Source organism: Struthio camelus, chromosome 1, assembly GCF_040807025.1.
Source record: "Struthio camelus isolate bStrCam1 chromosome 1, bStrCam1.hap1, whole genome shotgun sequence".
Lineage (NCBI taxonomy): Eukaryota > Metazoa > Chordata > Aves > Struthioniformes > Struthionidae > Struthio > Struthio camelus.
The window spans coordinates 147,262,923-147,334,836 of NC_090942.1; the positions used below are offsets into that span (position 1 = coordinate 147,262,923).

A 71,914-nucleotide genomic window follows, 5' to 3' on the forward strand; every position below is an offset into this window, starting at 1 on the left:
AGTTTGCTTCTGGGGTAACTGTTGAGTCTCTTCGGCACTACCTTTCCCTTTTCTTACACTGACTTTGCATACCATCTCTACATACCAGTTCAGTTCTCCAGGCTCTATGCAATGTCTTTACTAAGGAAAGATTGAGTTTGGGGATTTTTTTCCCAGTTACTTTTTCTGCTTGCTAAATTGTAGCTACTCCTCTTCCAGCAGATGGATATAGCTGTGCCTTCTCCTAGTTTCATGCTTTGCACACTTATATCCAGCTCCTATTTTCTGTCCCACTATTTTCCTCGAGGCATTGATATGAAACCTACTGGTGTGGCTGGACTGGTTCTGGCTTCTTAAGGAAAAAATGGGTTTGTAAAGCAAAACAGGATTTCTTGGGAAAAAAAAGAATAGACAAGACAGTGACAGCTGTCTAGGAGAGAATATGCAAAGAGGTATGATGGAATTACATGAGAGAGTAAACACTGTGTAAGTAGCTACTTTTCTCCCTAGCAGACTGCACATTTTCCATACGACTAGAGTGTTTTGTGCCACCTCCCACCAGCATGGCAGAAGATAGCGTATAAGTCTAGGAAATGAAATTATATAAAATCCCTGAATCTGAAAGTTCAGTCCCCTTTGTCTGTTTTGAAAAACGTATTTTTCAGGAAATATACAGAATGCTCCATTCTTATTATAAGGGTAGAACTCAGAGGACTCAAGAGGAATGTTGCCATCCTGTTGCCATCCTCTGAGCTTTCCTTGTTTGATGAAGACATATGTGCCATGGAGTGTATGAACAAATTCAGAAAGATAAAACACTCTTCACTCTTTTATAATAGACTATCCTCTGGCTTTAGCATATGGCCAGGATATCACACAGAACAACAGTTTCTTATTATAGATTAGGAACAGCACTGAGCCAACTGCATTTTCAAATCCATCTGCCCATACAAAAATAGTTTCTTATTGGGATCTTCCTTCTAATGTTGAATTATTTCTGCCCACAAGCTGCTTCTTCACAAATGACTTAGAAAACAATGGGCTTTTTTTCTTCAAACTTGATTAAAAGGGACAGACCGCTCCCCCTATCCAGCGTCCCTAAACATGGCCTGGCATTAAGTGGGAGGCTTGCAGTCCTCTCAGATCCTATTAGGAAAACTTTAAAATCACAGAATCACAGAATGGCTGAGGTTGGAAAGGACCTCTGGAGATCACCTAGTCCAACCTCCTGCTCAAGCAGGGTCCTCTAGAGCATATTGCCCAGGATCCATCCAGGTGGGTTTTAAATATCTCCAGCGAAGGAGACTCCACGACCTCTCTGGGCAACCTGTGCCACTGCTCTGTCACCCTCACAGGAAGCAAGTTTCTCCTCATGTTCAGGTGGAACTGCCTGTGGTTCAGCTTGTGCCCACTGCCTCTTGGCCTGTCGCTGGGCGCCACGGAGAAGAGACTGGCCTCGTCCTCTTGACACCCTCCCTTCACATACTTGTACACATTGATCAGATCCCCTCTCAGTATTCTCTCCAGGCTGAACAGGCCCAGCTCCCGCAGCCTTTCTTCAGAAGGGAGATGCTCCAGTCCCCTCACCATCTTCATAGCCCTCCGCTGGACTCTCTCCACCAGTGCCATGTCTCTCTTGTACTGGGGAGCCCAGCACTGGACACAGGACTCCAGGGGAGGCCTCCCCAGGGCTGAGGAGAGGGGCAGGATCACCTCCCTCCACCTGCTGGCAACACCCTGCCTCATGCAAGCCAGGATGCCCTTGGCCTTCTTGGCCACAAGGGCACCTTGCTGGCTCATGGTCAACTGGTTGTCCACCAGCACTCCCACGTCCTTCTCTGCACAGCTGCTTTCCAGTAGGTCAGTCCCCAGCCTGTCCTGCTCCAGGGGGTTATTCCTCCCCACGTGCAGCACCCTGCACTGGCCTTTGTGGAACCTCCGGAGGTTCCTCTCCGCCCAACTCTCCAGCCTCTCCAGGGCCCTCTGAAGGGCAGCACAGCCTTCTGCTGTGTCAGCCACGTCCCCCACTTTAGTAGCATCAGCACACTTGCTGGAGAGTACACTCTGTGCCTTCCTCCAGGTCGTCAATCAATACGTTGAACAAGGCTGGACCCAGGACTGACCCCTGATGGACACTGCTAGCTACAGGCCTCCAATTAGACTGGAGAGCTAATTGGAGGTGATCAGCGGTGATCTGATCAACATGTGTAAGTATCTGAAGGGGGGGTGTCAAGAGGATGAGGCCAACCTCTTCTCCGTGGTGCCCAGCAACAGGACAAGAGGCAACGGGCAGAAACTGAACCAGAGGAGGTTCCATCTAAACCTGAGAAAAAAACTTCTTTACTGTGAGGGTGACTGAGCACTGGCACAGGTTGCCCAGAGAGTCTCCTTCGCTGGAGATATTCAAAACCCGTCTGGATGTGATCCTGGGCAATATGCTCTAAAGGACCCTGCTTGAGCAGGGGGGTTGGACTAGGTAAACTCCAGAGGTCCTTTCCAACCTCAGCCATTCTGTGATTCTGTGATTACTTACTGAGAAGACTTATATAAGAGTTTGCCACCTTCAAACTTCAACAGTAAGACAAGCTGCAAATGTGCTTGTTAAATACCAGACTTAATGCATGTGCTAAGGTGGCTTCTGAGCTTGAGGGATGCAGCAAGGAAGAGATCTGGAGCTCCAGGGTGCTGCTGGTTTGCAATATTGCCACTGAAATCAGCTAGGAGCAGCAGCAGACGCGCATGATTAGGCCTTGTAATTTTGGGTGCACTGTAGTCTCCTGAGGTGCACCTAGTGAGTTTACTTTTAGAAAAGGGGTGGGGTGAGGGGAGCGATAGACATAGAAAAAATATAGTAAAATAAAGAAAGAAAAGGCAAATCTCACATGAAAGCTTGTAGACAAAGACCCTCTTATATTTGGGAACTAGAGGAGTTACTTCTTAGGTTAGATATACAGATATTGAAAAGCATATCCAGGTTTTCTTCATAAAGTTGAAATTAAGAGTTTCATGCCTTGTTTATTTATAATTCAGGATACACAGAACTGCACTCTGCAAACCCAGTTTACCATAATTGGCAATATTGCAACTATTTTGACAAGATAAAAACAAATTCTGAAGCTTTTTCAGTGATATCAGTCAAATTCATTCAATTATACACCTTTTGCCATATATCTGGTAAGCCAACCGGTTATTCTTTAAACACTCATTTTCTCCTTTGTGATTAATTCAAGCTGCTAATGAAAGATTTGCCAGAATAAGTGGACAATTGCTGATCTGGACAAAGGCTAAGAAGAACATTTCTTAAACAGGTAGAATATAGTACTAGGGAATTGTAAATGTCAGTCTTTCACAAAATAAAGATAATGAAGTCTACCAGGATACATATTCCTGCCCATTTATTTTAATGTGATGTCTGAAAGTATGATACAAAGCATATGTTTTTCACTTAGATTTTTATATTCGTTGTATGTTTTCTTTCCTTCATTTTCTTTTAAATTGCTGGCTGTCATTTGGTGCAACTTCTCACATAGGTCAGCTCACCCTGTGCCCCTCCAGCTGCAGGGTTGGGGGCTGTTGCAGGGAGCCCTCCACTCCAGCATCTTCCCACCCTGGCTCCAGCCCAGTTTCATCTTTTTGTTCCTCTTTGTGTCTCCAGCCATTCATAATACCTCTTACTCCTGGGGCTATCTTCATGTTCTGGTTGCTTGGAAACCACATTTGAATGGCTACACAGGATTTAGGAAAATTTATCTCGATAACTCTCCCACCTCCTTTCTTATAGGTGAATACTGTTTTAAGTATTATAAGTACTTCTAACTTTCATTCTAGCTATCTTTAAAGCGGCACTTAGGTTGTTCTCTGTTCTTACAAACATCACACTTACTTACTTTTTTGCTTTTCTTTTCTTTCCTCTTTAGCCTTCAACTTTTGCTGTCACACTTCTGAAATGTCCTTCTAATGAACTGCAACCAAAAAAGTCATCACAGCCAGAGCCCTGCAAGCAGGCTTTGTCTGGAGGTACAATGTACAAAGATTCTGCGCTCCTGAAAATGTCATAGGAGCATAAACAATATCTGCTCCCTTCATCTCTGCTAACCCAATGTTGTTGCTGAATACGGAGGAACTGTAGAACCCTCCCTGGCTCTTCTGCTGCCAACAGAGCAAGAAGCGCCATGGGGCCTTACCTGACTAACACCTGGCTGTAGAAAGATCAGACTAAGGTAGGTAGCAGACCCATTGCAAGACTTAAAAGGAGGGCAGAAAAAAAACTCTTTATGTCCCCTCAATAACTGACTGGCCATAGCATAATTAACTGATAATATCCTAACTATATTTTGCCTTTTATGAATACCAGATGTTTTCTCTATATCGATTATCAGTTCTCTGATCTGGAACAACCATATGTCCTATAATATCTTGTAATATACCTAATTAAATTCATAGATAAAGTTGACATTTTCAGAAGGCCAGTGTGCTTATTTCACTCTCTGGGGCTCTTGAAACCTGTGCCCACATTTCCTAGAATTCCTCTCTGTAAAAAATAAAATTCTTAATATTCTTTTACTCTGCTAGTAGTTCTCTGAATCTTAGAGATATTTTATTTAATTTTATTTAAAAAAATCTGAAAAAAATCCAGTCATTCACTGCACATGACTGGCCATTTTCATTGAGCTAACGGATGTCTCAGGTAACCTGAATCCCAGAGAAACTGATCTGGCAAACAAGACGATAACTGTGCGAGTTTAAAACGTCCTTTTAAATGTTCTGACTGAGACCAAGACTAGTGGCTGCCACTGACCCTGGCTGAAGGAGTCCCAGACTCATTTTTCATCCATGCTCCTTCCTTATCTTCCTAGGCTGGTACCTGGCCTTTCCCCGGGTCCTGGCAAGTCTTTGAGTGTTCCTGACACTCAGTAATTACAAGTGCTGAATGGTCTGTTGACAGACAGACCTATGTGAAGGTACCTGAAAACATCTGGTCATACTATGTCTTAGCACGAATCAGGGTTAGAACGCCCTTTCTTTAATGAATATCAGATTTAAGAAAAAGAGTTAATCATTATTCCTACAGATATTTTACATTACTCCCAAAACAAGCTCCTTATGTCAGCTGAAGCTTCAAGATGCTCAGAAGTCAGCTTTAGGTCTCTTTAAAATTTTAGTTTGAAGAATTAAGCTGCTAGTGCTAAAATCAGAAGTGTGTCAGAAGCCACTCAATTCAACAAAGGAGACAATATTCCTTCCTGAAGGAAGCTGCGACATCAAGGGAAGGCAAACCACAATGGACAGCCACACATGGGCTGCCAGCTATCAGTTAGGCCACCAGATTTCCCATACTGCAAACTCTGCTTGTGTAATCTACAAGAAAAGCAGAGAAGATGAGACTCCTCTGTCTTCTCCCTGGAAAGTCATATATCCCTTTCACTGCAGTGGAAGAACACGGACCAGACTTTCCTGTGATGCAGGAGGAATGCCCTTCTCCCTGCCCTCTGAAATTTTAAATCAGAGCAGCTTTCAGAGTGGCAGAAATAAGACATGCAGTACTAAGCAATTTTATTGCTGCGTTATGCCCCTGTTGTGAATGTGACGGCTTTAACTATTGTTATATATAACAGAGCCAAAGTTTGCTAAGTAGCATAAATTCAGCCTTTTAAATTTGCAATAGACACCATTCTAGAAGCAGCCTGCTTCTCAACCGATTTGAGAAGATTCGGTATCTATTGCGTTATTTTGACCTAGTCCTCTTACTTCTCTTACTTTGCCTGCTAAAATTTTAAAAAGCAGTCAATTGCCTACATTTCTGCATCCCATATGCTGGGCAAGGAGGGAGAGATAGGGAGAACCGTTTATTTAGTTCCCTTTATTCCCATGAGAACGACTAATCACGTGGGAGGAGAACAACAAGTTCTGCTAGGCACACAGAATCTGCTTATGAAACATCTCTGCATACTCTCGAGGTTTCATTAGATTTAAGTGGGTTTTTCTCCACTCCCCCAGATCATTGTTATTTCAAAACCAAATTTATGCAAAGTAGGGAAAGCTGCATCTCCTCAAGTATGCCAACCTCAAGCTAAAACACAAAATGTACAATCTGTATTTTTTTAAATAGTTTAATGATTAAAATATGCTAGAACCATAGATATACGGTAAACTCTTTCCACCTTGTAGGGAATGCTAATAATTAATATGATTTCTGTCATCCTTTAGAAAATACTGCCAAATCTGAAATTTTTATGGAAAAGTATTTTTCTATATTGTCTGTATAGCAAAAATAACCAGTTCTGCATTTGTTATGTGATCACCTAGGGAGAGAGTAACACAAGAGCTACACCCAGTGGCAACTTGATTAACTGTTATTTTGCTAAAGAAAACTGCTAATTGTTTCTTACCAGAGGCTGAACAATCAAGGTCAAACATAAATAGTTATGCCAGTTTAACAGCTGCTTTTTCATGAAAATAGATTCATTTTTAAACGGTTCCAAAGTCAGTAATCTTTCATAAATCAGATTTTCCTCGCAATTTGTCTTTTAAAGCACAGCAAAATTATTTTTCTGGCTGATTTATTCTTTTTCTCCCAGTAGTGGAGTAGGACTAGTAAAAAGAGCGTTGGCAAGCCAGATATTTTCCTCACCAACTTCTTCTGCTTGGTATTTCCTCTTCGCTGTGGTCACAAAAGTGGCTTTCAGATTATGAATCAAGTGAGATGTTGCAGTGTTATATTCTGAATTTGCAAAGAAAACTCAAGAGTAAAGTTCTAATATGGATGTGAGCTGCCTTCAGTTCCATAGAATGTAACGTTAGCCTCTAAGGCTATATACAAATAAATAAACAAAAAGTGGGGAAAAAATATTTTTATTTTTTGTAGTTTTTTTACTTTAAGTAGGATAGTAATTTTTTTCATTGAGAAGTTACAAAATTTAAATGGAAGCTCAACATTTCCATTTTGCTTTAAGGAGGATAAGATACCTTCATACATGATTTCCCAATAGATACAGGATTATAACTTAAATGGAAGCATTTCTGGGAGATTTGCTACTCATCAAACCAGGTTAAGAAAGAGAAAAAAAAATAACGGGAAGAAAAATAATCATATTCTGAAGTTGTAGTCTACAGTGCATAGGAAATCACCATAAATCAAACCGCAGAGCAAGAACCGAGAAACTGGAAGAAATAAAGCAATGGGCCAGCCACCAATACATCTGGTAGAAAATGAAGGCTGACATTCTTTTGATTTTTTGTCTGTTTTATATTTGTGCCATGGCTGATGTAGATTTACCACATTAACTTCTCACTTCAGAAAGAGTAACAAAACTTCAGCTTTCATTTAAGTTTAGCTATTGGGCATTTAGGAGAAATTTCTACAAAAATTAATAAATGAAGGGGAGGATTTCTCTTTCTGGTACCCGAACTTGGATTATTACAATAATCCATTCATTTTCCAGTAACGTTCCCCATTGGTATAATGGAAAAGCAATTCATGGGTTGCAGCATGCTTTCAAACTTACAAAGTAGGTGTAACAATATACCATGAATCTCAGTGGGTCACTGCACCTGGTCCCCTGCTGCCTTGAGCAATTCTGTTGCATGACACATTGCTCATATGTTCACAAAAACGACTCTGATGCTCCTTCCAGACACAAAGGAGGATGTGACCCTTCTGTAGAGGAGTAAAGACTCCAAGGATTTAAAAAATATAAAGTCAGAGAAGGTGCAAGGGGGAGCTTTGCTCTGGGGAGAGAGGAAGGGAAGGACTCTGTCCGCAAGAGCCATCTGCATCTGTCGGAACAACTTCCTGCCTCAATATTGTGACGGGGTCCTAATCTGAGCAGTCCCTTCATTAAGTAGCCATCATCCAAAACTCATAAACCTCTGTCCCATCACTTTTCAGCATTAGCCAAGGGGTAAAAACCTACAAAAGCCACCATTTGCTTCTCCCATTCCACCACTCTGGAAAGAGCTCATTTGGTTCAGATAGACCACCAAGAAAACCAAAACAACACAGAATGAATAGGCACTAGTTGTCCTTCAGATACACCAACATGTTTCACTTGGCTCACCTGGACAGGCTTAGGGGATCAGTAAAGCACCTGCTAAAAATCATGTATTTTCTTTTCCTCCATCCTTCATCAGTGCCTATGGAAGTGGGGACACTCTCACTCGCAAGGCATTCTCTCAAGTCTGTCTTTCTCTCTTGAAGAGGACCTTTGCACACCTGATCTACCATTTATTTGCAAAGGCTGTCACAGCTCTTCAGTCTCACAGCCTGAAGAGCAACATAGCCAAAAATTCACCAGGTGGAAAAACAAAGTCCAGAGCTAATTGCCCAATAGCAAAAATGCTTTTTGTGAGAACTCTGAATATTGTATTATCCAACCATGTATAAGGGCCTCACAAAACACGTTGCTCAAAGTTCTGCTGAAACAATGCTAAACAATATTGGTGGCAAATTACTTACAGAAGGGTTAAAGGATGCTGGGAGGGGGCCACCATATCTAGTGCCAGAATACATTTGTTAAAACAACACAGCTGAAAGACCCCCAAGTACAACAAGGTGTCACCAGAGGTCCCTGTGGGAGCATGGAAACCGTAGAGCAACCTGGATTTGAATCGACCTGCACTCACCAAAGCACTTGCTACAAAGAAAGATGCCTGCAAAGGCAGGTTTGCGCTGAAATTTGTCACTGCGGTCAGCAGCAGCCTTGCCGACAGTGGCTGTTCCTCACAAAGCAATGGCCCCGCGAGCAAAAGGACTAAGATCAGAAGCGGTGAGGACAGTTCTGGTGAGGACACCTGTGCTCCTCACGCGGGGAGGAGGTCTTCTTCACGGTGCTTGTCATTCAGTCGGAACAACGGGAGAAGATTCTGACGACACCAACTACGCCTCTGCTTTGCCAGAGCAGCTCTTAAGTTCAGAGCGGTCAGGGTGTACTCTGGCACTGACCTGGCAAGCAGAGCTGGGCTTCAGGCTCTTTCAGATCCTCCAACCTGGACTTCCTTGGGGAAAAAAATAAAAAAGCCTCTTTTTGAGTGGGAGAGTGGCAGAGTGTTCATTTTAATTGGTTTGCATCTGGGCTGACAACTTATAATATTTATCCCAATAAAGGTGCTGATTCTTAAAAAGCAGAATGACTTCAACTTCCAAAGCAACAGAGGGACTCTGAGATCACTCCTTTAAAGGTTTTCCAGCAAAAATCTGCATCTGTCCCTACCCACGCTGGCTAATCACATCCTTTGGCTGTGACCAAGTGCTTTCTCTTGAGTCATAGCACTCCATGGGCATGCAGGGTGCTTTACAAGAATATGAAATGACAGCTGTGTGCCCTGAAGATCTAACAATTACAATGGGCTTTACTCAGCAAGGATGACAACAGCCAGTGCTGAAAGGGGTATAAGAGGACAGAAGACACAAGTTTGGAAGATAATGACACAAGTTTGGCTTGGTCTTACCAGTCCACCATTTGCTGGAAGAAAGCATTTAGGAGAGGTTACAGGCACACATGTATAAGAGATTTTTTTTCCAACATATAACATGGGCCACTTTTGCTGTGCTCCTCATTCAAGGGTAAATTAACATTTCCTTGGTGAAAAATGCACAGGGTTCATGTTTAGCCACTTAATTTATTCACTTTAAAGGGTAATTAATTCACAGATACCACCACTTCCTTCAGGCTACTCTTTAGCATGAAACTAATATTACTGGTGCAGCTGAATAAGCAAAATCATTTCTCCGAGCAGGGCAGGAGGGTGGGGAATCAGTAAAGCCCCACACATCCCTGCTAGCTGTTGGGTCAGCCTCCTTTCTTTCTTTTGTGCCTCTGCCTGGCTGCTGCAGGATGCAACACCTTGCTTTGTCTAGGGAGCAAGCGAGCGTTCAGAACAAATTACTCACAGGCTGCAGCTCCTGGCAAAGTCACCTTCATGCCGCATAACCCGCAGGTAGGCAGCGCTGCCCAGGGACTGCAGTTTACGAGGCAACTAGCTGAAACCCACTGCCCCAACTACTGCAATACTGCGGAGATATCTATACCCCGAGATCCCAGTTGGCCATAAAGGAGCTACCGGCGCAGCGGCTCATGTGCCCTATTGCTTTGAAGGATGAGAGCACCGTTGAGGCCTTGCAGTTTGATTTTGTACCTATGACAGACTGTGACAAAAGGCCAGCTTTTCTCTGCCGAGGGATTCTGATCTCTCTGTGTTCCTTCTACAGTCAAGGGAGAGAGAGGCTCCTTTAGAGGGCTGCTGAGTGCAGAATCCTTCGGTACCTGATTGAGCGTGGGTGTCTGTCCCCTCTGATTATCATGACAGTCCAATGAGATTAGCCCCGCTCACCTAACGCCCTTTGCAAATTCTTCTCAGACATTCTTTGATGCCTATTGCTGAGCCTAACAACTCCCTGAACTTTGTGCTATGACTTTCATTTTAGAAAGGCATCTGCTCATGAATTAGAGGCATTACAGACAGGATCATCTGATGTCTGTGTCTCAGCGGTCACTCTCACTTCCCTTTCTAGTCCCTGGGAAAATAGGATAAGCAAAATATTTTGGATGAATGGTATCCTAACGTGCCTATTTCTCTGCCCTGTCAACCAAAAGAACCTAGGGGACCACATTCAGATAAGGTTCCTATGAGATGAATCCCACCTCTGATGATCCTGAGTATACTACTGCTTCTCTCTTCTCTGTATCCGTTAGAGTTTGTTTTTTTCCAGTAGGATTTTTTTTCCTGATAGCCAGAGAATCACAAGCAAGCAAAATCTCATCTTTCATTAAGAGAGAAAGATAGAGATGCTTCATAAACATGAACGGGTTGTCCAGAGACTCATAAATGGGAAAATAAGTTTAAAATGCCCAAAATACTTCTAAAATAAATCTCATGATTTGCAAGCCTTCCTAATCTTTGAGGACTCAAGGTTGACAACACTATAAATAACAGTTTCTAGCTCAAAATGGACAGCATTTTTTTATCATTTTACTCCAGAATGATACAGGATATAATAAAGATGATTTGAAACCTGTGTTAAAAAGTTGGTAAACAATATAAGCCATTCAAGAGAAAGCTGTCACATTTGAAATGTCTGTTTACCCTGTAAAGAATCTTTCAGCTCGAGAGAGAAGTCTGCAAGGCAGCTTAGGTAAGAGTAGGGAAGACCACCCACCATCTCCCCTTGTGGAGGAAAATGAGAAATATAAGACTTAGTCCACATATCTAGAAATGAATTAAAGCTTGCAGTCTGCGTATCAGCTAGAAGAGAAGAATTTAAGTTTTGATTGAGCCTTAGACAAGGACATCAAGCCATTTCCCAGACCAAAAAACGTTCACAGGCAGGCTCTCTTTGCAGCCTTCCCTTTGCTTTGGCTTCCTCTTTCCACTGCCACTCCACCTGGACCCCTACCTTTTCTCCTCCTCTTTACCTGAACACTAACCCTAACCCAACCCCTAAAACAGCCCTGTAGAACAGCTACTTTTGAATCCACTCTTCCACTCCCAGACTCCCTATCTCATTTTCACTGTGCCATCTCTGTGCAGACCAGATGTATTACTTCCATGAAGGAAAAGAAGAAGCAAACTGCACCACACCCAGGCCCAGCTCCATATTTCAGCTGACCCATGACAGTCACTTGTCTTTCATCTGAAACTGGTCTCCTTCCTCTAAATTATACCATGTTGGAAATGCCTGCTTCCTGGCCCCCAGTTTCAGAAGATCTCCCTGCCTTCTTTCATGAACTCATCCTCTAAGGTTCAAGCTCCGGGTCTATAGGACCAGGATCCCATCTACAGTTTCAGATAGCCCCTGCTATGCGTCCAGGTGCTCAGAGAATTAGAATGCCTTAGCCCAGCCTTTAAGACAATGGGACTACCTTAAAAGTGTATTTACATAAATATGAATAGCTCCTCCTGGGAAGGTAGGCACAGAGGAAGCATCTCCAAACCCACGCCTTGAAAGTCAGGAATCAGATTCACCAAAACTCTGGCTTTAGAAGAAAAAAAGATTTTTCTATCTCTTATTTAGCATTGATTTGTTATCTGTTAGCATACACTCAAACTGTGTTTTCAGGATTTTTTCTGGAAAAAATATGGGGATTGAAATGAATTTTGAAATGAAGAAAGGGATTAGCAGACACTCACATCACTCTAGGAGCCTAGGCTTGAACATGGCCATCATATACTCAGAATAAAGCCATGACTCTGCAGAACTGCATTCACCTCTCCCGGGCCAGTGGAGCAGCAATGCAAGAGAGTAGAGAGGGCATTTTCATCATTTCTTCTCACAAATAATGCATTAGTGTCTCAAAAGTTTCTTTTATTTGTCAATATCACATCATGACCTGAACTCCAGTAGGAATTTTCTGTTAAATTAGGTGCCTCTTTGAATCAGGACTTTGGGAAATGCACAATTCCTGCTTAGTCCCCACCTCCAATGACTTTCTTCCCTTCAAAAGCCTTTTAGAAATTGCTCAGAAGCCAAAAGGCTCTGGTTTGTATCTATTTACGTTGCAGCTGTCGACTGCAGGTACATGAATTCAGCTACCGGAGGAAACGAAGTCGAAAACAAAACGTGGCCTTGCGCAGAGCATCAATGCAAAGGCATGAGCAAATATTGCGCGCTGTTTGCCGTTCCCAGGCAAATATGGATACAGAAAGTTGAAGAAAAACTTATTAAAAAAAAAAAAAACTAGTTATTTTATAAGGGCCAGGTGAGGCCGCCCTGCGGGGGCTGGAGGGGCGCTCCGCAGGGGCAGAGCCTGTCGGGCCGGCGGAGCCGCCCGGGTCTCGCTGTCGCCACCTCTCTCTGCTCCCTCGTCTTCCCCCCTTCAGCTTGCGACTGTAGCTGCCCTGCGGGTGTTTTGCCGTTTTCGGCTTTAATGGGGAAATAAATAAGAGCTCGGTGTTGTCCGCCACCAGGGGAGTCGCATCCACGGGCGAACGCAAGCGGGAGCAATACTAACAGCACAACAGGCTGCTGTTCACAGACAAGAAACTGTTGATCCTTGCTGTAAGCTGCCTCCCTCTTCCCAAAGACCCTTACGCTCCTTCAGTAACAAAAACAAATGAAGTATAAGGCCAACGTACTGGCATGTCAGTTTGCTTATTATACAGCAAAAGGATTTTTATAGCTAAGCTCTCCTGGACTAGCAAAATCTTTTGTGAAGTATGGCCCTGTTTTCTGCTTCGTATTAATGGTAAATAGTGGGACATTCGAGTCATCAAATTCATCAACCGTTAAAGTAAAGGGCTTTTTCCTTCCATGCGTGCTTCCAGACTGAAAGCCGTATGATAAAAACAGGTTTGTATTTATTGAACACCGAAAATATTGAACAATTTTATCTTAACCTTCAATGTCTAAATTGTATAAATTACACTGTGACCGCAAATGACTGTATAGAGTTTCCTAAGGGTTTTTTTTTTTTTCATAGTAAGAAAGGCTGACGCTTTCTTAAGCGCACAACCGCAGCAACATCTAGTGGCAAGCGAGATAGCAGCATCTATACCAGATCAGAATCCAGCTCTGTTTACCAGACAGACACAAATATCTAACAATATAAAGTAGCAACAGAAGATTAAGGCTTTTTGTAAGAAATTGTGTTTAAAAGTTTTCCAGGGTTATTTAAAAGTTATCTAATGTTTTATATATGTGTATATATGTGTGTGTGTGTGTGTGTATAAATAAAAGTTTATATATATAAATATACATAAAATATAAACTACTCTTGTCTTTCCCTTTGCTTCACATAACTAGCATTGCTGCTACTCAACACACCAACTGATTTGATGGTAATATGTTTGTATCCTACTTAACATTCTTAAATATACAGAAACATAATAGCAGAATTTCAAGGGAAATTATATATGTAGTTATTATTTTATTGGGTATTCAGGAGGTGAACAGCATGATGCTTTAAACACGAGAGGAACATTAGATATGTAATAAGATATTCAACATTCCTGGAAGGACAGGAGCGTGTCTTGGCTTCTCTGTGCAAGGTTCAAAACAAATTAATACTCTCCTATTTTTTTCCTTCTGGCACCAGTCGTATATCTAGAATGTCAAACATTCATTATTCATTATTTACCTATTTGAAGTAAAAAATGCATATAACTTTCAAGTTTTTACTATCTTATCTTTACAATATGTTCCTTACTTCATGCTCTCTTTTAAATACATGCATTACATTATGCCCAGAACTGCTAAGTGGGATATTTCTCAGCTAGGCCCTGGAAAAAAAAAAAAAGACTAAGGACTCTCCTTAACAAATAGGAAAATTTATCAGTTTAAAACTCATGATGCAATATCTATTATTAATAAATATATCTGAGCATATGCAGTTAGACATAGACATCCATTCTAATATCTGTTTCTTTACAGTCACAGAAAATAAACAGACTGCTCTTATTATACTGTCTTCCTAAGGACTCTGATCTGTCTAACTCACCCAAAACATGCACTGCAGAAATGCTGCAGGACCCAATTCCTGCTATCTTATACTAGACGTAAAGAAAATTTTGAATACAGTATAAGATAATGCCTTATTCAACCAGAGGGAAGTGATGGCTGAAAGAATAAGAACGTCCCTGGGGCCATGTTGACACATTCTATCCCATTCAAAGTCCCTGAGCTGAAAGGTCACCAACACTTTGGATAAATGGTTTGGGGAAGCCGTAGCTTATATCTGGACAGTGCCTTTCAACTGTGATGTCTTTGCACTTGGCAGCAGTGCAATAGAGACTGGGTCTATTTGTCTCCTGGAGCCTTAATCTTTCCAGCACTCCCCGTGCAGTCACAGAGATCCACAGCCATAATAAAGAATTAGAGCTGGGTGCTAACAGAGAACAACCTCCTTCAAACGAAGCTCAAGGTTGAACTGAGGTACGTTCCAAAAATAACTAACAAACTAAAAGAAACCCTGCAATAAATGAGTATTAACTTTACAGTATCAAGCACTCTGAGTGTAGAGTGTCTAAATTAAGACTGTTTGAGCTTCAGGGATGGGAAGATCAAACCTTAACGTGGAAGTAGACCCCTACTTCTTATACTAGCTGTAGACTTCTTATGCTTTGCTAAGAAACTACAAAAGTTGCTGCAGCTACAACTAGTGTTCAAGCCACATGTGCAGAGCCTCACTTCCTACTCCCTTCTCCAAACAGTTCCTCTCCGGTCTTATGAGTACACCTGCAACAGCAAGTTGTACTTCACCAACTGATTTAAAGAATTAGCAGGAGGAAGGTAGCAAGGAGATACCTGTTGCATAATTGGATCCTCCGCTACCTTACTCTGCCTCTCAGCTGCCCCTCCCTGGGCTCTCGAGAGTGTCATTAATGCAGAAGCATTGTTGTGCTCCCAACAGTCATCAGGCTAGGCTATGAAGTTCTCTTTTCACAAGTAAATCTGAAATCTAAAGGAGATATAACACCAGTTTTCATACCAGGTTCCTCTGGGCCTTTTTAGTGATTCAGCTTCTCCATGGATCTGCCCCTGGACATCCCCTCGACTGTGAATTGATCGCTTACCACCACAGCTGCCATACCCCGCATCTGACAAAACAAAAGCCAGGCTGATCTCGTGTGCCCTGACAAGTCCATTTCATCACACAAGGGACTCTTTCCTTTTACAAAAGGCACATTTGCCAGGGACAAAATGACCCACAACTTAAAGGCCACGTTGCCTCGCCATGCAATTTTTGGTTAGAGAGAAACTATCTTCAGGAACAAGTTTCCCTGTAAAATCTTTTACTTATAGTCTGCTCAAATCCAGAAATTCAGGCCTTAAATCTCAAGAAAGAATTGGAAGAAGTGTATTTATTCCTCCAATAACAAATCATATTGCTGCCCTGTAAGTGTCCAATCCTTTTGTGAATCCTGCAGTATACCCTGCGCAAATGTGTGTCACAGACTGTAGCACAGGAAGGGGAAATGTTTTGTTTGCTCAGCTTTTTCTTTCCTACTTCAACTAACATTGACTGCCCTCCTCATTACTACCCTTTGAGACAGCAGTACAAGTTCAAAAGTGACAAACCACAATGGGTTAGAACTTACTCTATTTATGCTACGTTAGTCCCTAAGGAATACGAATGTATGCATCAGAGCTCAGTACAGCGATCATTTCTATTTTGCAGGAAGCCAATAGAGTATGAATTAGAGTTTTCATTTGTCAGATACCATGCTAAACTCAGAAAGAGTTAAAAAAAAAAAGGAAGTGGAAAAAATGCACAAAGCAGTCAGTATAAGCTTTCCTTAATGCATTTCTTTCATGGGTTATTTCTTGTGGAATGAGTGTTGATTTCTTTTTCCCGTACTCTGAATCACAGTCAAAACACACTCAATCTCTACCATTAGAGATTCTCATAACAGTGTGTCAGCTTATAAAGGTGTTCAATGCCTTAGCTAGAGCTAAGTTGATGACTGCTGCCTAAGAAAAGTTTATCCCATTTCCCCACTTAGGCACCAAACAAGACAAAAGAAAACAGAATATACTTTCTTCCTAAAATAGCATCGTAGAAGTTTCCAGTTCTCTTGACCTGTGAAGCCAGCTGCCCACAGGAGATTGCTGTACTCTGCTGCTGTTCGCTCTTTTCCTTCAGTGTGCACAAGCATATGCATAGAATATAGATGGTTAAATAGAGGTCCACTTTTATCTTCCTTCAGAAGTGATTCAACCAGCAGCACTCCACCACCTGGTTCCATAAGGAGATATAACACAGGTAGAGTTGTGAGAAGATAAGGTATTTTCAGCTGAGTTATTAGGCAGGATCCTAGCCGTTAGTTTCAGTAAGAAGCAGCCTTTAGGTTAATATTTCAATAGCTATTTCAACATCATAGAAGACAATAAAAAACAAGTCCAAAGGTTCATTGTGATGCTTAATGGGATTTCTACTATGACCTATACACCTGTGCACCTAAACACTGCCCCAGATCTCCAATCCTTACACCTAAATAGCTTGAAAGAGGAGACATGTGCATTCATAAAGCAGACTAAAATTGGAAGCCAGGTATGAGAAGTAGGATTGGGCCCTGTCTAACTCAACTGCACAGTGCTGAATTAGGAAGGTGAAAGGCTAAACCAAAAAATATCTACACTGAAATTCCACTGGCCAAATGGTCCACCAAGACTATCTATTTCACGTAACTGACAGATGAGAGTCTCCCAGCTCCTCCAGAGCTCACGCCTACTAGTTTTGCAAACCTTGTGGACTTTTGCCAGCAGCTGCCTGCATTTGTCATCATTCCAGTCATGCGGTATCTCTGTGAGTATATAGAGATCAGCTTCTGGAATTGAATCTTCAAAAAAATCTCCTGTAAAGCAAGAATACATATATGATACAAAATCTTAAAATACAGAAGGCTGAATAGTTTCATTTTAGTGTCACAAGTTCTAAAAGTTAACTGAAATATTTTAGCTTCTGGATCGTGTGCCCAAGGCCTCCGACCTTATCACTGTGCAAGAAAAAGGACCCGCATAACTATTATGGAGTGAGCAAGAGGTGGATTCCGTGGTGGAATGCATCTAAGAGCAGAGTCCACACAAAGGGCTGAAGGAGGAGAAAATATCCCACCACAGTCAGGCCCATCAAGTTACAGGTATAGTCAAGGCACTGAAGGATTTCCGCTCGCATACCAGTTTCTTTCTACAAGCACAAACAGCACATGTAGCAGTGTCCTACCTACCTCCAGACTTTGTGGAACCTGAGCGTGCTTCCTATGTCAGCTTGCAAGCTCTACCTACAGAAAGGGAAAAGGAAATTCTGCGGTGTAGCCAGCGGGAAGCTGAAACTTGCTATGACATGCATGGGTCTAGGTAATCCTGGGGCTGGTTACAGTATATGCCCATCTGTAAGTCCAAGGCAGCCATTCCTAGGAGAAGGTAAGAGAGTCTGTTCACTGTGCTGCTTTGTTGCAGTGACTAATTTGCTCTGACAACACTCACTGAGGTAAAGTCTACAAGGAATTAAATCTACTCTTTTTTCTTTCTGCATATTTTCCAGGTTCCTTTCCATATATCACGGAGTCCATACCTGACTGGCATTTCATCAGAAACTTAAAACCCTGTATTCCTTTCCTTAGACCGCTCTGCCATACTGTTTGTTACTCAAGTTTGTAAATGTCTATCATCTTCCCATCAGCATCTATGTGCAGGCATATGCACACACCGGTGAGAACAGATCCTTTCCATCAAGAAAATATGCTTTCATGGCATTTACGTTGTTTAGTGACCCTTCAGATAACAACTTTAAATCAGACCATGACTCAGAGGATATAATGTTCGATTTGTAATGACAAAACAGCATTTTTTCAGCGGTGACTTTTCTCCATGCTTCAGTGATAAAGTAACTGGAGAGGCAAAACTAGAGCAATATAGCAGTGATTAACACACGGTTCAAAACAGCTACTGTGATTTCACATCTTATGTAATTTAGTTTGGTGTATATTTAAAGACTTGTACCTCACATTGTTGTCTCAGCACAATATTTCTATTAAGTCTTCATTTCCTAGGTATTGCTGAGTTTTATGTAAATGATGTTAAAGTAAGTCTAATTCAGTAGACTTTAAAATCCAGGAGAGTTTTCTACACTAGTTTGTTCATTACTTTTCCCATTCCCATTTTTATGTACGCACATAAACACATGTACCACACATGCCCGGCCATGCAGCTCAACATGGAGAGCAGTGTCCTTACCGGCACCCACATGAACAGCGACAGCGCTCACTCAGACATGAATAATATGGATAGTGTAGTCCTGTTCCACCTCCCTATCTGATTAGGATTGAAGTTCACTAGTGGATATAACACACACCTTTACTCTCTTGAGTTGCGCTCACTCTCATATCTATGGTCCTTCAAATGCTGGATCACATAGTAAGTCTATTCAGAATCCACACCTGGACCTTGGGCCCCGTTTATCCAGCCTCCAGCTCTGGCCTTGGGTCTTTCCATATGTGAGTTTCCATCTTATTGGCTAGTCCAGATTGAAGTTTTCTACCAAATCACATCTGTACACATATGCACACACATACACACACCAAGGTAACAGAAAACTGCAAGCGATAGAGTTTAGTAAGAAGACAGGATAAGCTGCAGAGATCAGACACAGAGCTTGGCCAGACAAGCACTATAACAAGCAGCTTGCTTACATGCAACCAATCTCATTTATTTCCCCTCCCTTCCATTTTCCCAAGCTTATTCCTCCCCATTCCCTCTTGATTCCTCCTTTTCCCTGCCTTTGGCCTTTCCCCTAAACATAAGAAGTTTAAAATTTCCCACTGGCCCCCTTAAATATTCTATATCAGTTTCCAGTGAGACTCATGATAATGTCACCCCCCCCATTTCTTATCAGTCATGAAGACCTGGTTGAACATCTTCAAGGCTTTGAATGGTTCTTTGACCCTTCAGTCAGTGACCTGGGAGTTCTGGTCTTTGGCACTGCTTTACTCAAATCCTGCTTGCTAGGGTTTATGTATCTAGCCATGGTTTATTACTCTTCCTGTCTCTTGTCTTTGTCTTTTATGCTGAATAGTCTTTAATCAGATATCTCATAAACCAAATGACCTTATATTTCAGGTATCTGCATATCCTTTACATCCCAAATACGTTCATTTGAACTATTGCTAAAATTTACCTGTATGCCTCTCTTTTGATTCTTCAGCTAGAACAGACAATCTAGTACAAAGTTTCCCAGATATTCTTTATGACCAAATTGAGAACACAACGAAACTTTCAAATGAAAGAGTCCACTATATAGCGCTATTAAGAATCTTAGTTTTCTACACTGGTACTTAAATTTCAGCCAACAGTTTTTTTATTCATTTTAGCCAGTAATGAAATAGCAGCATACTTCACAGCTAAGCAAGGGTTTGTTGTTCAGGTTAGGTAATCAGATGCCTCAGTTAGTTATTCAACCCTTTTCACCTTCTATGCAACTCGGAAGCCACATGTTTCCTGCATTCTAAAACTGCAGGGTCTCCTGCGTTGCCAGAATATTTCAGTCCTTCAGATCCATTCCAAAGGCAGTTCTATGGGGAAAGAAAGGTTTACAATTTCTCACAAGGTCTCTGTCTTTTTCCAGTTAAAGTAGATTGACATCACTAGCATTTCCATTAACATCATATGAATAGGCTCATACGCAGAATTGCAGGGAAGGCCAGGTCCAAGTGTAATCAAATGCATTTTCTGTACTATGATTTAAAAACGGATGGTGCAAACAATTTCAAACAAGCCTCAAGAGCGCAGTGCCAGACCAAGTGCCAAAAACAGAGATACACTTGCCTTTAAAAACAATACAATAATACTTAAAGATGTAGGAATACAAGATACCAGAGGGATCATTTCTGCATACCCAATTCTGAAGTTAGGATCAAGCGCATTTAGTTGATTTCATTGCTGCTTTATATGCACTCTACAGACATCTCTGTAATGTAATCAGTCATTGACAGCTGCAAGTCTTTTACACAAGTCTACACATGTTCAAATTCTGCTCTAAAATAGGTTCTACTCACCTGTTGAGGTTGCATTTATCAGTAATTGATTATCTGTGTTTTGATTTTATACCCTTGGGGCCTCTGGTATCATCCCGTGCTTGTACTTCAGGGGCCTTTGATAAAATTGTTTAGGGGGAGCAGCACTCAGGTTGTGACATCCTGATAACTAATGTTTCATTAGCAAAACCTAGTAATGCATTCAGCTCTGTTCCAAAGGTGCAGAACAGCTCACACTACAGAAATAAAAATCCATTGAAAGCAGAGAATGGATAGATGCAGAGTTAAAGGTTTTACCAATATTGATTCATTGTTGCATTATGACCTACACATTATCAAAATTGCTTTACTACAACAGTAGGCACATGGAAAATGTCCACAAAACTGATATTTGAGGGCCTAGCATTGCCATCCCAGGAGAAGCCCTAGTTCCTATTGAAAATCTGCTTTCTGAGTTGCCTAGTGGGCAACTAGAGGCAAGGAACTCTAAATGAGGTTGCTGGCTGAAAAGTCTACAAGTGAAGAGCCACGGAGAGGCAGCAGCATGCACTAGGATGGCGTGCACCAGCTCCTGAAGGAAACTCAGGAACTTTGGCCCACAACCTTCTCATTCCCTTCAGCTCAGACCCTGTTACAAGAGGTCTCTGTTGACTGGGGTCATCATCCTCAAATAGGGAGAGGTCACACACAGCCTTGTATCACTGCATGGTTTATACTGTTCTGGACCTTACACATCCTCAAGGACTAGGTGGGTTCCCCGCATCTTCAGGAAGTTTCTTCCCCCTCTCTACCTTATGCCCCTGATACTGTGCATTCAGAAGACGAAAGCTGACATACAAGTTCCAACTTTTTAAATGCTAGACTAGCTAAGGGAGGAGGGAATAAAAAAGATTGACAAGTTGTTCATCCAGTAATCCACCACCAGTGGAGAATAAATACATATGTTCTTAGCTACTCCTGATTGAAAGAGACCTGGAAACCAACTGGTAAGTAGAATAAGATAACTAACTTTGATACAGTAGGGCAAGAATTAAATATAACCTAAGAACAAATGAAAGCAGAGATAAACAGTGAGTCAGGTTAATATTGCAACTAGTCACTGAGAATCCTATAACAGAGATGAAATAGGTAGATGGCTACGTAAAAATTCTAATATTTGTATTTCTGGCAGATAAGGGCCTGAAAGAAGTTTGCATAATAGTATTAGATTATCTAGTCTCCAGCTAAAAACTCAGTCCTGCCAGCATTTCAGCATTTCAAAATTCAATGTTTTAAAATTCATTTGGATTTTTGTGGATACTTTTTCAATAAGCTTTAAGAGCTAGACTCTGAGCTCACACTAACAGTTGTCTAAGAGGTGTCACACTTTGGCATCTTTGACATTCATGTTATAATCTTAGATGCAATCTTCCTTTTGCACTGTAAATATTGAAAGAAGAAACCAGCAATGTGGCCTACTGGCATTGTTTCATTTATCAGACCAAAGGTTTGCTGATCAGAGATTGAATTCCATTTCAAAAAGCAGTGCCTGTTTTCAAGCTACAAGCGATGGCAAAGGATAAATGCTAAATATATATCTTTCTAACTCTATGAACCTTAAGTCACTCCAAACCCATTCTAAGTTGTTGGAGAAAAATATCAAGTTTTATCTGCTTTTAGTCAGCTCCTGAGCTCTAATTGCTTTGTAACATAGACAAATAGTCCTTATTTTAAGAAATGTAACATAGACAAATAGTCCTTATTTTAAGAAATGTTTCATCCTGTTCAAATCACTTTCAGCAAGTCTGAACATAGATGCAGTTTTTTTTTAGAGGATATAAAGTATTAGCACATTCAGTTCTTCAGATATACACTGACTTTCTGAAAGCCGTTATAAACCCTGTTAGTGGTTTCATTAAAATGTTTCTCTTGCTCAAAACTGAGTTGATATCCAGCAAGGCTTTACTGAGGGGCTAGAACCCTAGAGAGGAGAAATGTGCAGAATTTGTGAGGAAAAATACATGCGTGCACACTCATATAACGATGCACAGCTCAAGACAAGTGGCTGGCCAGTCCTAAATCCCTTGGGCAGCTGGACAGGGAGCGGGCGAGGGCAGGCTGGGAGAGCTGGGCACCGGGCGCTGGAAGGGGGCCCTGGGGGCACACTCCCAGCGCCGACCGTCCTCTGGTGGGTCTGCAGTCACAGTGCCCGTGATGACAATTTCTCGCCCCTCTCCCCTCAATTTATCTTTTTGCTAGATGTTTCTAGACAGTTCGTAGCCTTTGGCCTCTGCCAGCTGGATTACATATAGCTCAGTGTTGGGAGTGTTACTTTTCCAGGCAGAGGTCCCTTACTCTGCCAAGGTTGTACTTCTTCAGCAACCAGTGACTATCAGCAAGTTTTTTATAATCCTGGGACGTCTGTTTTCAACCTGTGCCTGTATTTTCAAGGCTGTTGTTATGATAGGATATTTAAGCGTGGGATGATAGATAGCAATAGACGTCTGGTATCAAGGTCTGGTTCAAACTACAATTTCTCAAAACATACTGATAACAAGCTTGATAGCCTAGAACTGGGGCCGTGCAAAATTAACACAAGGTAAATTTAGTATCAAGCCTGTAGCTCCTTACTAGCAAAGACAATACTATTTTTACTGAGCCACCAGGAATCACAGTTATGGGCAAACGTAGAACAGCTATGCAGAGCCAAGAATCTGCCGTTAGTCTAATAAAATTTTAAAGAGCTGAATCAAAGAGTTATTATTAGTCCAGACCTAATTATCACAGCAAAAGAGAGACTACTTAAATGAAAAAAATAATAATAATGGACTTTATATTGTTAGACACATGTTCACAAAAATTGACCTGTTTTTATGCTCCTTCTTTTACTGCCACTCTAGGTGCAAATGCAAGGTAGACCAGGTTGCAGGGGTCCAGGCCCAGGACATGAGGGAGGCCAAACCTCTATAGGCACTGGAGGGGTCATGGGCCACGAAAGGCCCAGGGTGCCCAGGGAGTAGTGTTGGATGTGCCACAGCACACTTGTCAAACTCAGCCCTGCACCTGATCACTGCAAGTCTAGCCTATTTTCTTATTAAATCCTGCTCTTGACTATTCTTTCCTGTGTAATCTCACTCTCCTATCCGGTGTGCAAGTGTTGCAAGGTCTATGTGCCAACAACTGGAGAAGGGGCTACAGGTCACAGGGGTCATGGGTCTGGAGGGACCTTGGTGTGCTTAATATATTCCCAATGAGTTTTAATCTTCTGTGTGTGCGTGTGTGTACGCATCTCTGCGATACAGGCCAAGCCTCACTACTGGCTGAACCTGTAAACAGGAACAGCAGCAGCCGCATCCATTGGGCTGGGACAGAGAGACATCCTGGGTCTGAAAATGCACCCAGGTGAGTTTCAGCAAACTTCAGTGTTGGGTTACATTCTAGGTCACTAAGTGCTGTCTCCTGCTGTCCCGAGCAGTTATATTGTATGACCTATCACTTATGCATTCAAAATAACAGCTATGGTGTTCCCTCCAGGCACATGAAAAGAAGTTATCCATCTCTGGAGGAGGGAACAGTATAAAGCCTTAAGAAATGTGAAGGCAGCAGTCAAGCAGAGGTAAAAGCAAAAGCTTTTAGCATGGGTTTGTTTGGATTTAGGCTGAGAAAATTTCAAATCATGTCTGGGAATCGTTGTTGGACAGAAAATGGAGCTCAAGCAGAGAGGTCACATCATTACATATATGTAGATTTAAAGCAATCACTGTTTTTGTGGTTCCTGACAACTGGGATGAAAATTGAAGACTTCAAAGAAGATGAAAACTAGAGGAATTTCTCTTACACTAGTTAGGGAAACATTTTCTGAGCACCTCCCCAGGGCAAATAAGAAGCCTCTGAGCACATTGGCCAATCTTGGCCAGAACAGCAAGGGAGAATCTGTGTTGGATCGCCTAGGTGAACTGACAGGGGAAAGGGGGCATCCAGCTTGTGAAACAAATGGCACAGGTAGCCCAATAAAAAAATGTGAAAGACTGAGCCCACAAAACAGATGGGGACACCAGCAAGGACGCAACAAACTAGCTTTAAGCAAACACTAGTACAACAGCAAGGAACACAAGGAGCAGGCATGAGTGAGCATCCTGTCCTTGGCTCCTTTGCAGCAGATGTGTGGGCTGAAACTTTCCACAGAGGCCTGGAGGGTTTTGAAAGCCTTATTTTGAAAGATCCCAGCTGCGAAATTTTCTGCAGTACTGCATGCAACTGCAGTCATGGAACAACCTGTTACCCAAAGAAGTAAGTAGTCAGATGCAAGCTTAAAATTTTATTCTTATTGGGAACAGCTGGTCAAAGTACAGGGGAGAAATGTGCAGAATACAGGAGGAAAACATGCTTATACACACATACGTATAAAATCAGACTTCTGCTGTTGCTGGGTGCTTAGCTGCCTAGGCCAAAGGCAGGGTCAACACGAGTCAGGGTTCCCAAAAGAGATGGTAGCCTTCAGCAGGAACCAGACCCCTTTCACAGGCGGAAACTCAGCGTGTCAACAAGACAAATTCCCCTGGCTGCTCCTGGCCTCTGCCTTTTTATATATCTTCCAGGTCAAGCCTTGTTAAAGGCTTCTGGCCTACAAAATTGAGTTTCCTCGCGGGCAGCTGCTCTCACACAGCCTAGCTGGGCAACCCTATCTCAGTCTGGGGATTGTCGCCTGCATGGTGCATTCAGCCTCTCTTCTTTTGCTTTTTGCCCATTGACCCCAACTTTGGCCAGTTTTTACTCATTACTCCTAAGTCATAGTGGGAGCCAGAAAACTCATCGCAGCCTATATGGCAAGAAACCCTGTGGCAGGGGGACGTCTGTCCACAAGAGCCATCTGCAGCCACTGGAGGAAACTTCCTGCCCCAGGACTGCGAAAAGACCTGAATTTGGGAACCACCTGCACTACATAGCCATCACCCAAAACATAAAAGGTAGTATCTTGTAAACCTCCACCCTGTTGCTTGTTGAGAATCTCTCTCAACATCAAAAAAACCCAACAAAACCCAGCTTACTTCTCCTGTTCTGCTGCTCTAAAGAGCTCAGTCAGTTCAGACCACCAAGAAAAACAAAATGATGCAGAATAAATGGGCATAAGTCATCACTCACATAGGCCCAGAGAGAAAGTAATTGCCCAATAGCAAAAATGCTTTTTGTGAGAACTCTGAATATTGTATTATCCAACCATGTATAAGGGCCTCACAAAACACGTTGCTCAAAGTTCTGCTGAAACAATGCTAAACAATATTGGTGGCAAATTACTTACAGAAGGGTTAAAGGATGCTGGGAGGGGGCCACCATATCTAGTGCCAGAATACATTTGTTAAAACAACACAGCTGAAAGACCCCCAAGTACAACAAGGTGTCACCAGAGGTCCCTGTGGGAGCATGGAAACCGTAGAGCAACCTGGATTTGAATCGACCTGCACTCACCAAAGCACTTGCTACAAAGAAAGATGCCTGCAAAGGCAGGTTTGCGCTGAAATTTGTCACTGGGGTCAGCAGCAGCCTTGCCAACAGTGGCTGTTCCTCACAAAGCAATGGCCCCGCGAGCAAAAGGACTAAGATCAGAAGCGGTGAGGACAGTTCTGGTGAGGACACCTGTGCTCCTCACGCGGGGAGGAGGTCTTCTTCACGGTGCTTGTCATTCAGTCGGAACAACGGGAGAAGATTCTGACGACACCAACTACGCCTCTGCTTTGCCAGAGCAGCTCTTAAGTTCAGAGCGGTCAGGGTGTACTCTGGCACTGACCTGGCAAGCAGAGCTGGGCTTCAGGCTCTTTCAGATCCTCCAACCTGGACTTCCTTGGGGAAAAAAATAAAAAAGCCTCTTTTTGAGTGGGAGAGTGGCAGAGTGTTCATTTTAACTGGTTTGCATCTGGGCTGCTAACTACCTAATACAGGAACTGGGGCTTAATAGCAAGGAGAGTTTGTCATCCAACACAACAGAACGGCTCTAAGAATATCTCTTTAAAGATTTTCTAGGAAAGACATAGAACCTTCTATAGTTACAGAGCAACCACCTCCATCTTTGGGTCAAGGAGAAGGAACTAGAGGGAGGATAGAAAGGCGAAAGGCACACTAGAAAGGAAAGAGACACAGAAAGAAAAGTAGGGTAAATAAATTGTGGAGGAAAACAAGTGGGGGAAAAAATAGGAGAAACAGAACTGAGGACACGAATAAACATAACACAGATGAAATAGCACATGAGTGCTGTCATAATATTATTCTATGGTTCTGAAGCTCTGGGTCTCTGAAGGTGAATACAGAGAAATGTTTACTTTTGCTAAACTAATGTTTTTCCTAATCCCTACTGCACCATTTCCTTAGTCATCTAGCCAGAGAGGGTGGCTTTGCCATCCCAGGAACTGAACGTCCAGCTGCAAACAGGCAGATAAGGAATGAGCAGTCCAAGTTATAGATGGCTGGAGGGTCTTTTTCACACGAGCAGTGACAGCATGCTGGGACCATGTGTGGGTGTTTAGCTGCTCTGATGCTGCTGCATCTGATCCTTAACAGTTATCTAAATACTGACCACCCCCAAACTCTGCAATCACTCTTCTGCACTTGATTCATTTCCTTCTATATTCCGGGTAATGATGGGTCATGATGGGTGTTCTTTAAACGTCCAGTGTCTTTGAACCTTGTTACAGCTAAAAGGTAGGTCAGTCAGGTGTGCATCTTGCCTATTCAAGTGTTTCCTGAGCCATTAAGTAGTAAGTCCAGGACATGCAGATCAGGGCCCTTTCTCAGTATTGAGAATTAACTCACAGGAAGCACTGCATTTAAGGAATTAGTTTTGACAAACCAAAATGGCCTGCTGTTGCTCTTTTTCAAGTCAAGGGCAGAATTACCACTGACAGCAGCTGAGACGGGAATTCTCTGACTCAAGGTTATGCAGCTGCACACACAACCTGACACATCACAGCATACCGACCAGGACTGACCAGTTTGCTGGCTCAGGGAGCAATGCAGCCACATGAGCAAATGGTAGTCCATGGGCATGCAATTTTTTTTTTGGGGGGGGGAGGGGGGGGGAAGGGGGGAAAGGTGTTTGGGAGAAAGTCCAGGTAGGATTTTTCTTTTTCCAGCATACAGCACGGGCCACTTTTGCTGTGCTCCTCATTCAAGGGTAAATTAACATTTCTTTGGTGAAAAATGCACAGGGTTCATGTTTAGCCAGTTTAAAGAGTGAGTCTTCACTTTAAAGGGTAATTAATTCACAGATACCACCACTTCCTTCAGGCTACTCTTTAGCATGAAACTAATATTACTGGTGCAGTTGAATAAGCAAAATCATTTCTCCGAGCAGGGCAGGAGGGTGGGGAATCAGTAAAGCCCCACACATCCCTGCTAGCTGTTGGGTCAGCCTCCTTTCTTTCTTTTGTGCCTCTGCCTGGCTGCTGCAGGATGCAACACCTTGCTTTGTCTAGGGAGCAAGCGAGCGTTCAGAACAAATTACTCACAGGCTGCAGCTCCTGGCAAAGTCACCTTCATGCCGCATAACCCGCAGGTAGGCAGCGCTGCCCAGGGACTGCAGTTTACGAGGCAACTAGCTGAAACCCACTGCCCCAACTACTGCAATACTGCGGAGATATCTATACCCCGAGATCCCAGTTGGCCATAAAGGAGCTACCGGCGCAGCGGCTCATGTGCCCTATTGCTTTGAAGGATGAGAGCACCGTTGAGGCCTTGCAGTTTGATTTTGTACCTATGACAGACTGTGACAAAAGGCCAGCTTTTCTCTGCCGAGGGATTCTGATCTCTCTGTGTTCCTTCTACAGTCAAGGGAGAGAGAGGCTCCTTTAGAGGGCTGCTGAGAAGACTGTCTCAGCTTCCTTTAGTACCCTAGTCAACGTGCAAAGGCAACTAGCTTTCAAGTCACATCTCTAGAGTGTGACTTTTTGGTGCCTCCTCCAAATGTTTCTCACTCCAGTAATCTTCTTTTCTACTTCCAGAAACTGGGCAGGTTATTGCAGATTGCACTTCATCAAGTGATTTAAAGAGACCAGAGGCAAGCAGCAAGGTAGCAAGTATGTAATACTGAATTCCTTGGCTGCATCGTTCTCCCTGTCAGTTGCTATCTCAAGGCCTGCAAAGAACATCACTGTGCTCTAATCATTCATCAAGCTAGGCTACAAAGTTCTCCTTTTCAAAACTTAAATCAAAGCCTAGAAGAAAAAAAAAGATATTCATGCCAAACTTATCTGGACTCAGACAGGATTTCTTCTGAAACTCAAAACTGACAAACTACAGGGAGTTAAAACTTATTCTAGTCACACTACATCAGTCCCCAGGGAACACAAATGCATGCAGCATTCATGCTACAGTACAGAGCTCAGTACAGAGATCAGCTTTATTTTGCAGGAAGCAGAGTACAAATTATACTTTGCATTTGTCAGGTATAACGTTAAAATTGGAAAGAATGAAAAAAAAACGAAGCACAAAAACTGCATGGAGCAGTAAACATAAACTTTCCTTGGTAAATTTCTTTCATGGGTTATTCCCTGTGGAACTGGTGTTGAATTCTCCCTCCCCTGCTCAGGGCCAAAGGCAAGCCATCATCAAGCTGCCAGACTCACAGCCTGTACGCACTCAACCTGTACCATTACAGAGTCTCACAACAGTGTATCAGCTTACAAAGGAGTTCAATGCCTTAGCTAGAGCTAAGTTGATGACTGCTGCCTAAGAAAAGCATATCACATTTCCCCACTGATGTACCTAACAAGACAGAAGAAAGAAGATACAATTATTTCCTTCCTAAAATAGCATCATAGAGCTTTCCAGTTCTCTTGACTTGAATCTCTGTGAAGCCAGCTGCCTGCAGGAGATTGCTGTACTCTGCTGGTGTTCTTTCTTTTCCTTCAGTCTGTACCAACATATTCATTGAATATAGTTGGGTTTCTAAAGGTCCACTTTTATCTTCCTTCAGAAGTGATTCAACCAGCAGCACTCCACCACCTGGTTGAATAAAGACATATAAAACACATGCTGAGCTGTGAGACGATGAGGTAATTTTCAGCTGAGTTATTTTACAGGATCCTCACCTTTAGTTTCAGTTAGAAGCAGCCTTTAGGTTAAGTCATATTTCCACATCATAGAAGACAATAAAGACAATCAGATCATGCCTCTGCTTGACTACTTCAGCTACTTCAGTATGGAGGCTGAAGAGTGTGCTAAGGCTGGGATTAAAATTCTAGTTTCCCTCAGCTGAAATCCAAGGAGCTGGGTTTACTGATTTCACTGAAAACCAGTTTCTATTGGCTATACTTTCAAAGCTCTAAAGGTTCAATGACATGTTCAATGGGATTTCTCCTATGACCTGTGTATCTCAACACTGCCCCAAATCCCATTCATGTCGATCCTTATGCACCTGAACGTCAGGAAAGGGTTACAGATTCCTTGTGCGTTCAGAGAGAAGGTGACTAAAACTAGAAGCCAGATATGAGCATCTGCAATTGGATCTGGCCCTCTCTGGCTCAGCTGCACACCAATGAAGTGAAGGGCTAAACCAAAACACATCTGCACTGAAATCCTACCAGCCAAATTGCCCATTAAGACTAATCTGTTTTGTGTAACTGATAGATGAGAATCTCCGTTTTTCAAGAGCTCACACTTACCAGGTTTGCAAGCCTTGTGGACTTTTGCCAGCAGGTGCTTGCATTTGTCATCATCCCAGTCATGCAGTATCTTGGATAAAATATAGAGATCAGCTTCTGGAATTGAATCTTTAAAAAAATCTCCTGTAAAGTAAGAGTACGTGCATTATAGAAAATCCCAGAACACAGAGGGCTCAGTTAAGCAAGTATTTCCAGTTCTGTTTAGTCCTAAAGATTCTAACTTGCCATGTCGATGACCTAAGTTAGACAGTTAACAAAGTTACTGGGTAAAAGTCCTCGCATGGCACTGCATAGGGCTTTTTTGTTTTGTTCCTTGTCAGCCGGTAGGACAATTGAAGTGTTTAAATAGTAGATCATTTGAAATAATCATTGATGCACAGGGAAGCATCCCTTTGATGTTTTCTCTGAAGACATAGGTCTTCAGTTTCATAAAGCAGTAAAAAGAAGAGAAATTCTCACAATTTCTGTGAGGAACTCACAGAAAAAGACAGAATTTTCTTTTAGCTATACATGGTTTCAGTTTTTAGAAACGACCAGAAGATGTGGAACCTGCATAAATCCATAAGGAAAAATACACATCTCACACTTCTAGTACTGGCTACATGGTGACACCTTGTATTCAGCACCTGGTGTACTGTCTTCATCTTGCTTTGTCTTACCCAGTCGCATTTCCTCCTATCACTGGCACATGTAGCATTTCCCGTATATCTCCCTCACCCTTTTATACACTCCTTTCCCTCCTCAAAGCCCTCTTTCACTGTCAGAATTTGAAGCATTATTAAGTCATTCCAACATTTTGGAGACCTTTGAAATAATTAAAATCTAGATTTTCCTACATTCAGTTTCAGAGATGGTATAAAGACCAAGCAAGATCTGAAGACTGAGCAAAAGGCATTAGACTAGCTCACCTATGTTGAAAGCTTCAAGCGTTTGAGGACTTGGAAAGATAATAATCTGACCAGAGAAGCAAAAAGCCCTTGCTCAGAGCAGCCTGGTGTTCCATATAGCTGCCTGGAGGTTTACACAAGAGAAAAGGAGTAACATAGCACAACAGCTGTCCACAGTTGCAGGGGTTATTTTGCAGTGCTCTTGTTCTGAAGAAACAGAGTAATCTGCAGGAGTAAAGAGTTTCTGTGTCGCTTCATAATCATGTTCTCTCTCTTGAGGGAAGGTAGCTGGAGATGCACAACCAGGACAGCTGTGCTGTGGCAATAAATTGCAGATGTGAGCTATGAAGGATGCTGTTTGGGGAGAAAGAACTCGGAGACCCTGCCCAAGCAAGGAGGCCTGAACCTCAAATGAGGGACCTCCAAGAAGACACAAGGGGCTCACGAGCAGCTGCTGTGACAAAAAACTCCAGTAGAATTGCTTTTGGGAGTGTCTAAACACATTAAGAGCTCCTCTGCACACCTACCTTGGTGGTCAGTGCTCCTCCATTCTCTGAACACGCGAAAAACTCTTGAGGAAAAGGCTGGGAAAGCTGCTGCCCTTCTTCACTGTTGCCTTTCCAGGCAGATATTTCACAAGGCAAGGCGGTACAAGTGCACTGACAGTCACTAAACTCCCAGCCTCAACCAGCTGAGTGACCTGGCTTATGTGGCCTCTGTCACCCAGCGTACTCGCTTGTATCTGTGACCCCGCAGCCACATGCTCCTCCACCACACACCAGCACCCTTCCTTGCAGCGGCCGGCACTTACCTTCGTGGAAAGCGATCCGACGCTCCTCAGAAGGAACAAACCGCTCTTTGGCCGCTTGCACGACTTTCGGCAGGTCATAAATGGTGACCGTGGAGCTTGGGTACACAGAAACACACTCCTGGGCCAAAGCTCCTCCACCTCCTTTGAGGAGAGCAAAGGTGGTCAGTGCTGACACAAAACTGCCCTGTTCAGCAACGTGCCCGTGAAGTGACGCAGGCGGTGCTGCACTCAGCTTCATGGCACCTCGCAAGGTACATTTGTCCCCCGCCTGCCACCAAAAGGGAGGAAGAGGGACAAGCGTGTCCATGGCCTCTGTCTGCTCTGCAGGAAGCCCCTGGGCTCCTGGCAGCCAGGCCTGTGGGCTGAGTCCCCGTCCTGTACAGCTCTTACACAAGGACTGGATGGAGCCCGTGACGGCGCTTGTCGGGTCCCGTGAGTGCTGGCAACGATCGGTAGCGCTGGAGCAACGAGGTCCTTTGGGGTAAGAGGCTACAGACAGTCTCTCAGCCTAACGTCACTGAAGTGGAACAAGGAGCGAGGCTGGCAGCGTAAGGATGTGCCAAGCAAAGAAGGAAACAAATACCAAAAGCGGCCAAATAAACAGCCAACGAGCCACTCCTCAGACATATGAGATGCTGTAAAGAAAAACATGCAGCTTTCTAATGCTCTCCCTGCTCTCATATCTTCCTTTCCAACCTAGAGCCAAAAAGCAAAAGTCTCCCTTTGTTGCTGACAAGACTCTCAGATATGGCCTGCTTTCCACTGCTATTTCTTTTCAGCGCTCGTAAAAGGCAACAGTTCAGAGGCTTGTAAAAGAAGATCTACTGACACTCACCTCCCAGGTCATAAATCTGCCTGAAAGGGGAAAGGTCAAATGCAGCAAGAACATCTCTACCGCATATACGCCATATTGAGTTCTGGCCGGCCATGAACCTCAGCATTTCTTCTTCTGATCTGGTAATGCAGAGACAGCATGTGGAAAAGATGACTCACAATATCCTTGGTGATTCTTATCGTCCAACTCTTTATCAAGAGTTTTAGCTCAAACACTAATCTCCGATTCTGTCGACGCACAATAAATTCACTTTGCATACAAACCTACCTTAAGACTTAACTGTACCAGACAGGTAGTGCAATGCGTTCCTGCATCTGAATAGGGGATTAAGACTAGAGAGGAGCAACAGTGTACCACACTACTAATTTGTACGCTTCCAGGGGATTTTTCCTGCAACAACATTGCAACTGTGCCAAAGACATCCTGTGATGTTTTTCAGAACAGTAATTTTTGTATTTCTAATCAAAATATCAGAGAATACCTCAAAAACAGATATTCCTAAAAGGAAATGCTGCAAGTTACTTCAGATGAGTGGACTCTCACATGACCATGTTTAATTGTCCTGAATTGTGTTGCAAACTAGATACTTTTTCTATTTTAAGAAGAATAAAATTCCCATTTATATACTAATGATTACCTGTACATTGCTCCGAAAGGGTCTTTAGATGAAATGCCAAAAGCTCTTTCATATTGGTTTCTTCCTTCTCTAAAAGAGAAAAAACAACAAAAAAACACATTAATGTGGATTTCTTTATCCTTCCCCCCAGAAAAAAATTTGCAAAGTTAGTTCATTACTGGGCAAAGGAACTACCTTGGGCAAAAAATATGTCAGTGCGTTTGTAATGGCTGAGACCATTCTAACACCCTCATCTGCCACCCAAAAAGATGATAAAGCAAGGTATTTTTCAATTTTCAACAAGAATGTCTGGTTCTTCATAGGACTACATCTGTAGTAAAAGGGTGAGACTGGTACCCCCATGCGTCATGATCATCAGCTGCACAGACTGAAACAAGTGAGACTCCAGCCCAATCTACTCTTGCTCCTACCTCCTTCCACTTTTGCAATAGAAGTATGGTTACCTATAAGTCCTCATCATTTAAATTGCAGATGGCATCCTTCAACAAAAGCCAATGTAATGATCAAGCTCTTTCCTGAGAGCTACTAAAGATACAGATATCTGATTCCCAAATCTGCCCTACCAACAGCAATACCCCTGCCCCTAAGAACGCACATGTGCAGAAATGACAACAGCTAGTTCTTGCCAAGAACCAGCCAATGTCTTCCTTGCGCCTTTCCCCAACACACCGCTCACAGCAGCCTCACTCATGCGACAAAGCAGTCTGCCATAAGCAGTGCATAATGCTCATACTCTCCTCCTTACCTCACAGCATCCGTCAGGTAGTGCCAGCACAAATAGACTGTATTGGAGTAATACATCATAATATGACACTGAGACTTGAGACTTGATTTTGTAAGGTAGAGGTTGGAAATTTCTGTGTTTCTGTAGTAAGCTAAAAAAGATTAAATAAATATATTTGCTAATATGTATGCTATCACCTTGCCCAGCATGTTGCACAGCATGATATTTATCACCAAAAGAGGTCTACTTGTGGATCAAAATACCAAAAAAACAAAAGAGGCATACAGCAGAGTATACAGGAGTAGTATACGGACAGAGATAGAAACACGCTGCATTTACAATCAACCCTTTCAAGGGCTATATTCCAGGATAGATGGTAGCGGTGAAATCTGTGTTGCCCCATTCACTGTGGGGCCACAGTCTACCTACACTTACGCCAGCATCAAACATTTTTTCAGGGAAGAGAAAGAGGAAAGTCTTATGATTAGTGTCATCGTTTACCTATAAATTTTGCTTTCAGAAAAAGGTCTATGCTCTATTTAACTGAGAGGCCTTTGCAGACAAGTCTTTTTCTCAATGGTAAGGTAAGTAACCGGGACATTCAGGTCTCCGAAGTATAGTACCCTCCCCCTCAACACATACCTAACCCCTCTCAATGCTCTCGGGCAGGCCCTTCTGGAGGAGACCAACCCCCAGAGCACCCCGTGGAAATCATTCCCGCTTCCTCCAGCGCAACCCCAGTGGCATCACCCGCTCTGGTAATGTAAAGGACCCTGAGGCCTCAGCTTGCTCTGGGAAAGCAGCCTGAGGAGGAGAGCGCAGCCAGATGCTCCTGGGCTACCCATGCCTTGGGACATGTGCAGGGAAGACATATACAGAGAGAGGCGCGAAGGCCCGTGCTGCTCTCCTTGACACTGATGGACAGCTGCTGTAAGCCCTGAAACAGGGCGAGAGGACACAAGCCAGAGCAGGACACAAACCTGTAGGGCTTTCTTTACATCTTTAGTCAGGCTGACATTTGCTGCTGCTCTCTCAGCCAGAGAAGGGCTGCTGTTCCCAAGTGACAGTCTCTTTCTTCGAGCTGCAGTCATTGGCCTAATACTAGATATTCTCTCTCCCCACACACCTCGCTTTGCTTTTGAAACCATCAGAGCTTTCAGTCTTTTGGCTTCTTCCCCTTCTTCTGCCATTATTACCTCCTTCTCTCGTCACCTCTACCGCCAATAGCTTCAATCCCACGCAGGCATCCAGAAGTCTTTCCATCCCGGTGGGGCTGGTACCCAAGCGTGCAGCGATGGCATCTGAAGACAGGGGCTCTCCTGACTCCAGCAGTAGATCAAACACTCCTAACTCGCAGGCAGTAAACACAACCTGGAGGTAAAGAAAGGCACCGGGAGGGGAAGCGAGTCATGAGGAAGTGCCAAGGCCTATTGTATTTCTAAACATGCTGTACTGGAGAAAAATAAAAATCTATACATTTCATACATATCATGATTTTGATGAAAAAACCTTATTTCCAAGTCCAGTGATTAACCTGAAGTTGATCTGAGCACTGAAAATACCATGCACTGCTTGTAGTGCACTCTTTTCATTTCTCTTCCTTTGGCAGCTGAGGTTTTAACACTTGCAAAGGACCACGTTTTCAGACTAGATTTTATATGTAAATTCTCCCACCTGTACCTTAGCTTCAGTGTGCATCCTGACAACTATCTCTCTTGCTCTTTGCTTGGAGAGCACAAGCACAGCGCAGTGCGCTCTTCTAGCTAAAGATCTAACATGCACTACACTGAATCCTGGGGATTCTGAGGTGGCTTGCCGTGGGAAGCGTGTCAATCGTCCTGGGATAAACTCCCTGTGTACCAACTCCTGGAACAAGCCTGCATTCTTCAGACAAACATACGTAGCCTAAGTGTACACAGTGAAAATACCCGTCTTTGACTGTACATGGTCAGGTTCATAAATAACAGATTTCTGATTCACTGGTCATACAAACTCTCCTAAAACACTAAGGAATGCAGCAGCTCTAATTGGCTGTCTATATCTAGTGATTCGGTAACATCCATTAAGGTTTCTTTCCTCTTGTAAGAACATCATTTAAGCAGGATCTCAATGTTATTGAGATCATTTCTCAAAACATAATACCAGTGTGAATTTGGAAAGTATCTGGGCACTCATCTTTCTCCTCAAGCGATAAGAGTTGTCCTCATCCATTTTTTGCTGCTCTTCACTGGCAGCTCTCCCTTTCCAGAGTCTTTGAATAAGCAGCATTTGCACACTTAGCAGAGCATGCCTTCTGTTACCATGTGTGCCAAGGTTGCAGCAAAGGAAAATACTGATAACTAAATTGTGAATGAGGGAAAAAACCCACCAGATTGAAGTACAATAATTTTATGCCCTCCTGTGTCCACAGACATACATGCATGCACAAAAATCAGCAAACATTAAGGAAATTGAAACTACTAGTTCTGCCTCTCTGTCTTAATCAGATGCTGCCTGGAAGAGCGTTGTTATATCAGCCCAGGTTTCCTACACCTGAAAAGGAGGTAATATACAGAAGTTACCAAGTTTAGCTTGCTGCATAATATCTGCAGCCAAGCCTTGGAGGGGGAGAAAATCCTTCTTTGAGAGCATATTTGAAAAAACTTGCTGTTTGAGTGGCATGCCAGCAGAAGAAAAGGGTGATGCAAGCCAACCTTCTGTTTCCCAGACTTCAAAAATGAAAAGGCTAGAAGAAATCCTACTACCTAAGCAAACCGGCAAAGCTGAGGCAGTCAAACAGCAAGCCCTCAGCCATCACCACCTGCATTTTTAAAGCCTCAGGGAGACGGCACTTCTGCACATTCGAGCCCTCAAAGTTTATAGGGGTAGCAATAACTATTAGGTCCATTCTGAGGGGCCAGGGTCTCTCTCAGACCTTTTTACCTTCCAAATTCCCCTCATGCATACAATAAATTTAAATTCAGTGTACTATCAGGATGCTTTCTTATTGTTTTTTTTTTTCTCCAAAGAAAAAAGAGAAAAGGAGAATTTTCAAACACTCCCAACTCACAGGCAGTAAATATAACCTGGAGGTAAAGAAAGGCACCGGGAGGGGAAGCGAGTCATGAGGAAGTGCCAAGGCCTATTGAAAATTTCTTGAAAATTTCTTTCTGCATATTCTTAGACATCTATCCAAGACTGGTTTATATTTCTTACCTTTGAGACTAAAAATCCATTGGTGTATTGGAATATGATTTGAGGATAGTCAAGGTCTTCTGTGGAGCCCATCTTCTTTCTGTACTGAGGCAAAGATCCTCTCGCCCCCTTAATTTAAATAAGCTTCTTTCCACTAAGCACAGAGCACACCAGGTGAGCCACTTAATCTTATTGCTTCTGAGAAACACATCACTTTCAAAATACGTTGGCTACGTTCCTGGGCTTCTCCTAGGTTCAACGCTGTTTCTTTGGATACTTTGTCTTCAAATACAAGGCTCAAGAAGTTGTGCAGGCTAAAGTGGCATCTTCATTTCAGTGGTTAATTCCCACCCTACTGTTTCAGAAACAACCAAAAGCTTGTGATAAGCAAAAAAGAAATCACTGCAAACAGCATCAAGGACCTGAACTCAGTGCAATGTGTCAGAGCACAGCCGCCTTCTGGAGTTGTTCAAAAGCGGCTATGCTCAGTGGGGCTGCAATTCTGACGCTGAAAAAGATCCTTCAACTGCAAATCTTTATATATATATATATATGCATATCAGCCAGTCCAATGACCTTTGACACCAGAGGAATGAAGACAATTTGACAACGCACTTCTTCACACAGTATTTGCACATTTGCGGGAGTGAAGAATGAAGGAAGATCAGCTCCGTTGAGAATGGTCAGGGCACACTCCCAAACAGGCCCGTCAGCTCAGAGCACGTGAATTCAAGTCACCCCTCCCTCACCATGCACCAGAGGCATATACACAGCAATTACGTTGACCCAGCTGCAACACAGAGACATGTTGAGCCTTGGCTTCTGGATCGTGTGCCCAAGGCCTCCGACCTCATCACTGTGCAAGAAAAAGGACCCGCATAACTATTATGGAGTGAGCAAGAGCCATGGTGGAATGTATCCAAGAGCAGAGTCCACACAAGGAGCCAAAGGAGAAGAAAATATCCCACCACAGTCAGGCTCATGCTGAAACTTGCTGTGACATACACGGGTTGAGGTGACCCTAGGACCATTCTTTGGAGAAGCTAAGGGTCTGTTCGTTGTACTGCCCTTTCCATATTTTGCAGGGTCTTGATCCACGCAAAGTCTTAAAAGGCAACACTTATAAGACGGTTGCCAGTGGTGGCAGCCAGGGACGTCGTGCTTGTTATTTGCCTTGTTTTGGCTGAGCAACGTGCTCAGTACAGACAAGATATTCTACACTTTCCTGCTGGCTGGCATAGTCTTCCTTCTTTTCCTTGTAAAACTAACCAGGGACATGCAGAAAGCGCTTGTGGGAAAAGAATGAAATGACTGTAAAGTACTGGAAGTGGAAAGGAAGTAGTCCAAAAAAAGATTAGTCTTCATGCAGAACATACCTGACAGGCATTTTGACAGAAACTTAATGCCTTGAATTACTTTCCTAGACCTCTCTGCCATACTATTCATTACTCAAGCTCATAAATGCCTGCCATCTTGCCCTCAGCATTTTTGGGCAGAAGCATCAACTCTCAGGTGAGGGGAAACCCTTTCCATCAATGAAATACTCTTTCATAGTTATTACACCATTTAGTGACCATTCAGGCAACCACAGTAATTCAGACCATGATTCAGGTGGCATAATGATTACAAAACATTAGAAAACAGCAGTTTTTCAGTGATAGCTTTTCTGTATGTTTCAGCAATACAGTTAATACAAAAGGCAAAACTTGAGCAATACAGTGATTAATGCATGAGTGTAAACACACATTTTGTGTGTTTTAAGCTTGGTGTATCTTTAAAGACTTGCACTTCACAATGTTGTTCCAACACAACATTTAGGAACTCTTCCTTTCCTAGGAAATAGGATGTATATGCTACTGCTGAAGGCTGGTGTTATGATTCTCTTTTGATCCTGACTCATTGTAGAACAATCAGGCTACTATGCAGTTTTTCAGATGTTCTTTCTGGTCACACTGTAGATGCATGGAAACTTTCCCAACAGATAGGTTCTACTATGTAAACTTTTGAGAATCCTAATTTTATATACTAGCCCTTAAATTTCAGTGAACATCTTTTTAAATTTGTTTTAGTCAGTAATGAAATAATAGCCTACTTCACAACTAATCAAGAGTTCATAGAAGTTAGCTAATCAAATGCTACAGTTATTCAACCTTTTTTCCTTCTGCAAGCAATTCACAAACAGCATGTTTTCTGTGTTTTAAAACCATGGGGTCTCCCATGTCACTGAAATGCTAAACATAAAAAAGTCCACACTTAGTGCATATGCAGAAGGAAATTCTTAAATAGAAACTGTGATACTACAGTAACCTAGACACAGTGGTAGGTGGGGAAGATGTCCATTATCAATGTAGATACACACCTGAACTTGCAGTCCAGGTTTTTCCCTCAGATAAACCTTATCTCATTAAATATAAGCCGTACAATGACTGAAGCACAGATTCCACAGTCACTCTTAGAGAGAATTGTTGTGATTTCCAGTATCCATGGTACAAAAGAGAGAGACTATTAGCATCTAAACTGGACAGAACTGTGAAGTGTGTTGCATTAGTTAGGTAGTTGCATTAGTTAGGCAGTAGCAATGGAATTACAGGCTATATTGTCCAAGAGGAGGAGTTCTAAGTGTTTTTACAGTTTGGGATTTGCTGTAGCTTTTCAGTTCATCAAATTCATTCCAAAGACAATCCTACAGAGGAAGAAATCTTTAAAAGTTTTCAGTAACTCTCTGTCCGTATAGACAGCAAGGTCAACTGCTTTCCCCCAGTAGTTTTTTTCTCTCCTCCAAATTCAAGGCACAAATTGCTCTTAGATAAAAATAATTAGCCAAAATCTTAGATAGTTGTAAGAAGGCAAAAATATACTTCTGAAAAAGGCCATTTCTACAACTCTGCCTGCTACTTGAGAAATATCACAGCAAACTGGTGGAATTCTGCACAAGAATAAAGATTTCCTGTCCCCAGGAAAATTGATTTCATACCAGCCATTCAGCCGCAGGCCATTAGCTGCACTGGAAGTAAATACTCTCAGAACTAACGTATACATTTCTCTTCACTTAAGCTAAACAAAACAACTCCAGGAAGAGCTAGCTGCTGCTCACCAGCTTATAGACTTCTTTGGTTCAGTCAGAGGGATATTCAGATATTACAATGACATTTAGTATAGCTGCATTAAAGGTTCATCTAAGTGTGAAAACACTCAACCCTTGATTTTTATAGCTTTGTCTAAGTAACCAGATGGTTAGGTGCACAATTAATAGACTAAGGTGTCCCTGCAGGGCATAAATGCACTTTACTTAAGACTAAGTTACAGGGTAAGAGGAGCTCTGGTTATAAAATGAGCACACAGTTGATTAAACCTGCTTGAAGTATTTTTTCATTATGACTAAATCTGTCTGTTGAGGACATCAGATGTAATCATCTAATGGGATTACTACCAGTAGCGAGATGCAGAGGAGGAAGGTTGCGAATAACCCATACCAGACCGATGAGAAGCCACACATAGTGTGTTGCTGTTTCCAAATAAACTGTTGCAGAGGCTTAAAGTCTAAGCTTCTTTTAATCTACAAATGCATTTGTGAAGATGAAATTGCAATTGATTTCCTTCTCCGAAAACCCCATCAAGGTTTTTTGTCAGAGTGCTTAAATCGCATACACTCTAAAGCTGTTGCTTTATCTCCAAGGTTCTGTTTGGATGATTGAACTCATCTTTGTTTCAGTGACTTACTACAAACAAATACTACACAAAAAATAGTTACATAATTTTTGCATAATGCAAAGTTAAAAGTGATCTAAGAATAAAGCAAATTTAAAGTGAAATTAATGCACCTGTCAGTGAGAAATGACAGGTAACATCACATTTTTATATATGTAATTTTCCCTATAAGCAACACGGACAAATCTCAGGGAAGTGACAAAGATAATAAGCTTCAGTAATGTCAATATGGAATAGTGAGCTGTGCCCACTCTCACTATTAAGCCTCTAAGCATGGCCAGGGTAAATCAGATGCAAGTTGGCCAGAAAGTTCATTAAGAGAATACAGTTTGTGCTTTTTTTTTTTTTTTTTTTTTCCAGATCCTAATAAACCCTAGGACTCAGTATCATATTTTTTCTTTGATATAAAATGTCCACCTTATACAAAGTTTTCATTCTCTTCTTTATAAATCTTCTTATGTTTCACAATAGATGTGTTTCCTTAGCAACATGAGTATAGCTTCTGTCAGATTTTGAGACTAATATTAGTTTTTATGTTTACATCACATGTACTACTGGCAGACATCGGGAGCAGGCAGGAAATCCCACGTACCCAACGCAGTCTCTGAAAAAACTCTCCCTTGGCTCTAGTTTTCCCTTTAGTAAGAACTCTGACAGAACGTCTTTTAAGACTAACACTAGCAATCCAAAGTTTTTCCTGTGTTCATTTCCTGGCCTGCAGAGAATCCCTCAACAAATATTTCAACCAAATAGCCAGTCATTAAGATCCATGTCAGAAGAATGCCTCTGTGGAAAAGAGGCATAAGCTACGTGAGGACAGACAGGTTTGTTAGCTAAAAAATGATACAGGCTGAAAGTTTAAAAAGAGACAGAAATGCAAAAAAAAAAAAAAAAAGTGGGACAGCAGTTGAGGTAGGCTTTCATGCTGGAGTTGACTTGCTCCATCAAACATCACAAGGGTAATGAGGGGACACACCACCCAGTTTGCATAGGCCATTTCATATTTGCTAATCTGTCATTCCTCTCCTTTATTGCTTCAATGGAGAACTTCAGAGGGAAGCCTCTCTCCAGCTCGGAGGGGCAAGCACCCCTACAGCCCTTTCCCTTGATGGCTCACCTCGGACATTTGTTATAGCCCTATGCTGCTTGCAAGCCATGTCTGTTGCAGTGAGCAGAAGAGACTTCACCAGACCTTCTGTTTATCAATTAAGACAGAAAGCAATGGGCATTGCTAGCACTTCCTTTTACTTGGCAATTCCTCGGAGCACTTAAAAACACAGGAACAGAGTTGTACACAGAATTGCAGGGAAAGACCCAGGTGACCAGCTCTATCAGGCACTCGGTGGGCAGATGGAGTCAGCTAGATGGAAGTGACTGTGCTGCTCCAACAAGGTTATCCCTTCATGCTGTCCTATAAATCACCTAGTTGCAAAGAGAGTACTCCCGAGCATCCCGCCCAGACCACGTTTACCTAGAGGTCACTTGGCAGCCACTGAGGTATATACGCGACTATATTAAGTATCAACTCAAAAATGGTTCTAACCAGGCAGTCTAAGGCCTGCAAAAGTTTTTTTTAACTTACTCCTATAGCAAAGTATTTGTTTGAGCTAATCTACGAATTTATTGCGAGGCAGCAGGAGATGCATTCAGGGGATAAGGCATGTGAGGGAGAACAAGACCAAATTCATTTTCTGTACCGTGATTAAGAAAGGATAGCACATACAATTTCAAACAAGCCTTGAGAACACAGTACCAGACCAAGTGCAAAAAATAGATACACACTTGCTTTTAAAAACAATAAAACAATGCTTACCGATGTAGGAATACAAGATACCAGAGGGATCATTTCTGCATACCCAATTCAGAAGTAAGGATCAAGTGCAATTGATTCCATTGCTGCTTTATATACGCTCTACAGACATCTCTGAATTTATTGTGCCAAAGCAGGAGAAACACTGTGCAAATAACACGTTCACAGGGAGAGGAAGGGCCAGATCAACAGAACGCATCTTAATCTTAAGGAAATGGGTGTTGTGTCCAAATTATAACCAAGCCTCAAAGGTGGAGTACCAGACCAAAAACTCAGGCAATAGAGATATTTCCCTTTGATTATAATGAAATAATACTTAGGTGTATAGCAACGCAAGGCATCAGTAGTCAATTCTGCACACCCAGTTAGGAAGTAAGGCACCTGCCAAATCAGCTGATTTAACCGCTCCCTTGCATAGAACCTAACATCTCTGTCTATTTTATCACGTTATCAAATATGAGCAACTGCAACAGTTTCTTACACAGCCCTACACGTGAAGTCAAGTACTGCGCTAAAGCTGCTGCTACTCTGATGTCCAGATAACATTGACATTAACTATCATTAGTTTGTGTTTATACCCTTTGGTTCCCTGGAACAATCTTGTGTTTGTAACTTTGGGAGGCACTGCCAAAATCCACATTTTCTCTAACAACTTTCAAGATGAAGCTTCCAGAGAACATATCTAATGTTTTATTTCCACAACCTAATTATACAAACGTCCTTGTCCTAAGTCACCAAACAGCCTACTCTACAAAAGTAACAATCAATTAGAAGAAATATGGGTATGGTCATGGCTTTGGTAACTACCTGTTAGTAACATACTAGTTGTATTACCGGAAGTAATTGATATTATCAAAATTTATTTGCCACAGTATTAGCAGCTGGAAAGCACCCAAAACAATAACACATGAGGACTTTGCCTTGCTTTCTGGTGGGAAATTCTAGTTCCTGTTAAAAAAAGCTGCTTTCTGAGTCACCTAGTGTAGGTTGAGGCTAGTGTAGGTTTGTCTTTGGTAAGTATTAGTTGCTAAGCCTTATACTCTTCAGCTTCCTTAACATTCATACCAGAACCTGTGACTGTAACACTCTTTTAAGTGCTCTAAATTTACTAAATAAAACACCCAATTGTGTGGATTACTGGAACTGGTCCATTAATTAGATCAAAGTTTGCTGATCAGAGTTTGAAGTCAATTTCAAAACAGGACGTTGTTTTAAAGTGACTAAGATGTCAAAGGACAGACATTAAATACATATCTGCTCATATGAACTCAAAGTAACTCAGACATACTCTGAAACGGAATGAAAAGAAACCTAGTTTTATCTGCTTTTAGTTTGTCAGCTTCTGAAAGTCAGTCTTACATATCCATGCAGTTGGGTTAGATTTAAGAATTCAGTGTAACAGTATTCTTCCAGAGGAGGAAAAATATCAGTAACTTAAGTACTTAGGTTTCAAGACCTAATACGTAGCCTTGCTGGTGTGCTAGGTGTTTTCTTGAAAAACAAAGACTCCCAGAAGATATTTCATAGAGAGGTACTGACTCACCATCAGCATGGAACAAAGAACAATTGATTACCATCAGAAATAATGACCTTCAGCATATTGCATCACGTGAGGATTTTGCAGTAGTGCAAACAAGCACCTCAGCCAAAATAAAAGCCTGAACAGATGACGTTGAGCAGGGTGTAATTTACGTTTGTGAGACAGTATTAGTAGATGAGAATTTAAAATCTCTTCAAGCTTCCTTGCAGTTCAAAGCCCATCATTAATGAAGACAGCAAAGCAACAACTGGAGACAAACAGTGGTACCCACTGCTGTTCCAGAATACAGCCACACTACTGCCATCAAATTAACTTGACTTGTGGGAAGGTACCTGAATGGCTTTTATACCAGCAGGCTGGCCTGCGCTGTAGCGGGCCGCTTGCAGCATGACAGCGTTGAACTATGGGCGTAACTATCAAGCCTGCACATAGTCAGCTAGACCAGAACTTGTCTCGTCCTGGGTTACCAAGAGAAAGAACAGCGCAAGTTTTAGTTACGGACTAGACAAAAGACTGTCTAAAAAGATGCACCACACCAGTCAGTGAGCTCACACATGGTTATCTGGCAGCCCAAGTCACTGTAGGATCCTAATTTTTCTGGAGTCCATATCACTGTGCATCTCACTAAGTGACTGACAACCTGAACCTTCATAGAATCGTTAAAAAAAGAAAAGATGAATTTCAAGGGGAGTAGCTGCACGATCGTAAAACAGCTCACTCACATTTGGCATTTGATCTAGCCACTAAGTTAAGGGAATAATACCTGGCAGATCAATGAATTTGTTTCTGAAATCTCTAAAGCAACAATACAAAGCCAGAACATTCCTCAGACTGACACTGCTTCCTCTGCCTTGGAGGGATATTAGACTTTGGAGGTAGAGGTCTGGAGGAGAGAAAGGAACCCCCCCCCCCCCCCCCCCACACACACACACACCCCAAAGTCCATTTCAGCAGCTTCAGCATTGAAAAGTTTTTGGAGAACTTTGAGAACACAGAGAACTGTGAAGTGTTAGACTAGATAAAACTGCATTGAGCATTTACTGGCTACTTTAAGAACTAGGAGCTTTAAAAGGTTTTGATTGCGTTGGGTTGAGTTGGTTGGCAAAATGAAAGAAGACTTTTCCCAGATTCCCTCTGCATCTTGAAAAGTAAGTACTGCAAGCAGCTTTAAGGCTCTTTCAGGCTTTTCCTGAAGCTGCCATGAAAAAGAAAATAGAAGGTTGCGCACCATTAAAAAAAGTCACCTTACATTAATGCGCTTTTAGGATATTATATGACGCCAATACTGGAAATAGTGTGTTAGGTTAAATGATTAATAATCTAACAGCTAAGACTGTGTCTGTAAGAAGCTATTAGGGAAAGAACTCCCCCTCCCGCCCCCAGTCTAGATTCATCTTCTCTGGCCTCAGCAATTGCCCCAGACATCATGAAAGCTTGTGGAATACAATCATCTGAGGAGAGGGATATCAAACCTGCTTTTGATAGTCTTTCACTCCAGAGAAGGCACCAAGCACTGCCTTTTTTCCACATAAACTAACAAAGCTGTTGGATTTTTCCAGCAAGACTTGTGAACACTTTTGGTGATTGCTACTGCCTTAGCGGCTTCCAGACTTGACAATGACACTGCATTCATGTCTGCATTCCAGACATTATAAACTAGACTCTCCCTGGTTACTTGATATGTATCAAGTTTATTCTGAATCAAGAGCCCCACCCAGTAAGTCAACCCCAGAGGAAATCCACAGACTATACTGAACTACTATACTAGTAAGACTCCTAATCCTGAGCTCAAAGACACTGTTATTGACAGTCATTACTTCATTCCCTATCAGGACTGCAGAGGGAACGAAACACCTTTTTAATACGTGGTATTTGGACGGGAAGTTACCAGGGATGGTGTGTCAGTACTTAAGAGCAGGGTAAGCAGCATCACATGCATTTACAAACAGGTGTCCTACAAGCCTTATCAAACAGTTGCAATCAACATTACATTGGATTTTCGCTAAATCATTACCAAAGATGAACCTAGGTTCAGGTAGGTGGGATTTTTTTTTTTTAAACAAAGATTGTGGAAACATGAACTCTCCATAGGAGGCAACTGCTTAGAACTCAAGAAGTTAATGGTACAGAAGTGATCTGATAAATCAGGTCTCAGCCTCCAAGATATTAGTGCAGTTCACAGGAGCCTACAAAAACTTGAGAGGTGATAAAATTAACTGGTGGGCTTCAAAAACATGAATTACCAGGAGAAGAAAAGAATGCTTATCCTTTCTTTCTGCAGCTAGAGACTACAAAGATTTCAGCAGCGTAGTCTAGTAAGAAATAAGTCTAAACTCCACATAGGTTCAATGAAACCAGCACAGTCGAATTCAGCTAGCTGGGAACCAAGCTGAGGTGAATGTGCTGCTCAGGCACTCCAGGAAGGGGATGCACCTTGATTTTTTGTATCAGTGTGAGGAAAATGGCATTTCAAGACGGTAGGTAAAAATCACAAACCCTGATAAACTAACATTTGACATAGCCGTACGTCACAGGACCATCAGGAACAGTAGCTGAGCTTCACTGATCAAACATCAAGTGATTTTTTTTCAAGAAACACCAAGCAGGTTTTCATATGATATATTTCTGTAGATTTTAATATACTGACATATGAAAACAGCCATTTCAGTTCACCGGAAACAAATTTTTTAACTTTACCATAAAAAGGCAAAATAAACTCTTTCACTATAATGTTATAGCTTTCAATATTCCTGAGCTGCATTTCAGAAGCAAAAGTATTCTTAAATTGATTTAACAAGAGACACTGCAGCCTTACTTTCCAACACCGCAAGTAAAAAATAATTTAGCAAGAAGGCCCCTTTCAAAAGGTAATTGCTAGCTCTGTACGTACCTGAAAGAAAAGGCTCCAAGTGACTCTCTGCCATCTGAAGCAATTACAAAGCCAAATAGGTCAACAAAAATAACAGAACAACTTTTCAACCATTTTACCACTGCTTCTTACTTCCCACACCAGTGTGCCTTTCTTACATGGAAAGAATTGCTATATAAATGGCATTACATACCAGAATAATTTGGGCCACAAAGTTTGGCACCATACAGATAAATGAAGGAATCATAGCTGTTTAAAAGATATCCTGCACATCTTTTTAGTCAGTTTTAAGAACTATACAAAAGTACGGCTCACTGGCTCAATCAGCAAAGCCTCTATTTTGTTACATAGGATTTCACAGAATGCATCAGAAAGCATTTTATATTAAATCTGTATGTATGTTATAGCTCGTCACACCTGGAGTTCCTGTAACTGGCACCCATGTACCTCTTGATCCCAATTAGGTGATGAAGAGATGAAAAACTAAATTAATTTAAAAAAAGATATTTTAAAAAATTGAAAATCAAGAAAACAGGCTGGCTTTTAGGAACTATAGGAACTCAAGCACAGGTGGCTATACCTACATTATGGGAAAAACCTAGAAAGAGATAACAAAGCACAAAGAAACTTCAACATAATCAGGCATCTATTTTCTTAGTTTCAGGAACTAGATGCAAGTTAGACACTGGTTGAAACAAGTGTTTTCTACAGTAGTCACACCAATGAGGTCTGGTTTACAACCTTCTGGTCCTTGTGTTCGACCACAGCCTTTCCAAACGGCCGAGGCCTCCGCTACCCACTCCAAGTACTCCTTTGCTTACTCAGTGATCTCCTCCGATATCTTCGTTTCTTGCTCACACTTCTGTGGCTACGGCTTCTCTCTCTTCTGTCCCTTTTCCGTTCCCTACTGCGAGTTCTTCTATAACGGGACCGTCTGGGGCTTACGCTTCTTCGGCGAGGACTATAACTTCGTCGAGGGCTGTAACTTCTGCTAGAGCGTCTATATAACCTCCTTTCTTTCCTACGCTTTTCATCCTGATAACTCACGTCTCTTCTGTGTTTGCTCCTTTCTCGTTTACCCTTACTCTCATCAGTGTTTATGCTGCTACACGAACGGCTCTTTCTTCTCCTTGACTCCGTGCTACGTTTGCCTTGCTCACAGTGCGAGTCCTTCCTGCAGGTATTCTGGTCATAGCTAGAGACACTTTGCTGCTGCTGGCTATTGGCAGGAATACATGAAAGCGCTCCTGAGCTTCTTTTCTCAGAATACCTCTCAGAGTTTGCCGTATGAAGTTTCTGGCCTTCTTTGATGTGACCTCTGTCATGAATATTGCCATTCAAGTACTTGCATTGAGTATTTATACTCTCAGGGGATACAGCTTCTTTCTGACAGCCGGGAGCTAGCTGGCCCGCAACAGCTTGTCCGGAGGTAGAAGTGATGCAGCTGGATGACACAGTGTGTGGAACACTACCAGCAGGTTTTTGCATACCAGATTGAGATGCTTCTGTTTCTTCTTTGTTTTGATGAGCTGCATCCATTTTCTTGCTCAGAAGATTGTTCAGTAGTTTCTCCCTCAGTTCCTTTTCTTTTCGCTGCAATCCCAGTGCTCTCTCTTTTTCCTCTTCCACACGTCTGAGCTCAGCCTCCTGCAGCTTTCTTCTCTCCTCTAACTGCTGAAGACGGATCTTTTCTTCATTATGTTCCTGCTCCAAAAGCTTTACCGTCTGAAAAATAGTCAAAAAGAAGGCGAGAGTAAATGAGAAAATATTTGTAAACCTACTGGTCTTTCCAAGTTGTATCACAACATGAAAGCAGCAATGCGGCAAAAAAACAAAATATCTTGCATAAAGAACTTAAGCCTCTCAAAATAAAAGTATCCCCCTGCCCACCAAGAAAAAAGAATGCTCTAACATACAGTTGCCGTAAGGTGAAACACTAATATTAATCCACAAACTCTTGTAAAGTGTTAAATTCTCTTAGCAGTTTCACAATGCAAGGATTAAGGAGCAATAAAGACTAAGCTTTATCTGAAAAACGTAACACACAAGCTAGAGCAATGTGAAATTTGAAGTACTAAAATACATTTCTCAGGGTCAACAACTGAAGGTTTTAGTAAAATTTAAAACATGAATTTCTCTTAGAGGTTTCCAATCTGTGATTCACAGATCACTTTACAATGTGGTTATAAAAGGTAACAAACAATTAAACACATGCATGTTACACAAAAATTGATTTTCATTTTGTCAATCACTTTAGAAATCCATGATGCTAAAAAGCAAGGTTTAAACATTTCTTTTTTATTCTGCCCCAGACAAACCGGCTCAGTGCAGTCCTCAAAATTCTGGGTGTGAACGAAACAGATGACTACTGTCTCAAATAGCCTCTCTATTTTACAACTGGAAAGTTACAACACCTGCACAGTATTTCTCCTCTCTCCTAACACATAACTAACCACACAGCACCACGTAAGCTCTAATTCAAAACCAGTCCAGAGATATACTGGCATCAAACAACATAACTGTTTTGCCATACCCAAAAAAATACTTAACATAAATTACATCACACCAGCATGACTTCATCAAAGTCTTACGCAAATTATCTCCTGTTTTAGTGAAAGATAACAGTAATACCAGTAGAGAGATAAGACTGTAACATCCAAAGCCTTAGCTGACAGTACTTTTTTTGTAGAGGAAAATGTCCATTCTGCACATTTTCAAACATCAGCTAATGAAACTTCATTCTTTCTAACTGAGGAGTAGTAGTTAATGGAACTGATGAAGGCCACAAGGGAAACAGCATCAAAACTGAAATTCTGAATCGGGAATTTCACATTTTATCCTCTGTGTTTAATTCACTTTATCATGCTTACACATTCTTATTCTGGACTGAAGAGCAAGGCTGCCAATTAATATACATGTTAAAAAATGTTATTCAGGACTATAGGTTCAATCTCACTCTTCACTTTATGTACATAGGCATTTTTTACAAAGGGCAAAATACTGTTTCATTGTACTGTTTTGAATCTGCAGTCTAAGGTATAGCAGTTGGAGAGGTACTAAATCTGCTGCTTAATGAATAACACTCCCCCAAGTCAGTAAAAGGCTTTGTTCTGCTGGATTCTTCATTAGCTTCTGAAATAAATATTCAAGTTACCTTTGCCCTGCTTAGCAGTTCTGCAATTAGTCTAATGGACTGAAGATTTCTCTGAGCTAACAGGAGCTTCCTTTCTTCTAGCTTTATTTTCTCTTGCAGTTTTTTCTGCTCTTCAGCTTGTATTTTTTCAAGTTGCTTTTTGTTTCTTCGAACTTCCCGATCTTTCTGTTTCTGCTCTCTCTTGCGCAACTTTTCTTCTCTTTTTTTCTCTCTCTCATACTCTTCAAGCTCTCTCTGCTTCCTAAAAAGAGATTAATATTTTTACTTTTTAACCATTACTTATGATGGTGAAATAAAAGTAATTGTCAGCTTACCATTACTTAAAAATAAGCTGTAATCCCAACATGAAACACGGCTAAAACAAAAATATTGTTTCTTTTTTAATTGATTAGACCACAACAGTGGTGCATCAGGCAACTGGGCAGTCAAACATCAAGAGGAGAATTAGAAATGAAGCCAACTGTGTGTGGGTTGCTGTTTATTTCAGTCATTACAACAAAATGGTAGCTTATGCAAAAGAGGAAGGGTTTTTGAGATCAGACATCAAATGGCACAATTTTTAAGAATATTCAGTATTCTGCAGATTTAATGTAATGTAAGCATTGTGATAACCTAAATAACCTTATTGAGAAAATCCTTTTGCTTCAGTATGAAGTTTACATCACAGTTGCTGAAAGTGTTTAATATCTAAAACCTAAGCAATGAGAATTTGTACACATCAAGGCAACTGGACATCATACAATCTCTGAAACAATTTGCTCCGTTTAAATTTATATTCTGAATATCTTTTGCTGTCTTGTAACATTGGTACATCCATGTACAATTTCTTAAAGTTACGTTGTAAAATTTGCTTATATCCCATCCCTCTCCTGGAAAAAAATATCAATGTTATGAGCAAATAAGCTTTATAATATGAGCAGTCTAGTAAGTTACTTACTAGAACTAGTGCATAATTTTCTATTTTCCATTTACAATGCACATTTGCTTCAGCACAACTATATATTATGTAGTTTTCCAGCTCTTGGAATTACATTTACACACACATACAAAGTTTAAAAAAAAAAACAAAAAAAACCAACCTTGTTTATCTCCAAGTCTGGTAATACCTGAACTCTACGTCCTCAAAAAAATCATTCTGCTCTCACTCAGTTTAAAGTGCTTCACTTCAGCTGCTGTAGCAGAACTGGGCTTAGAGATACAACAGCGTTCAAGCACTGAAGCTTTCAACCACTGCAGCTTAGTCTTGTAGTCTCTGAAATCCAGTACCAGACAGGGCACAGAAACCAAACTCCTCTCACCCTTACAAGTAGTCCCTTCAGGTCACATAGAAAAAACATTACGGGACGACATAGGGAAGTTTGAGTTGTTGCTACCTACACAAAACTTTTCAGGGTACAGAAGATTTCAGCCTCCAGAGCTGAAAACTCAGTGCTAGCCTTGCAAAATTTACTATAGAAAAAGAAAATTGCATTAACCTGTATCATAATCATATTTTGCATGGGAAATATGCTTTTGAGACTTGCATCACTGGGAAGCCAGTTCGCTTTCTCTAACTTGTCAATAGTTGAGCCATATTTACACATGAAATAACGAAGTGACACTTCTACTAGCAAACAAAAATCCCCACAAACCTTTTGTTTTCTAATGCAATCCAGAAGCAGAAGAAAGAAAGCAGCATTCTTGTGATCTATTTGCCACATGCTAAGAAAGTAAACTATGAATTATGAGCGTCTGTCTTGTATATAGCAAAAAAAAAAAAAAAAAAGATTCTGATTATTGGGAGGAAATTAATTGTCTTTTTACTTTTTTACAAAATTTTAACTACTGCTTCCTGCGTACCTGTTGATATAAAAATGCAGATATTAACCACTACGTTTAATAAGACAAACTAAGAGGGCTTTATAACTGTTTGCAAATATCTCTTCCAAAATTACTTATTTTACCGTTACACTCAAAAGGCACCTAAGACAATGGGTAACTTAACATGGAATTACTAGAAAACACAGGTATTATGATCAGGGCCATTCAGTTCAACAGAAACATCAAAATTAGTTTCGGTCACCTCAGCTCCACGTTGCATTACCTATAGCCCGCAAAATACACTGCAAATTCACAAAAACTTACATCATCTAAACACAGGAGTCCACAGTTATTAGATACAAGTGCATTTCAAAGAAAAGATGTGGAGGAGGAAATAAGTAATTTTTGAGAATTAAAAGTCTGCCCTCTGATACTAATTTTCATTAAGAAGTATTTCTAAATTAGGGTCCAGATGATCTGGACTTTATCTTTGTATTATACTAAAATTACACTTTTTAATTAAATAAATATATTTTGTATCAGGACGCTCAAGATAAAGGGAGTTTAAGCATTATCCTTGAAGATGACTGTGATTTTCATTTAGAAAATGAAATTTAAACTAATTGTAAATACCTGCTTATCTCACTGTTTCCAGAACTACAATATTTTCGTTGCACCTAACAAACTACAGATTACGCCTACTAAATCAGTACTGCCATCTTTATTTGCTCACTATAATTGGAGCTTTGTAATACGGGCTTTCAGAAAAGCTTTAAAGATGACAAACAACTTCCTTTGAAAAGAAAAATCTTATGCTAAAAAGTTTGTACTTACGCATTTACAGTGTCCTTAAGAAACAATTTACTTTATTATTAAAAATATATCAAAGAGCAATATGCAAAACTACCTTTCTTCCTCTTTTTGTTTCTCCTCTGCTTCTTTCTCTTTACGTTTTTGTTCTTCTCTCTGTTGTTCAAGCTCTTGAAGCTTTTGCCTTTCCATCTGGCGCTTCTTAATCGATGCATCACTCAGGTGTTTTGTTGAATCAAAAGAAACCTTTACAGAACAAAATTTAAACAATTTTTAAGTTGACCAAAAAAACCCCAAATTACAACAACCACATCTTTATCTAGTGCAAAGGTATCCAAATCACAGGACACATACCATCAGAAATGGAAAAACTGCTTCAGAACAGAGGGAACTCCAGAACACTCTTAATTTAAATGTTTGCACACACTAGCACAATTAGGTACCAGCTTACACTTCCGTGTGTGCCTGACTTTTAAAAGTAAACCTTATGTGGTTTAGGCCCTCGCTGGCTAACGGTTTCAACTCATCAGAATAGGAACATACAGAGCTCTTTCAGCTCATCTATACAATTGCAGACTGTACAGCACTAAGTAGAAGTGGGTCTTAAAAAGGCTTTCCTTTTGGTGTCACACTGTGATCCTTAAGTTCAGCAAGAGGGGGAAAAAAAAAAAGCTCTAAAATATTTAGCACCTGGTTTAGCACTTCCTTACCAATTTTAACACAAAGATTCCCAAACTGAGGTACGGTGTGCTGTTGTCTGAGGCTACAAGTTTGAGATTATAGGAATGCAAGGAAAAGGGAGGTTATATATAATCTGGACCATAAGACCTGGGCCTTCCAGGACCTAAGGGCGCTCTGGTCATGGTCGATCATGTGCTGGAACAGGATCCCAGCATACATCACACTCCAGGTGTCCTGATTTCCCACACTAGATACCATCTATGCAGGCATAGAAAGATCCATAGTGTGTTCCCAAAGACCCCCTAGCCAGCGGAAGATACAAACCATGGGGTGCAAGGCAAAGAGTAAGTACTCCACAATTTATTTCATTCCGACTGTATGTAAAACGATGTTCCACTAGCAGGTTAAAAGGATGGACAGAGAGAAGCAGAGTTGGAAAGGTCAGAGCACTGTAACTATGTATGAAGGAGATCTGTCCTGATAGCACAGTTGCAAACATTGCCCTCTCCCTTTCCTATTCAATCCCCAGGGCAGCTGCCAGGAAAGCATTCCTCCTCCTGCATGGACAAACTAAATTTGGGAACCCTGATCCAGTGTATGTAAGTGACAGTCTGAATTTCACAACCCCTGGAAAATAAAAAAGTTAAGGTCTAAAGAGTTTCTATGCTCCAACTGACAAGCTTTGTAACAAGATTATAGTATTCTACTTAATAAAATAAAACTTAAATAAGTATTTACATGTTCCCGTATTACAAAAACGAATAGTCAAGCTTTTTCCTGAAATACACATCCTGATTTGATGAATGACTATGAAGTCCACTGAAATAAGTAAGCAAACATTTCACTCAACTGATACATAACTGGATGGACAAACTCCAAGTATATCAGAGCAGTCGTCCTTAGGCCATACTTTCATTGACATTACATCAGAAGAGGACGCGTTGTCCTCTCCTGCCATAGTTCTGTTTTCTAAGACAATGAGGTTGCACAAAAAGAAAAGATCTGGAAATCTTGGTATGTAAATATTATGAATTCAACATACTGGATTCACAGGAAATTGTGCTACAGTTTAACATGTACTTTTTTTTTTTTTTTTTAAGGCCTTTCCGTACGTGAAGTACACTAACCATGATCAATTGGTGCATTCCACAGGTCTTATAGGTCACAGACTATTAAATTTCAGAATCCTGACACTTGTCTGGTAGACCTCATTGTCAGTGTAGGAGGCTGTGAATTTCTCCCCCAAAAATTCCATTTGTGGTGTACACAAGAGGACATTTCATTTAAGTCAACCTTCTAGCGAAATATGTCTGAACTTGTTCAGAATTATAATTTTTAAGAGAAATGACAATATTTATAGATATGTATTAATTTTCAAAAATCACAAATCATGAACAAGTCATACTCATGTATTTGGTCCTTCCATTGAGAAAAAGGAAAAAAACCCCACCCATTCTGTGCCTAACATAACACATTTTTCTTCTTTCTATCATTTTCCTTTCAACATTCTATTACAGCTAGTCCACAGGATTTTAGTGGCATCTGTTCTTTAACATGGGTTATTATACAAGAGCCTGTAGTTCTCACCTTTATATTGCAAGCCACTGCTTTGCCATCATCGCCTTTGTACATCAGCTTCATCCCTCGCAGGGCATTCATGGCCTTAATGAAACCTGCATATTCCCGATATTGAACATAGGCTTCAAAGTTTAAATGGCCTCCAAAACTAAAAGTGTGGAAATTTCTGCCAGTCATTTCTTCTCTATAAGGGTCCAGCATAGGTATGTCCACATTACGTATTTCTCCAAATTTCTTGAAAACTTTTATGAGAACTTCCTCACTTGGCTTTTCTGAGCCAGAATCCTTTGCTGCAAACCATTTACAAGGTAAGCCTTCCAAATGAATAGTATCTGGTCTTTCCCCTGGCAAAGTTTCATTCATATCTTTTGCATCACGAAAAAAAGAGTCCCAGTCATGTCTGGTGGGAAAGTCAATCTTATACTCTGCAGCACGGACTTTCAAAATGTCAGAGAAGCCACTCAGCTTTATTGTTTTGCCATCAAGGCATGCCAGAAAAGACTTCACCAAACTTTTGTTTTCAACCTCTCCTTCAAACCGGATGAAATCCATTGTGCTTTTAGAAATCCGCAGAGTAGAAAACTGATGAGTTTGCACCATACCTTTCAATCTTTCCATAACTTCCCAGTTTGAAATGGATTTTCCTGGTTGTTTCAGCTGAGGAAGTGCCACACTGATGGTCATTTTTGTAATGGGCTTAAGATATAACCCACAGGGAGCACAGAGCTCTACAGCTTCTGATGTATCATGAACTATTGTTGCAGCAGCCATAACACAGAAAAAGCATAGGATAAAAAGAATAAAGATGAAAGTTTAAGTTGTAGGCCAAAAAATGTCAAATAAAATAGCCCTTATGCATAAAGAATTGAACTCCTTGGACATTTAATCACTCCCAAGTAAAACCAATGTCTCTTAATATAAAAGTCAATTAGAGAGTTAAAATCAAGTAACACAAGCATCTTAAATTACTTTATAACCACCTGAGCCCATAAACAACTAAATCTCAGTAAGGCCTCAGAAAAAACAAGACGCTGAGGACAATCTAGGAATAAATGAAGTTGGTATGCGATGGCTCAGAAAGCAGCTACCCTTTTTTCAGGAAGAAAGGAACAGGAGGAGTGATGTCACACGGCTTCGAAGTCTACTTAACAACACATAAACCACAGCAGATTAGCACTGAGGACAGACTCCACGCTCTCCACTCTAAAGACTCATAGGGTATCTGCAATGAGAGAAGAACACTGCTTTTTTTTTTTTTTTTTTTTTTTTTCTCCTCCCCCCCCTCCAGCCAGAAGCCTCCTCGCCCTCCGGTTACCGCAGAGCAGCCTGAGCGGCACGGCGAGGCTGGGAGCCCTCCAGCCCGCGCTACCAGCCAAACGGCAGCGAGTGACCCCTGCGTGCGGGCCGCACGTCCGGCTGCGCAACGAGCCGCCTGCGGGCGCGGGGGGGGGGGGGGGAGCCGCGGCCTTCCCCGCTGGCCGGCCCGGCCCGCCGCTGCCCCCTCCCTTGCCGGTTTCCCAGGGCACAGTGAGGCCTCTCCACCCACCACCACCACCACCACCACCACCACCACCACCCGCACGGGGAGACTCACCGCGCCCGCCTCGGCGCCGCCTCACCGCAGCCGGCCCGGCGCGGCGCGGCGGACTCCCACCCCCAGCAAACGGCCGCCCACCGCGCACCCGTCCCTTCCGCGCCCCCCACCGCCACCGCGCGCCGCTAGGCCCGCTTCCGCTTCCGCGTCGGCCGGGGGTGGGGGGGGTTAGCGGGGGAGGCGTCCTGGCCGGCAAAGGGGAGGGGCGGAGCCGCTCTCTATGGTAGCGCCGGGGCCGCGGCTCCAGCGGGCGACACCAGGCGGCGGGGAGGGGAGGCCGGCGGGCGGGCGGGAGGGCCGCGGCGCAGGCGCAGTTGCGCGGCTTGCGGGGCCCTAAAACTCCCCCGCAAGCGTCAGTTTTGTGTGAAGGCTGGTAGGAACTGCGTTTCTGCTCCGTTGCCCAGTTGCCTAGAAAGTGGGTCGTGGCCTGCTTGGTGTTTCTGTTTGGCCCTCTCTGACCTCATTTTCTCTCTGTGGCCCTGCTGGCAATGACAGCGTCACGGCCTGTTTTCTGTTCGCGCTGGAAACTTGCCGGCAAAGTGACTCCACTAGTTTCTAGTGAAAAGCAGGCCCTTGCTTCTTGCTCTCCCTGTCAGGCGTGCGCTGCGCAGCAGCGTTGGCCTGCCTGCGCTCGGTGCGTGCCAACAGGCCTGCTTTCCAAGAAGATCTTTCTCACCGTTTCCTTCTTACCTACTGGGAGATGAGAGGGCAGAAACCGAGCACCTTGCCGAGAGCAGTGCTGGGGCCTCCGGAGTCACTGTCTACCAAGGAAAATAGCCTCCCACACACTTCTGATAGTTTGTGCTTTTCTGGGAAAAAGAACCCAAACCCTGTATTTATAAACAATCTCACAAATCAACCAGACACAATTTAGTCGTATGAACATGGGTGCCTAATGCTATTTAAGATGCTGTAAGATACCCAAGTTATGTATATGGGGCTAAAAATTATCCTACATAATTACGAAAATAATTATAAAAATTGTTCGTGGAGGAAACCTGTCTATACTGGCAGCTGGAGGCTATGCTGACAACCTGCATGGCTGTAGGCACACATGTTTAGACAAGTGAATTGAGCTTCCAGTGTCATCGCAGGAGCTGTGGGGTCTGGGTCCTGCTGGGTCTCTGGCTGCTGCTCTAGGAGGCTGTGAGTCTCCTCAAATCCTGACGACGTCTCGGGTACCTTAGGGCACCTCAGTAGGCGCTAGGCCCATTTGCCAGGCAGCTGAATCCTGCCCCTAGGTCACAGGTGGACGTCTGCGTGTAGGCACCTGAGTGTAGAGGTCCTAGTCTTTAACTGCATCACGTCCTTGGTGTTCCCAATATTCAGGAATTTTTTTAACTGCCCGGCATGTACAGAGGGAAAGAGAGGGGAAAAAAGAACGGAAAATATATAAAGTATTGACAAGTGTTTATATAATTGTTCATTAGTAAATATATTCAAGGCATACCAAAATACCTGGTCTCTTGAATGTGCTCTCTTTCTTTCCTGGTCTTCAGTTTATATTAGTGAAAAAAGGTATTTAAGTTGCAGTAGTGAGGGCAGGGGACAGTTACTTCTTTCGTGCTTGTTTGATTTTTATGTCTGTTTTGCCCAAAATACAAATAGGCTGGCTGAACCTAAAATACAGGATTTTTATATGATCTTATACTATTTTGCAGATAATACAGAATATCAAAGCTTCCCACTATAGTTTTACCACTGGTGGTTTGCTCATACTTCAGTGTAAGTACGGGATGCAAAAGTTTCCAACTCTGCATAGGTCAGCACACATGCACAGGAGAAGGCTTGCCTCCATCTGCTCTGTCATCACCCTCCAATGATCGCATGTTCTTGACCCCGGTTTCAACACCGGCCCTATAATCACATGCCACCACCTACCTCTCTCGATTTCTTGCTGCATATCCCTAGCCCACAAGCCATTACTGCTTCCATCCTCCTGACCTCAGTCAGTGACTTACCCGTTCTCTCCACATCACCTGCTCCCCCTGCAGCATATGAAAGCAGGCACCCAGTCCCACCTTAGGTAAGCTCCCACAGGCTGAGAAACAGGGACTGCAGTTACCTGTGGCAGCAGACTGGTGATAACCACTGTATGGAAATAATGACTCTAAAGCATAGGTCAAAACACAACACAGGAAGTTACCACCAATCCAGCAGTCCTTGTGAGACCGCAGTTGTTGTATAGAAGTGTTATTTCACATCACGGATGTTGGTAACTGCCAACCCTCCTCTAATTTCTTGCACAGAAATATGCATTCCACGGTTTAGTTAAGTATTTGTACAAAGACAAAATCAGAAGCTGTTGCCACTGTACAACACCTTGAAATAGCTCATGTATGATAGTTGGAGAATACTTGCATCGTATGCTACGCTTTCTCTTAAAATCTTGAAAGTTCATTTGGGAGTGAACAAAGCAGTCACATTCCACGTAGTTTCAGTAGAAGTGGAGTGAGATGTTATGTAGGGCAACAGTTTTGAATCCTGTGCCTGAAAATTTACAAAATGATAGAATTAAGGTTACCCATGTTGTGCTACCAACCATAACCATAATATCTTTCACAGACTATTTTTCTGATATACTCTCGGCTGAAAGGAATGTTACAAATGTATTATCTAACACGGTAGGGGAAAGGAAAAAGGAATGTGATGTTATATTGAATAATATTGTAAAGGCTGTGGACAAGAAGAAACAGTTGAAATGCGCATTAGAAAGATATAAAAGATGTGGCAAGGGTAAACTTTCTGCCTGCACAAATACAATTAGTAGATGTGCATTTTTGTTTTGTTTGTTTTATAAACTATATTGAGATACCTAAGTGACTAAATGAAATGGTTCCTTTTGCGTTTCAGAAAATAGGTCACATATCACACATACCAGGAAGAGGAAGCATGAACAGGCAAGGTAAACATCAGTGACAGTATCCAAGCATAACAGTGCATTCAATCTGGTTGTCACTGTAACACATTCCATTTCCCCAACTGCAACAAATATATTGTGCTAGAGACCTGAAAAGTGACTTGTGTGTCTTGCTCAACTTCAACAAGTGGTCTAATAGCAGATAAGATTTCTACCTACAAACCTTGTCTGCTTGTATCTTTAGAAGTCACAACCACCACACTTTGAATCCCTTAAAAGTTCACTAGAGGGAGCCCTTGTTTTATCTATCTATCTATCTATCTATCTATCTATCTATCTATCTATCTATCTATATGCACAAAATCTATCTATACATGTATTCACAAACACAATTAAAATAGACTATAAACAGCAGATACTAAGTTTTGTATTCATGCCTTAATACACACTATTCTGCTTTTCTTACAAGAGGACACAATTCTCCTTACTGTGCGTGGTCTTATCTGTATACTTATTCCGCTGTTCATTCTGCACCATGCTCTTGCCTTTAATGATCATTTGTGGCAATGAATGCAAGAAGCTACATGTGTAATGCATTAAAGCAGCAGTGCTACTTCCATTCCTTCCTTGCTTCTTCCCCTCTGAAAAATACCAAAGAGGAGGAGCTCTTTTTAGCTTAAAACTTGGCTTTTTCTGTTTGAGACTGATTTGTCTCCAGTGATCATCTAAATCTTCTCTGCTGTATAAAGTCCATAAATACTCCTAGTATATTTCTTTTTAGAAACAGCTACAGTCCTTACCAGCCTTTGATTACTTTCAGTGTGATTTCTGTTTTCTGTTGTCACTTAACAGAGAACATCTCTTTGTTCTCTCTCCTACTGAAAAAAAAAACCAGAGTGATTCACTGTACCATCAAACTGTTTATGGATAGTAGCTGGAGGTGGATGCAGCAGCAGCACAGAAGACTTGGACCAATAGATTGCGTAATTCTTGAAAAGAGTAAAAATGATGTTTCCAGACATTAAATTGGCTCTACCCACAAAACAAAATTAAGCCCTGATGCCTTGAAGCCTCTAAGTGGGTAGAAGCATAGAATTGCAGCACATGATGCATTGTTTTATTTTCTATGGCAAGAAACAGTTCTATTTTTTTCACTTTGCTTCCATTATCTCTGCTCCTTTTTTTTTTTTTTTTTTTTTTGGTCTAACTGAATGCTATGTGTCAGTAAAAACTGTGCTTATGATTGTCTGCCTTGGGAAGAATACATGTCGTTAGAAGAATTGTGTGCTGACATGGGGCAATTTCAATTAATTGGAATTAAACATCACTTCCTGTAACTGGTCCTCTACAGACCTAATTGTTGTATTCTATTTAAATAAGTAGAATATGACTATATACAAAGATAATTCCATTCCCTCTTAATTCATCTGTACAACAAGGAATTCATCTTGTTAGCACAGACTAGGAGTATCCGATGCAGAGCGCGATAGTTCTACCAATTTACCTCAGTGCGCTGTGCTTACTGTCGCACTTAATGTTACACTTAATATAAATAACAAACAAAAAATCTACTTCTTGCTTTTGCCAAAGAGGAATTAGCATCTATAGCAGAACTGATTTATGAACTGTCTGGCTGAACTACAGCATGCAGTAGCCTGTAAAACATAAACATTAGATTCAAGCTATTAAGTCACGTTGTATTATACTTGCTAGCAAGATTTATGCTTTAAACAGTTCTAGTATTGTGATGTCAGATGCAGTACTGATTATTTCAATTTTTATACCGGTACTCATGTGAGATGCTTTCAAATACTGTTATTTCAGACTTCCATAGCTGTAACTTCAAATATAATTCCAGTTTTAAAAGATCAGGGTTCTTTTTGTCCTTTTTGCCTTACCTATTCAGAGGAAAATATTTGAGTCTGATTCAAATTAAGCAATTTGAAATTATATATTTCCCTCATAATATTACAGGTTGCGTACTAATACCAATCAAAAAAGAATCTGATCTTTTCATATGCAGTTTTTAAACCCAAAATTTTTCTTAGCAATCCATGAACTAAAATGCAAGAGCTGTTGGCCCATCTGTTTCTGGAGCAGAAAACAGCAACGGGTTAATACTGTTAATCTTCCATAGTAGTACATTTCTTCTTTGAAAAAGGGGAGAATGATATAATATTCAGTAGTAGTGCAACTGGTGACACCTCAGATATTTTTGAAAACAGGTGAACTCAGATGTCCACAATCCTAAAACTATGAATTTCTGAAAAGTTTTTAGGCAGATAAGGTTCCCTCCATAGGTTCAAAACCCCCATTATGTTTCACCTCCTTCAGAAAGACTGCAGGCATTTCAGTAAATCTGGTATAACTACAAATAACTAGAGCATCAATTCCAAGTTTCAGCAGCAATGCCTGTGTGCAGCCCTGCTTCCCAGCACCCGCACTGATGGAAGTCAAGTGAATCAATGGCAGAAGACTGCGCTGGATTTTTGTTCTTATTCCTTTTGCTCCTAGCAATCCTTCTTCATTTTCCAGGATCTGATTGTGAAATGTGAAAAGCTAAATAAAGGGCAGATGACCAAGCTAGATCACATTTGATTTAGTCATAACATTGCTCTTTTCATACTGACAGATACTGCCAGTGTATCTCAGGATCAGCTGCCAGGGCTTTGTACATTTTACGTGACTTACAGTCACTTGTATCTACCAGATAGTGGGCTTATACGAGGATTCAGTTTAAGACAGCTTCATAAAATGAAATAATCATCAGATGGCCTAACCCCCTGGCAAAGCTTTATCAGTTTGTCTCTGATCCATAGTATATATGTATACATAGCTACCTATATACAGACACATATACATTTACACATGCACATCCATAGCTCCATATATATATAAAAAACTCTGCCAGCAAAGCACTGATATTTTTACTGTATACCTGTAAGAATTGTTCTGAAAATGATTTCTCTAAGCTCCCTCTGCAGTCACATAAGTTTTTGTAGGGAGACCCCAAAGTAGCTAGATCACTCTCTAGCATTCAGTTGATTCTGTGCTAGGGAATGATGAACCGCTCTAGGGTGAATTTGTAAATGCTCTCTTCCCTTTTGTCTCCTGATGTATAAGTAGGTAGAGACCAGTTTAAAATGTTTAGATGTGAAAAAAAGCCCTGCTAGTCAGAACTAAACTATTCATTAAGTTATGTTGAGTACCACATATGGCTAATAGTGGATAGCAATCAACTTCCAGTCAGAGGTTTCCTCAGAAGGGTTAGATTGTGTGAACTTGCTGCAAATGAGTACGTATGCAGGTGCTGTTGCTCGAACACATTTCAGTGGATGTGAGGCAGCCTAAATTGCCTACACTTAAAATGCCTCCATCAGCAGTAGATGTATAGAGGGCTCCTGGCCACACCTCTGACCATACATTTAAGGGGCACTATTCTACCCATGTGTTAATTCAAGAGTGTTGTTCTATGATAGCTATTTGATAGAGTTTCCTAAGCCCGCCTCCTTCAGTTTTAGCAACAAGGTCAGGCTGGCAAATGTGATGCTTGTAGTGTGTGTCTATGCTAGACAATGCTTAAAGTAACATGGAAGTTAGATTCACCACCAGGACACGAGATTTTGCAAAGATATTCATGTGCATTTCTGTTCTAGGTCTTCCCATTAAATCTATGGGAAGAACTAAGTGATAATTTAGGTGTCATATGATTTCACATCTTCATACACTGAGAGAGGACAGAGTTTAAGTGAAGCCAGTTACAACATTCCCACTGATTTTGCAGAAAGAGAATCAGGATTCTTGAGTGAAGGTTCATAGAAGTGACAATCTCTTTATGAGTTGTCTCTTTCTAAGCACCTTACAGCGATTAGGATAAACTAAATCAACAGTGACAGGAGAAGCGGGAAATTCTATTTAGGGTAAAGCTTCTTGTACATTTTTAGGTCTATATAAAAGTTGTATTTTATTATGAGAAGCCATTGGCATTACTCTTTATGAAAAAGGCTGCTGTGAGAAGAAATGTGATGCAACTTTGGCCATCAAATAAAAAGCCTTACACAGGAATTTAGAAATGCAGATGGCCTTTTTCAAACCTACCCAGGAACTCTTTCAGGGTCCTGAGTATACCAACAGACTTTCACTGACCTGACCAGCTTCACCTGGGACCCCCACCCATGCACCCTCTGCATATGGACTCGCATATTGTGCTGTGCTGTCCTGACTTGCTGACTGCATTCCTGGATTGACTTGGACCTGACTTGTCACCTCATCCTGTCTGATGATCTCTGGGCTGTCAAAGGAGCCTGTCCCTGTCACTAACTCATCCCTTCTTGGATGCTGTGGGATGGTGCCTTGGTTAGTGAGGGTGCTGCCCTGCTTGTGCTGTGGGCACTTGTGGCTCATCTTGTCTCATGGAGCTGCCCTGATCTTGCTTCTCCCTGACAACTGACTCAGGCCTTGCATTTGAGATGAATAAGATCAAATTCTTTGATTCTCATAAGTGTTCTCTAAGTAAGCTGTAGCAGAAAAGCTGGGCTTTTCCCAAGACTGCCAGATGCTGACAAATTTCTATATAAGCTCTACAGAGAACTTGACTGAAATTGAGCTCTGAGGATGTCTTCTGAGGTTTCAGTTTATTGAGAACAGTGTGAGACGACGACTCTGCTAAATGTTAGTTTGTGATACCATATTCACAGACAACCTCTTTCTCTTCAGCTCTTGTTATTGGGGTCTTTGATATATTGCCCACAGGCAGGTGATTCCAAATAACAGGTAGTAAGTCAAAATAGGATTCACCAATTTTCTTCAGTGCGAGTGTAACTATCTGGTGGTCTTCCTGGATTGACTTCAGACCTGACTTGTCACCTTGCCTTGTTTGATGATCACCTGATGGTTGAAGGAACCTTTCCCCAACTCAGCCATGCTCGGGTGCTGTCAGAGGGTGCTTGGTTGGTGAAAGCACTGCCTGCCTATGCTGTGGGCACCCGTGGCTCGTGGCTCATCTTCCCCCAAGGAGCAGTCCTGCTCTTGCTACTCCCTAACAGGCTTGACATCAGACTACTCCGAGACCTGCACTTTGGCATATCGAGTCAGAGTTAACATTGGCCACCTCAACTTTGTAGAGAAAGCTCTGAGGGTTTTTCATTCTGAGTCAATTCATGATTTTTTTAATGGTTTCAAAGTAAGACACTGGCACCATGCATGGAAAGACAGTTACAGAAAATGACAAATGCTTCTGCAAAGCTTAGGCACAATTCCACCATACCACTGTATGTGAAGTAGTTCTTACCCATCCTACTAAGTTCCAATGACTAAAAATTACTTAAGAAGTGATTATCATCTGTTTTTTATTTTATTCATCACAATAGTACTGCCATTTCTGAAACATCAGGCAACATAATTTTCTACAAGCAGAAAGGTTCATCTTCCATTTCCTTTTTGTGTTTTCAGACTTGCCTTCTTTTTGTGGCTGATGTTCAATCAAGACTATATAAAAATAGCTCATATTCCAAGTCTGGTGTAAAGACCACCCACTGGTGTGCTTAAAAAGCATATTTTGGGGTAGAAATACAGAAGTCAATAATGCAAGCTATTTCTTTGTTAGGATCTTTTAAAGGTTCTTCCTTTTGATTTCTTTTCGCTACTGTTACTGATTCAAATCTCTTCAGTTTCGCTATTGACTTTCTGTAATAAGTCCAAATGACACAGAAACTGTGTCTGGATTTTCCTAAATCGCTCATCTCCGTGCTTCATTCAGCAGCCTCAGTGCTGGTCTTCATTCTGCAGCTGGCATCTTACATGTACTTGTCTATCTGAACACTATTTCTTCCTGACTTCATACAGTCACAAATTGTAGAGCTGAAAGCTGCTACATAGAGATGTGTGTTTTGCTTCGCAGCATATTTTGAAGCACACAAGCAGAATAAACATCATTTTGGTAGATGAAAAACAATAAGTATCTAGGATATTGCTTTATAGCTCCGATCTCTATGGCAAATAAATTAAGGCATTTTTGCAAGATTCATATAACATACCATGGGAAATCAGCCATTGCATGTCTAAGCAACAATTTTTGCAGCAGGAAGGAACATATATTGAAACCTATCAATCCTTAATGACTAAATATCATTGTCATAGCTGACACAACTATGAAAAAAGATGTGTATTGTAGAAACTAACCTTATTAAGAAATTATATTAGAAAGTGGTAGAAGATGTAAAAGTAAGGGAAATGAGGCTGATAACCCCATACTAGTGACATCAAGTTCTTATATAATATAGTTTGTCTTGACCTGCACCACATGAAGATCTGTCTGCTCTGAAGGCACATCTCTCTTCTGTGAACCATCAGTATATGTGAGACTTAACATATCTTGTCAATGTCTAGACATTCACACAAATCCTGGAAGTTTTCAATATTCTGGCTGTTAGACTCACAATACCACTACAGGTGAACTGTTCTTCCTTACAGGGGTTTCTGCAACAATTGACTGGAATAAATTTTTCTTTTTTTTTTTTAACTGTACTTTTCTATTCTCTTTGCAGTAATATTATAGGTATTATGAGGAAAGGAGGCAGAAGGAGAAGGAACATGTCTTATATTTCAATACATTTTGAGTAGTAACAATCTCTAATATAATAACAGTCCTATCTGAAGGATAAACTTACAAATTTTCATTAAGAGGAGGAAAATAAAAGAATTCTTGTAAAGTACTTTCAGTTAGAAAAGAAATAATGAAATCCAACTTAACAGTGTATTTTCCTTACATAGGCAACTGTCTGTTTGCTGTCTCTCTTTTAATTTAAATTTATTTTTAAATTTACTACGAAATATTTCGTAATTATCTAACCGTATGGAGACTCCTTTATACCAAAGGAAGAGAAAAATGATTTAGTTTAGTTCAAGGGGTCCTAATTATGAATCACTGAACATGATTTAGAAAGAGAAAACGTCACAATTGCAAGATGTTTGACCTACAAAAAGGGGAGGTCAGGATGACAGCCAGATTGTTTGTTTTGTTTAAAATAATCTGTAGGAAACAAAGCTGTATGGCCAAAGCTGCGTAGCTGCGGGGCCTACGAATCTTATCTGTAGCTTTGATTATCCATTTTAGCCTGTGCCGGTGGTATAATAAATTAATCTCAATATCTCCAGTAGCTTTTGATGATCTCTCTCTGGCTCACAAGCTTCCTAGAATTCTAGGGAGCTTCCCACCTCTCTTAGAAAGCTTTCATTTATTGAATAAAGGGCTGAATTTTTTCCATGTTTCTTCCTTTCTAATTATGTGTTTAAATTTTTTATGTATATATAGCTTATTATCTGTTATGGTTTATGGTACTGTAAGAGGACCTGAAGAATTTAAATTCTCCTTCTGTGATTATCTACATATTCATTCTCCTTCCCGATAGAACTGAGCTTCCCCTCCCCTTTTTTTCTTTTTCATGAAGATATAAACCCAACCAGCTATTAGGGCCCATGACTCTAGTTAAGCAAGTTCTGCCAATCACAAGCCTGCAGGAGAGTATATAGGTTTAGGTGAACCTTGCAGCTACCCTGACCTCAGCTCTGCACTCTCCTTTCGTGCAAATACAGAGCAGCATGAAGCTGGTCTCAACCACACCACTAGTGAGCTGTTCCTGGCAGCCAGTGTAAGAGGCAGAGAGAGTTGGGGCAAAAGGCTGCCCTTGCCTTGCCTTTTTCCTGTTGGTTGTTCTTTCTTCAGTGGACACAAAGGAGTTCAGGCACAGCCAACTTTCACATAACGTTTTGCAAAATGATCCTCTAGTAAAAACCTATAGGCTTTGGCAAACCTTGTGTAGCAGATCAGCACAATACTGATCTAACAGCCCAGGAGGTCTACCTCAGGAGTTTTTCTTAAATAGCAGATCAGCTTCAAATTTTTCCTTTGTTCCTATAAGGAAATGGCAGCCACTCCCAGAACTAGTTTAAACCTAAAATGCAGTGGTCATTTTGTTTAATGGTGGTAATTTTGTTTCCATCCCTTGATGGAAAGGGAGATGTACAAGTAGAGATTATATATATTTAAATGTATTTAGCACCTACTTCCATCTACAAGGAAGCATCTTCATGCTGCAGTACAGGCATAGCCACAAATCATCCAGAGACCAATGGCAGTTTCTGCCTTGAACTCTGGAATGGAGTATTCTGCTAACCTTACTGCTACAATTCCATAGACACAAGGTTCATATATGCACAAACAAATTCTCTTACTACCTGTTGGCAAATACTGTGTCTTACTTGAAATAGCCACCATGAAAATTCATTCTGAAATCATTATGGGTCAAAAAACTTAATGTAGACTAGCAAAAATGGCAGCAATCTCCAAACTGGGCTTGAGGGAAGAACACTTTAAATGGGTGTGTGGGGCTTGCAAGTTAGAAAAGTTTTTCAGCTACTGCTGTGGCACACTTGTGTAGGTGCTCTGAGACAGCAGAGATAGATGTGGTATAATGCCTTAAACTGCAAGAAAGAAAATTGCATTTATTTATGTTCAGCAAACATTCTAGAGTCAAAACTCAGTTAACTAAAACTGGCTGTTATCTATTCCTTTACACATCCTACTTCCACTAATGATTTTTCATACAATTAGTTTTAGCATTTCATGTAATTGTCTAAATAGATGAACAATATGTACGGGTGACACAGATTTATTTAATTTTGATTGGCATATGAAAGGTCTTTTGAGTTAAATATGATCTTTTAGATTAGATGCAATTTTCTGGTGGGGGGAGAGGGAGGAATTTACAAACAAAAGAAATTACCTGATTTAGCTATAAGCTGCTATATAGCTGTTGCACCTCTAAGCCTTTCTATCCTTCCATCGTTCGTTCTTTATCAGTGCAGTCCAAGGAGACAGTTTTAGAGAGCCAGTCTGCTTGTTAGCACTTGCTGCGTGCCTGAATTGACAAACTGTGTGTCATTTACACTTAGTTCTTCAGTCCTACTTTTATACATGTGTGTCTTAGCTCAGACTCACTGTTTATAATTTAGTAAAAAAATGTGAGAACGGCAGAAGGTGTCATCACATTTGAATTGAAAACTCTCTATCACAAAGGCATAATAAATCATTGACAGTCAGTTCCATAGGTTCCTAGGGTTCAACAATCATCAGCTAGTGCTAATCGAGTGCTGAAGGATCACTCTCTGAAAATCATGGCATGGAAAGGAAACAAAGACAGATGGAAACGGAGATTTTCTTTGTGATCTGGCACAGCAGTCTGAGAGGAGAGCAACGTCCTTGTTAGAATACACTCTCAAAACCTGCCAAGTGCAAGCGAAGATAGTCACTTTCCAGTGTAAAGAGAAGAATGCAGTTTGGTAGTTGAGATGCTTGACCAAGAGACTGAAATTGAAATTCCTTCCCTGTCAAAACTTCTGCACAAAGCCATTCTGGCTAAAGGAATTAAGAGCAGTGGTACATAAATTTGAAGTGTGAAGCCATTGCTCTTTGTGGGCACACCTGCATACAACTCATGGAGGGAATTAAACACTTTCAGGTAGGTTGTAAAAAGTCAAGACTAGAGTTGGAAGGAGCCTAAATGAGTCAAAAATAGCCAGATGTGGATCTGACGCCCTTCCTGCCAAACTCTCTGGAGGCCACGAATGCTGCAGCTCTTTCTCCCAAGGGTCAAGCACTTGCTCTTTTCCTTAGGAGCCTTCTGGTGAGTTGATCAGGACCTTTACGGTTCAAAGGCTCCCTCAGGTGAGGTGGGAAACCTAAGCTCATTTCCCATTTCACCCTGAAGGGAATCAGACCCACACGCAAAATTATCAGTGCATTTTTACAGCCTAGTTACAATAGAATATTATTAACATTAAAGCAACTGTTAACTATTCATCAATGAGACCTTTGCCTTCTAGCAAGCTCGGCTTTTCAATTCGGGCTCTGAGCACCAAAAATGGATAGTGTTTATTGCTGTTCAAACTGATGAGTTAGAGAGAAAAATGAAAATTAGTTTTAGCACCTAAATTGCCCAGTTTGGCTTCTTCAAATACATCAATAGCAAAAGGAAGACTAGGGAAAATGTGGGCCCACTGCTGAATGGGGTGGGTGCCGTAGTGACGAAGGATACAGAGAAGGCAGAGTTGCTGAATGCCGCCTTTGCTTCCGTCTCTACTGCTAAGGCCAGCCCTCGGGAATTCCAGACCCCGGGGACAAGCGAGGAAGGCTGGAGAAAGGAAGACTCTCCCTTGGTCAAGGAGGATCGGGTTAGAGATCATTTGTGCAAACCTGACATCCGTAAATCCATGGGCCCCAATGGGATACATCCACAAGTGCAGAGGGAGCTGGCGGATGTTATCACTAGGCCACTCTCCATCATCTTGGAAAGGTCCTGGAGATCAGGAGAGGTGCCTGAGGACTGGAAGAAAGCCAGTGTCACTGCAGTCTTCCAAAAGGGCAAGAAGGAGGAGCCAGGAAACTACAGGCCTGTCAGCCTCACCTCCAACCCTGCAAAGGTGATGGAACAGCTCATCCTGGAGGTCATCTCTAAGCATGTGGAGGACAAGAAGGTGATCAGGAGTAGTCAGCATGGATTCAGCAAAGGGAAATGATGCTTGACCAATGTGATATCCTTCTGGGATGGAATGACTGGCTGGGTAGATGAGGGCAGAGCAGTGGATGTTGTCTCCCTGGACTTCAGTAGGACTTTTGACACTGTCTCCCACCACATCCTCCTAGGTAAACTCAGGAACTGCAGGCTGGATGAGTGGATGGTGAGGTGGATTGAGAACTGGCTAGATGGCAGAGCTCACAGGGTTGTGGTCAGTGGTACCAGAGTCTAGTTGGAGGCCTGGAGCTAGCAGTGTCCATCAGGGGTCAGTCCTGGGTCCAGCCTTGTTCAATGTATTCATCAGTGACCTGGATGAAGGCACAGAGTGCCTCTCCAGCAAGTTTGCTGATGCTACTAAAGTGGGGGGAATGGCTGACACAGCAGAAGGCTGTGCTGCCCTCCAGAGGGCGCTGGAGAGGCTGGAGAGCTGGGCGGAGAGGAACCTCCAGAAGTTCCACAAAGGCCAGTGTAGGGTCCTGCACGTGGGGAGGAATAACCGCCTGCACCAGCACAGGCTGGGGACTGACCTACTGGAAAGCAGCACTGCGGAGAAGGACCTGGGAGTCCTTACGGGTAGCAAGAAGTTGAGCATGAGCCAGCAAGGCGCCCTTGCAGCAAAGTGGCCAACAGTATCCTGGGGTGCATTAGGGAGAGTGTTGTGAGCAAGTTCAGAGAGGCAAGCCTTCCCCTCTCCTCAGCCCTGGGGAGGCCTCACCTGGAGTCCTCTGTCCAGTGCTGGGCTCCCCACTACAAGAGAGACGTGGCACTGGTGGAGAGAGTCCAGCGAAGGGCTACAAAGATGGTGAACGGACTGGAGCATCTCTCCTCTGAAGAAAGGCTGAGGTGGCTGGGCCTGTTCAGCCTGGAGAAGAGAAGACTGAGGGGGGGATCTTATCAGTGTGTACAAGTATCTGAAGGGCAGGTGTCAAGAGGATGGGTCCAGACTCTTCTCAGTGGTGCCCAGCGATAGGACGAGAGGCAGTGGGCACCAGCTGGACTATAGGAAGTTCCGTCTGAACATGAGGAAAAACTTGTTTCCTGTGAGGGTGACAGAGCACTGGACCGGGTTGCCCAGAGAGGTAGGGGAGTCTCCTTCGCTGGAGATATTCAAAAGCTGTCTGGACATGGCCCTGGGCAATGTTCTCTAGGTGACCCTGCTTGAGCAGGGCGGTTGGACTAGATGATCTCCAGAGGTCCCTTCCAACCTCAACCAGTCTGTGATTCTGTGTGCAAAAGGTGACTGAAGTGTGACTCTGCTGTTATCCAGGTATCTAAAAACTGGAACATGTTTGTCATGCTGGTTGAATACCTTGCTAAGAGATATGTAAATTTCTTACATAAGTATTGTTTTATATTAATTTTCTCATGTCTGTCTTCATCAGTAAGTCTCCAGCCTTTATTATACATTGCTTGTACTTCTGTTGCAGAAAATGCAAGCCAGGATCTCCTTCCCAGAAACCCTTAATTATACAGCTTTGTGGTGTAACATAATTGTACTTTAGCAATGTTCCTGGGCCTAGAAAAATCCAGTGTTTAATACAATGTGGAGAAAACCCATTGTGAATGTCTTTCTCAAAGGTTTGTTGCTCAGCCAACAGTTACGGACCTCAGGGCATGAGTCACTGGGTGATATGTTATGGATCTGTGGGAGGCTGAGGTCCAACTCCTCGTGACACTACTTATAAGAAGTGCTTAAGGAAATTTTCATTGGCATACAGAATATATTTCAATTATTTTCATCTCTTGTTCAGATACTTTGTTTTAAACCAAGCACAGACATCCTCTGTTGAA

At 41.8% G+C, this 71,914-nt stretch overlaps 2 protein-coding genes across 6 annotated transcripts; both read right to left on the minus strand.

Annotated features, from left to right (window-relative positions):
• Positions 1–28,796: 28,796 nt before the first annotated feature.
• Positions 28,797–40,951, minus strand: ASMT (acetylserotonin O-methyltransferase). Its single transcript, XM_009666435.2, has 8 exons — positions 37,167–40,951; positions 35,168–35,342; positions 33,993–34,122; positions 33,248–33,316; positions 32,611–32,729; positions 31,776–31,916; positions 30,078–30,200; positions 28,797–29,418 (listed from the first exon to the last, which is right to left on the minus strand). Exons 1-8 carry the CDS (start codon positions 37,236–37,238, stop codon positions 29,207–29,209), a joined length of 1,041 nt encoding a protein of 346 aa, XP_009664730.2. The 5' UTR covers positions 37,239–40,951; the 3' UTR covers positions 28,797–29,206.
• A 6,749-nt stretch (positions 40,952–47,700) lies between these two features.
• On the minus strand, positions 47,701–56,844 carry AKAP17A (A-kinase anchoring protein 17A). Of its 5 annotated transcripts, none has more exons than XM_068922213.1 (6): positions 56,778–56,844; positions 56,184–56,317; positions 55,105–55,847; positions 52,934–53,082; positions 50,227–50,467; positions 47,701–48,797 (listed from the first exon to the last, which is right to left on the minus strand). In XM_068922213.1, exons 3-6 carry the CDS (start codon positions 55,777–55,779, stop codon positions 47,865–47,867), a joined length of 1,998 nt encoding a protein of 665 aa, XP_068778314.1. In that variant the 5' UTR covers positions 55,780–55,847; positions 56,184–56,317; positions 56,778–56,844; the 3' UTR covers positions 47,701–47,864. The 5 variants fall into 5 exon arrangements, with proteins under 5 accessions (XP_068778314.1, XP_068778306.1, XP_068778297.1 ...); XM_068922205.1 differs by having other exon boundaries at positions 56,690–56,806; XM_068922196.1 differs by having other exon boundaries at positions 55,105–56,317.
• Positions 56,845–71,914: the final 15,070 nt, after the last annotated feature.

What these genes read in the sequence shown, in the direction of transcription:
- ASMT (XM_009666435.2), bottom strand. Translation starts at nt 37,238, where the DNA reads ATGGGCTCCACAGAAGACCTTGACTATCCTCAAATCATATTCCAATAC. An exon ending in ATGGATTTTTAGTCTCAAAG is followed by an intron (nt 35,343 to 37,166) that starts GTAAGAAATATA and finishes CTTTACCTCCAG; the next exon opens with GTTGTGTTTACTGCCTGCGA. An exon ending in TACCTGACGGATGCTGTGAG is followed by an intron (nt 33,317 to 33,992) that starts GTAAGGAGGAGA and finishes TTTCTCTTTTAG; the next exon opens with AGAAGGAAGAAACCAATATG.
- AKAP17A (XM_068922196.1), bottom strand. Translation starts at nt 55,866, where the DNA reads ATGGCTGCTGCAACAATAGTTCATGATACATCAGAAGCTGTAGAGCTC. An exon ending in CAGTGGCTTGCAATATAAAG is followed by an intron (nt 53,083 to 55,104) that starts GTGAGAACTACA and finishes TGTTCTGTAAAG; the next exon opens with GTTTCTTTTGATTCAACAAA. An exon ending in AACTGCTAAGCAGGGCAAAG is followed by an intron (nt 48,798 to 50,226) that starts GTAACTTGAATA and finishes ACTATTTTTCAG; the next exon opens with ACGGTAAAGCTTTTGGAGCA.